Source organism: Astyanax mexicanus, chromosome 1, assembly GCF_023375975.1.
Source record: "Astyanax mexicanus isolate ESR-SI-001 chromosome 1, AstMex3_surface, whole genome shotgun sequence".
NCBI lineage: Eukaryota > Metazoa > Chordata > Actinopteri > Characiformes > Acestrorhamphidae > Astyanax > Astyanax mexicanus.
The window spans coordinates 17,825,398-17,894,509 of NC_064408.1; the positions used below are offsets into that span (position 1 = coordinate 17,825,398).

Consider the following 69,112-nt stretch of genomic DNA (forward strand, 5'->3'; position numbering starts at 1 on the left):
TGTGCTGCGGAAAAACTACACTGCCTTACACTGGAGCTTCTTCTCCCATCCTCAATACCCAGGACAATAGATTAATTTGTCATAGTGTGTATGTAGTTAATTTTTTCTTTTAATCTCAAATCATTGATTGAAAAAAATCTAGGTTTTCAAATACCATTTCAGTGATTGCGAACACATTAAGAACAGGCATGTATAAGGTTTTTTATCATTATTGATTTCTTGTTAATCATTTTTTTGTTGCTACTTTTATCTAACATATTTTTTTCTTATCCACCACAAACATAAGAGGTTTCCAGACATATAGGGCCCTATTGTATACCCTGCACAAGGGGCATCGCGATGCTCTTTGCTATCTTACACCCCGTCAACAGTGTATTTTCACGCCTTGTGCGTCAAAATGTCAGAGTTTAGGAATAAATCTACACTAATGGGTGTGGTGGTCTGGAAATGAGGTGTGTTCAGGTCAATTTTGTGCGTGTTGATATTTCGGCTGCGGAAAACACAGGTGTGCCACTGACTGAAATTAACCAATCATCAGAGGCTATTCCTATATGTGTGCCATGTGTGCTTCGGACTCTGATGATTGACTGTTGTCTAGGTTCATTTCAGTCAGTGGCGCACTAGGGTTTTTTCAATTACTGTTCCCTTAAAAGAGCTGCTGGCACACCTTTAGAAACTAGTCTAGCTAACTGAAGAGTTTTTGTTTTTTTGAGCTGTTCCAGGGGCTTTTATAACACAGTCTCCCAACACAGGCTGCCTAATGAACATTTGTTCTCTCTCCTCTGGTCAGATTAGCTTCATCTTTTAGCATTTTCAGCCACTTTACAGCACTTCCACAATGGTGCCTTCCAACTTCCTTCCAACTCTTCAGAATGCTACTGTTAGCTTTTAGCCTTTGCTCAGTTGTTTTCCCCTCTGCGTTGCACAGATTTATGTTGTGTCCAGTTTGAATTTGTGTGTCAGAGTAGAAAATATCTGGATAAGGCCAACTTGGATGTCTGAGTAGGAAACTTCAACTGGATTTCCTCCCTCAAGTCGGAATTCATACTCAGAAACTGAGGAGAGCCTCTGCTATCTCAGAATCCAAGATGGCTGCATTACACATTAACAGTAGTATAAGCACAGATACAGTTTATTATACAGTGTGTTATCACTTCTATATATATATTTTTTAATCATTGTATTCAGCAGAAACACTGGTAAAGGTCTGACAAACCACTAGCTAACTGTGTTTAGAAATGTTTTGAAATAGTGTACTGAGGTAAACACAGCATTTCCTTTTAGCCACTAGTTAGCCATTCTCATTTCTTCATTAGTCTGGCCCTAGCCTTTTAGACCAGATTCTTTTAGGCCAGTCTTTCTTTTTTCTCCAATCAGCTTAGCTTTAAGCTAATTTTAGCTTGTTTAGCCTCAGTTCATAATAGCCCAAAGTAGTAGTTTACCCTCGAAAGACTTTCTTCAGTGGGTTTGGTTTATGTAAATGTCATAAGCAGAAATACAATGATGTTACCTCTTCATAACAGTTTTGTGGTTTTCAAAGCAAACTAATTTACTATTCCAATTTGAGTTCAGTTAAATTTAGTTCAATTTTATTTAAACAGCACTTTTTACAACAAACATGGTCATGAAACAGCTTTACAGAGAAATGGATCCTAGTCTCCTTTAATGAGCAGCACCACAGTGATGCTAACAGTGGCAAGGTTGTGGCGGCAAGAGTGGCAAGCAAAAACTTAATACCTTTGGAGGAACCAAGAATTAATCAGAGGACCCTCGGGTCGACTCGCTCAGTACAAACAAATAACAGAAAGAAAACAAATGTACAGAGAGATAATGTGGAGGTATGGCTAATGTAAAAACAGTTTCTGAGTACATAAAAAAAGGACGCAACAAGGTTTAAAGTTCAGAAAATGTCACTTTCATGTAACAAACCCTCATTATTCATGTATGTCAAGTAAATGCAGTTTTAGGGCTACATTTTGGGGCACCTTTCATTTTGAGGTTCTCAAGGACGTCTGCTCATTTCATTAAACTGACAGTAATGCTATGAAAGATAACATATGAATGTTTAGATGATGTGCAGCATTATGAGGAAAAAAGATGGTGTTTCAAAGACTTTTCACTTTTCACTATTAGCGTGGGCAACAGTGGTGCATTAATATCACTAATTCTGGAAGCTTTCGAAAGGTAAGTTTTAATTGGCTTTTCCTGAGCAGCCATGATTGTGATATGGGCTATGATAATATGGTATTAACTGCACACTATTTTTCAACTTGTCTTCCATGACTGAAAACCGAAAAATGCTCCAATATTTACCCCATTAAAAGTAGATAACAGTAGTTGCCTGATGCAAGAGACACACACACACACATCCACCCCCACATGCCTCCTCGCCTGTGCATAATGGGGGGATATTATAACTTTTAGCACCATTTGAAAACAGATCTTATTGCCTCTTATAGTGGTTTATCCTTCCATTCTTCTAAATTCTTAAATCCCCTCTTTTATGTTATTTATTCAGCATCTCTCCTTTCTGGCTACAGGTGCTTCTTCTCGCAGCATGATGTAATTCAATTGTAATGCCAAACATCAAACAGCCATGCAGTCGTCATGTTTCAGAAACACGTTCTTCAAAGCCTTTGGCATCTCTTTGCATCAGAGAGTCTGAGTGTGAGGCTAAAAAGTTGGCCCTGAGCATCAGTCTTGGGAAAGATAGCATTCATTTTTAAAAGAATAAAGCGCAGATGCTGAGCCGCTCGTGTTCATCTTTAGCCTTTTGACTCTGGCGTGGGGCATCGTGGAAAGACGTGACCTTGCACACGTCAGAGTAAATTCACCCTGAGACACACGCACTCGCACACACACACTCTCTCTCACTCTCTCTAATTGGTGAGAATGATCTAAATTGTTTCAATTCCATGGTACTGGAACCATGTTATTCCTGCTATCAATTGTAGTTGACAATGAATAAGAACATCAAACCTTTGGCAAAGTAAATTTAATTCATTAAGAAGTTTTATTTCCATTAATCCCAAATCTCCTTTAAATTAAACCTCAATTGTGTATCTAACACACCTCATCCATAATTGGGTGTGCTTAACATTTCTGAAAGGCAACACTAACTGTCAGGTTTATTTGCCTTTTTTTCTGGAGGGTATTATCACCTGCTCCCTATCTCCAGTCATCCCAATTTATAACCAATCTACATCAAATCGATCACTGATTATAAAGTACATTCAGCATGCATCTTCTTCAAAAAAACTTCTAATACAGCATCACTGGACATGCTTGAACATGCGTAGAGGAGAGCACTAACTGCCAACCTTATTTATTAGATTTATGTATTTCAGTGGCGTGCAGTTAATATAGGGTTCCACTTCTGCAAAATCTCACCCTCGCCGACCTACACATGGATAAATGATACAATAATATTACTACATATTCTCTGTCTTGACTTAGTTACATAACCTTAATACACATTAACAGCCCACAAATACAGATACAAACAAGAAAAGTACCATGTACAACAGACCACAACCATCAATGCTTAATGTTCCTACAAGTACAGCCATTCAACCAAGATCACTCATCTGTATGGCTACAGTACGCCAGTGCAGCCAAAACATTAAATACACACAAAAACCTCACCTGTCAGGTGGTCCATTATTGTGAATTAGTTTCACATTGAAGGGTAGCCTTTAAAAAGGATTTTTAATTAGATACGACACAATATCTGTCTCATTTGCAGTTGCAGTTCTATGATAGTTAGCTAACTATTGAATTAATCCAGCATGAGCTCTGTTTTACGACTAACCAATGTGTGGCACCTTCATCAGAGCGCTGAGAAGGGGTTAGACAGCCATGGCCCATTACTACACCCTTCAAAAAAACAGTAGAAGGGGAACGCAGAACCGGTGGGGGGGGCAAAAGCCATTTTAAAAAGCAGTTTTGATTGGTTACTACCGCTGTCAGTCAGATCCTATAGTAACTGAAAAACACAGAATAATGCTATGAATTAGTTGCTGTTTTTTATTTTTGTTAATTTCTGAAATATATGCATACAATTTACAGCAACTATAATATTTATTTCCTGATTAATTATTATGTAATGATTTATGCACCTATTGTCACCCCTTCTCTGAAGGGTTAGAAGGGCCTCACTGCACACCACTGCTGTATTTATGTCCTTCAAATCAAGCCCAGATTATACATTTAGCATGTGTTTTCTTAGAAAATTCTCAAATGCAACATCACTGGATGTGCCTCGTTATGATTGGAGGAGAGCTCCAACAGTTAAGTTTATTTTTTGGGTAACACTTTACTTAGATGGTCCATTTTATGGCCTTGTTGATGCTCAACTGACAATCTACTAACACGGAATTGAATGTCCATTAAATGTAACTTAACCCTATGTTAAATGTAAATGATTTAAATTAGAACCTAACCCTACACCTAACCCTAACCTTAACCATGATTTAACACTAAAATCTAATTTTACACTTAACCCTAACCCTTACCTTAACCAAAGCTTAAAATCTAACTATAAACCCAATCCTAAAATATTAAGATTAGAGTTTGGGTTAGAGTTGGATGTAAAGTTACATTCAATAGAGAATCCTTTACTTTCAGCTTTCAGTTCAATTTCATTTAATAGACATTCATTTAAATGTTAGTTGAATGTCAGTTGAGCATCAACAAGGCCATCAAATGGACCATCCAAGTAAAGTGTTACAATTTTTTGCTGTTTTGTTTTAGCCGAAGGATAAAATCCCAGTAGCTGCTGTGATTATGTATGTTGTATATGTTACATTATGTTACATATCTCTGCCCCTTATCCTCACTAGCGCATTTCATTGTACCGTATCTGTACTGCACTGTTCTGTCTGTTAAATTGTCTTTTGTCTGCTGTATGTATTGTGTATTGTGTTGCTGTGTACCTGTACTCAGATGTAATGACAATAAAAGCCTCTTGACTTGACCCTTGTTCAATATATTCTCCTTTATGTAATCTCCTTCAAATAAAATCTCTAATTATATATCTAGCATAAACCTCCCCAAAAGTGTCCCCAATTAATTAATTAATTATTGGACATTTATAAACACGTTTAAAGGAGAAAGCTAACAGGATATTTTATTGGCTTTTATTTGTCTGAAGCAGAGACTGTGAAAAAAGATGGACGTTGTGTCGCCGTTCCCATTCATTCAATGAAAATGAAGCCAAAATCTTTCGCCATGTTTGTGATCCTGAAACCCGATTCTGCGCAGTACAGACCAGAGGAGGGAGAAAGACTGTGGAGAGCTCCTACTCATTTGAATAACCCCGCCCCTGAGGGCTGCCTCGAGGTCACAGACTGCAGAGCGGAGCGGAGCGGAGCGGAGCTGACGGTCTGTTATTGGTCCCGCCCATAAGCAGCCCTTTTACCATAACCACACCTTTTTTGAATAGAGCTGAAAAACGTTTTAAAAAACGAGTTCTGTGGGAATATAAACATTTGACAATATAAGCAGAGGTTATACTAGCTGCTGAATTTAAATAAAGGAGGGTAGAATTACAGTATATTGGAAGAAAACGTGATTGAAAGTTGTCTGTTTTGCCATTGAAACCTATGGGAATGGGTGGGGTTACACAGCTTTCTGAAACCGAACAGCAGGGGGCGCCCGACCTGTGGTGGCTTCACTTTTGAGAGACGATGCTCTGTCCAGCTGTACACAGTCTATGGTCTGAAGGATAGTATTCCCTTGCTTCCAATTTCCACATGGTAGCTTGCATGTGCTTCTTTTAAGGAGACCCTTATGCACATGCCTGAACACGCTTGGAGGAGAGCACTAACTGCCAGCTCTGTTTTGTCAGTTAACAGAGTTATTAGCATTGTGCAGAGTGATAGAGGACAGCTAGGCCAGTTATGCTCTCTGGGACTCCCAGCCACCAATAAATATGGCAAAACTGGTATTCATATTATTAGTTTTCTAATGATAGTGCCATATTTTATGACCAGTAACCAGATCTTAAACCAACTAGTGCTGTCAAAATTAACACACAATTAATTAACATTTTTTAAAAACCCAAAATAAACATTTTACCAGTTGTGTCCCCAATGTCAAATTATCAGGGGTGCCCAATTTCTTTCGTACCACTGTACATGAACAGTAAGCATAGTAATAAGAAGGCAGTTATAATAGTCTAACTTAACAGTGTAAGTTTGGATTCTTTAAATTGTGTCTTCTATTTTCTACTAATTTCCTAGGAGCATAGATAGTGTATGAATAGCACCTAACCATGGATTTATATACACCAAAATATAATCATACGTGAAACCAGTGTGTTCAGTCACAATGCATATGTTTTGTACATCTATAGATGTGGTTTGGAATCAATTCCAACCTCTGACCACTGAGTGGCATCACGTTAAAACAGGAGTTAGGAGGTAAAGCTCATCCGTGGAAAAGGCTTCTAGCCTGAGAAAGACAGAAAGACATGCAGTCTTGTATAACAGAGTACATAAAGCAGCACTGTGCAGAACAACAGTGCCATCCAGTGTCTGGATGTGAAAATACATGGCAGGGTCTCCTGGTTCATTATCTGTGTGTATGTTTCTTAGTCTTTCTACATTGAAGTTTTGTTAGCAGTGATTATTTGTTGCTGTTTTTGCTTGGGAGTGTGTGTTAGGATGGCCTTCTATAGTATTCACTGTCTCTCCACTCTCTCCACACACTCAAAGACTCCCTCCTCCCACACAGTAAAAGACACCAGTCTTTATGGAGTATTTATGTGTCCCTCTATAGAACTATAGCTATGTAACTATAGAATGCTATTTACCATGTAACTTAATCTTATGTTTTCTTTTTGTGTGTGTCTGTGGAGAAAGGTCAGTGTATTTTCTGCATTGAAATAAGTTAAAACTGAACTGAAAACTGAATGATTAACTGCAACCTGCAAACTGTATGGTTAGTGTGGTGCAGTGGATAACACCACTGGCTGCCAGTGAGCTGCCATGTGAGAGACTGGGGTTCAATTCCAGGTGTGAATAACTATGCTGTGCTACACTATTAAGAGTCTTGAGCAAGACTCCTAACTTTACATTGACCCAACTCTGTAAAACTTTGTAAGTCACTCTGGATAAGAGCCTGTAGTGGTGTTGTGATTTGATGGATTAATAGAAATATATCATAAAATCTTCTTATACTGACTTTCATTTTTTAAAAAAATCTGATTTTTATAAGTACATTTATGGCAGTTTTGTGTGTCAGTGATGATAGAGCGCTGGAAAAAATAAAGACCATTTAAAAAAAAGGATACGTTTCTTTGATTTTACCCAATTTAAAACCTCTGGAATATAATAAAGCGGAAAATGGATGATCACAAGCCATCAAACCAAGCTGAACTGCTTGAATTTTTGCACCAGGAGTGGCATAAAGTTATCCTAAAGCAGTGTGTAAGACTGGTGGAGGAGAACATGCCAAGATGCATGAAAACTGTGACTAAAAACCAGGGTTTTTCCACCAAATATTAATTCACCAAATACTGAACTCTTAAAACTTTATGAATATGAACTTGTTTTCTTTGCATTATTTGAGGTCTGAAAGCTCTGAATCTTTTTGTTATTTCAGTCATTTCTCATTTTCTGCAAATAAATGCTCTAAATGATTATATTTTTATTTGGAATTTGGGAGAAATGTTGTCTGTAGTTTATAGAATAAAACAACAATGTTCATTTTTCTCAAATATAAACCTATAAATAATAAAACCAGAGAAACTGATTTAGAACTGAAGTGGTCTCTTATTTTTATATACACATCAGTGCTTCAAAAACATACATACAGCACACATGTATGCAGCAGCCTATTGAAATGTAAATAAAACGTGTGTTCATTAGTGTGTCCATATGTGTATTTATGTAAATTGGCGCGGCTGACATGTGTCCTTCTGCCTGCCTGAAGGAGCTGGAGATCCAGATTAGATTATGATGATCATGAGTGAGGCTAGATGACCTCCACACACCTGGGCTCTCCGGTCACCATGACCCAGCATTCCCACTTATAGTAGACCAGCAGATTTCTATCCAGCAGCTTTCCATTTCCATGTGACCTTGGATACAACATGTGTGTTTCAAGGTCAAATTAAAGTGACAGTTCAGTGAGAAAACTACATTACAGAATTTTCCCCATACTGGCTGATCTACTGCAGGACATCACCTAATGTCAAATGGTAAGCAGTGTTTAAACTTATCACAGTTTTCACAGGATGATTTTATACAGTTTACACAGGCTACTTAATGGCATAATATATTATTTGTGTACCTACTTAAATAAATTCAATCAATTGGTCAGTTATATGTAAAATGTTGTTAGGAATCTTAACTGTAACATGTAATGTTCATTTATGTCTTTGCCTGAAGTATTGCTGAAGTTGCTAGATTATTTCCACCTTAAGCAGTTCCACCTTAAATAGCCCTGCAATTAAATTATAGAGCCGACACACCATTTGTTATTTGTATATTTACCACAATATCATATAATTAAAACCACATGTAAGCAAAGACTGGTTTGATATGAAGTGCCAAAGGTTCCAAAAGAATTTTTATAAAAATGTTATTTATTTTGGAACATAAAAACCTGCACTGGACCAAAAGCACCTTTTGGCTTATCCTACGAACAACTTGTATTATAAACGTGACAATACAGTACCAACAGAGTACTAAAACAATTTCACAATAAATTCACTCATTCACAATCATTATTATGTCCAGAATGCTGCTTTGTACACTATGTAACTCTGGTGAAGCTGCACGAGACCTCTAGTGAGAACAGTGTAACCCTGCATAACCCTAGTCATAATAATGTAAAATCCTGTAATATCACCCTAATACCACTGTACATATGCATTTTTTCACTTAAGATGCCAGTTTTGTATCTTTCAGCTTGTCAACAAATGCATGTGAACAGCTGAAGGTCAAATCTGTATTTGTAATTTGTATTAACTGCATTGAATAAAAAGTACACTAATACACATTGCACATTGCAGGGTTGGAACTAACTTAGGTTAGTTATCAGCTGGTAATGCACCGTAACCGAAGCTCTCCATGTATTACTCCACCACATACAGGTAACCTAGCAACAATGCAGCGCATACCAAACAACGCAGCTACAAACAGAGCAGTAATGGAACTATTTTAACCAAAACAGATTGTATTTTCTCAACCTCTTTAACTCGTGCTATAACGTGTAATATTGGCACTGATGTGCTGATCTACAATAACCGCAGCACAGCAGTGCCAATTTTACACCTTATAGCACGAGCCTTGAGTGTATAATTGCTTAAATACACAGCACAGGTGTGATATCACTAACAAAAATCACCAGTTCTGCATATTAAATAAAATAATGTATCTTCCTTTTTTTTTGGAGTAATTGTTTTGTAGAGTTAATTGCTGTGAGTATTTGATTGCATTCACTGACATGCAATCAGAGTCAAGTTAAAAAGGGTGTTAGGGTGTTGGATGACAGCTACACCACTTCATTCCAAACTCATTATATAAGGGTTTATCATCACCAGCTACCATTCCAGAGAACATAACTGCACAACTCTACACTTCACTTGTTGGGGGCTTTATCCTCTTCTAGCCCACACCTGGCATTAGGCTGTGTGCCAATAGTTTAATGTTTATCTCCTCTAGTGTGTCCTATTCTGTGTGTGCACTGGCACGTCTGTGTCAGCAATGGGTGTAAGTTTTTTTATTTTCAGCAATTACAGTACTGTCAAAGCAATTACAGTAGTGTAATTACAGTATGCATTGGCAATATAGCAGATTATTCATTCCTTGCTTTTGCTGAGAGATTGCTTTTCTGCATCAGTGTGGTGATATTTAATCTCCGCTGCATATATTCATTTAAATGAGGGGGATTCGTGCTTTGCGGACAATACACCCTGTCTAGTAAATGTAAAAGTGTAGAATAAGCAGGGGAGAAGAGCAAGGAGGATGAAAAGGTTGAGTGAGAGAGAGAAGGGGGAGAGCGAGTGGACGGCGGAAGACAAGAGAGGTGAAGAGAAGGTGGAGGCTCCTCTGACGCTGCTGACTCAGGCCTATTCCAGAAAAGTGTTGATTTCCACTCCATTTCTCTGGCTGCTTTGTAATTCTAATGAGAGGAGGGAAGACTGGCAGAGGGTTCAGGGGGATGGAGAGAGATTGTGTGTGTGTGTGTGGGTGTGTGTGTGTGTGTGGGTGTGTTAGTGGGTGGGTGGATGGGTGTGTGGGTGTGTGTGTGTGTGTGTGTGTGTGAGAGAGAGAGGGAGAGAGAAAGAGTGAGAGAGAGAAAGAAAGGGTGAAAGCAGATCAGATTGAATATCGACTGACTCTAGGCTGTCCAGCGCAGACAAGCAGAAGCGCACTGACTCATCATCAGTGAGCTGTGCCAGCATTGGTAAAAGGATAGACAGAGCCAGGCAGAGGAGGAGGAGGAAAGAGAGATGGAGAGAGAAGAAGACACAAGAGAGAAGACACAGAAAATAGGATATAAGACCATATAAGAGAACGGCTTAGGTTGGCTTTTACATGGTGAAACTTGTAAAATGTGAGCCAATACCCCAGATAACATGCCCATGTGGGGCTTGTATGGGTAGAAAGCTGGGAACCAGGGGGTTTTGCCTATGGGTTCCATGTTGGCTCTACATATGTGATGATCCCCATCAGGCTCAGTGAGTTTAACATGCTCCAGTTTGGGTGCTCATGGGTGCCTAAGCAAGATCCGTATAAAATTAATCAAGGTGGGCTGTAACATTGGCGCCATTTGGAAAGCCCAAAATAAATTCCTGTAAAAACATATGTACAGTATACAAGTCATTTTAGACCCCATGCCTACCTAGGACCCACCTAGTTAACATTACACCCATATGAGCCCTGCATGAACATTTTGGATGGGTAATAAGCAGTGAGACAACATGGAGTCATTTTTCCCTTTTCTCTGAGTTCTCTTTACTATAAACTACATGTTTGGGTTGTTTTAGCTACTTTAGTCAAAAGTACACCTCTATTGTGGTGAAGAAATAACCCAAACAGACCAGCTCTCACCAGGAACTAAGAGACCAGGTTGCCTGAATTCATAATGCATTTATTTATATTTATATTATAGAATAATTATATAATGCCAAAATTGCAGTGCTAACTAACAACATCAATTCTTTCAAAACACCACTGCAATATTCAGGAAAAAATCCACATTGAAGCCCTGCCATTCTCTTTACCTGTATGATAATAAATTACCCATAATGCTACAATAATTGCACTTTGTGTAAAAGAAAAGTTGGGTAGTACTGCATATATATCTGAGATAAAAACAAATACTGTATTTTGCAAGACATATTACTGTATTTTAAAAGTAATTTTAATATAGTTAATTTCAGGCTGTTAAAACGTGGATATCTCATTATTAATGAGTCTCGTGAGATTTCAATAAAAATTTAAGAAAGACTATATTAAACTGTATTAAACTGTATCTTAAACTGTATTCAGTAAATTTCTATTCGCATTTGAAACAGGTTAAATTTGGATGTGATTTCATTACGATCCACTAGGGGGCACAAATTACCATTTTAAACACTGCATGTGAGGCTCCATAGGATGATCTGTGAAAAAAAAAACTTTTGATAGATTTGATTTTTTTTAATGATTCTTGAGAATGTGGATTTAAAAATATATATTTTTTTTAATATAAAAAGTTTTGTATTTTGTATTGTATTTTCATTAAAAATGTATTACTTGTTGTGTCAACACATGTCAGACACAACAAAAAGCGAATTATTATTTGTATTATTTCTTGGGTTAGTAACACTGCTGTACTGAAAATGAAGATCCAACACCCAAATAACATTTCTGAAACACACAACCTTCCACACCAGAGGGAGACAGAGGGCTTATCAGTGCTGGTGTTTATCTGAGCTCTGTTAAGAGCAGGGAAAACACTAAAGTGTGCAGGGCTGAGGGTCTGCCAGTGCCAGAAACGGGGTTGAGAACCAGTTGCCATTAGAATAGGACTCTCTGGAGCAGATTAACATGACCATATTGACATGCCAGTCATTGCTAGACGTTGAACTGAGCTGTGGAGCAGTGGAACTGTGTTCTCTGGAAAGATGGTGCTTTATCAAAGGCCTTGTTGCTGAGTTTAAGCCTCACAGCAATGTTGCAAAACCTAGTAGAAAGCCTTTTCTCCAACAAAAGCATTTAACTGCTTTAACTTTTTATTACCCTTGATTTAGAAGAAGCAATAAATATTATATCTATAGACATTTATAGAAATAGATATATGAAAAATGGCAACCACCTGTTTCGGTTAATAAATTTACATGTGAAATAAAGAAATGTAATTTTTTTATATATACTTTTGGTCTATTCTCATAAAAAAACAAGAGGTTTATTTTGCCCTACTCCAAGAGAATGCGGTAAATAAGACACGCATTAGTTGATGGTTTTATCCCATTAGAACCGTGAATCATAGACTTACGTTTTTTTTCACATATTGCTAATGATTTTATTAGTTAGCTTATAACAACCTGCAAGTTTTGAAGTGTTAATCGGTTTACAGTACAAACTGCCTGCATCATTTTATTGAATTTATTTATACATTTAAATAAAATTAATTAATTGTTAATGACATGCCCGCAACTGGGAAACTCGGGGCTTATGTAAAAATCTGAGTTTTCCACTGGTAAAAACAAGTTTGTGGTGGCGTTCATGTGCTCTCATCTCCTAAATGCGATATTCCCGACAGGACTTGAAGGCAGCATTATATTTGCTGGTTGATAAATGAGATGTGTTGTCAGTATAAGTATCCCCAGTATGTTTTGTTTAGCTTGTAATACGTTTTTGGTTGTATTATTTAATTATTGTGGATTGTTTGTATAAAGATTTTTTTTAACTAATAAAAAAAATACAATGCTATGCCTCGCTAGCACTGTATACCGAATTTCTCCTTTAAGTTTTCAGCGTCCGCTTTTATTTTGCGCCCCGTCTAGGCAGTAAGTCAACAAGGCAGCAGCGTTCCGTGTGAGACGCGCCCCTCGATTACCGGCTCCTCAGGAAGTGTCGTAGAGGAAGCAGGGGTTGTGGAGGTCGTGGTGGTGGGCTGTGAGTTTGGGCTATGAGTTAGTTTAGGAGTTTAGGAGCTGAACATTAAGCTACACGTGCGCGGAGCTGCAGGTAGGTCTGATTTAAATCGGTAACTTTGTTAAGCTGTAGACTCGGTCCAGTCTGCTGTGAGTTAGATAACCTAGCTTATCTTATACTGTTTAATGGTGTTAACACGTGCAGTCATGCAGCACTGGAGCGTCAGCTGTGTCCTAAATATAGACACATTTTATTCATGATAATAAAACTGTTATTAAATATATAAATAACATTATTATGTTATTTATTGTTAAGTAGATGTAGGGAGAGATAAACCGGCTTTTTTGGCAAAACTTCTGTAAATTAAGAAGTTAGTCTAGTTAACTAGCTAACCACCCAACTAGCTAGGTATCTGGCTAACTAGCTAATAAAGATAGATTACCAAGGTCAGTTTAAATAGTTAACTTCCTACGCTTTCTTTTCTATAAACCACGTATTTGCCAGAGAAGGATAAAGTATCTTATCCATGTAGTGCTATTTAACTAAGCTTAGACATATATATATTAGCTGTTTTATGACTCCACTCGAGTAAAAATGCAAAAACAAGAATTTGCCTTAAAATTTACTTAAGTATGGAAAGTAATGGTACAATTAATTATGCTATTAATGTCCTTTCATCATTTTTGTAGGGTGTCAGTCTTGATTTATCAGTCTTGTAGTAGAATGTCATTAATCTAAATTAAAGAACCAAATGGCTTTAAGTTTCACTTTAAATAATCTTAAAATACTAATTTATCTTTAAGTTTTATAAAAAAAAAAATTGCTTTAAACACAGGTTCACAAGTGACTCTTCCTGTACTGTGCTCTGTCTATATGTTTTATACTTTATATAGACATAGGATCTTCTTAAATTTTACTCTCTTGCTGTAACACTGTATGCTTTCTCTGGATAGCCAAGTCAAGTGGGTTTTTTGTGCACACAAGATCCAAAAGTAATCATTTAATTGAATTTGTTGCTGATTTTGAATGATGAATTTGAATATAAAGTTAGATATTTGAATTTTGAAATCTATTGCACAATAATAAAGTTATAATTCACATTTACTTTATTGCTGCCCGTCACTGGCTTTTGTGCTCCATTTAGAGTATACTTTTTTATTACTTTATTATTTTTTTATTATTATTATTATTATTATTATTATTATTATAAAACATTATCGAGAATTTTTGGAGGATTCTTGTTAACATATGTAGCTAATGTTTTTTAATGTACTGTCTAGAACACCAAACTTCTAAAAAATCATTTAGCTTTAATTTAAAATAGCCCATAATCATCAAACTTATGAATGCTGATATAGGACCAGTTAAAGTTTACTGAATTCTGTCAGACAGCTAAGTACTTTTACCCTGAGATGCTTGATAAATGAGGCCCCTGGAGCCCTCAGTTGACCAAATGGACGAACCTCTAAAATCTAAAAATAAAGCATCAGAATTTACACTACACTTCGTTTTTCTTTTCCTTGGGGCTCCATTCTAAGTAAACAGCGTCCCTTTGTTACTTTATTTTTAGGCCGCTGTTTCATCCATTTGGCTGGACAGAGTGCTCGTGATCAGTGAGTGAGAAATGTTTGGTGCCTATAGCTCATTGTTTAAATACATTAAATCACATTTAGCTTGCTTCAGACGTATTTAAAACGTATACACTCCTCCATCTAGCAGTACATGATCAGATTATAAGTGAGAATTGAAGTTTGCAGCTCCTAAGCCGTTGTGTTTTAGTTTTAGCCATGTTAAGCCTCACACATTAAGTGTGGAATGAATTTATTATGGTTAGATATTTACTAGATATTTGGAAAGTAGTTTTCAAAGCTGGTAACACTGAAGACATAAGAAAAATGAGACTCTCTAGTATTTAAATTTGTTTTGCTTGAAACATGTTTTAGTGCTAGGTATATCCTGTTAAGTTACATCATTCAGTTCTGGTCATGAGACAGGCGATGACAGCTGAAGCCACGCCAAGTAAGGCCAGGACTGGCTACACTGTGTTGATGTAAGGTTACAGACTGTGTGCTTGGATTTCTCTCAGAGCCTTGTTTAACTGACTTGATGAAAAGAAGTGTAAACTGTAAGCAATTAATATACAATTAACTTCTATATCATTTAGTAAAATGTGACGTACTCTGGACGCAAAAAATACCATTGAGGTTCTAAAAGAATCTCTGATCATTGAGTATTTTAGTAGCAAAAAGCCTTAAATGATTTTAAATGCTTTTTGCTGTTATTAGTTGCCATTTTGTTTTGTGCATTTTGGTGCCACAGTTATTGAAATAGCACATTTATCATTTATATGAATATATTTGTTTTTTTGTCTTTCATTGTAAGTGGAAGTGAATGTATCTATTGAATGTCTCAGAATAGCTGTGTGGACTAACTTTTTTATGACTGTATCTACAGGATGGAAGATAATCTGATTGAAGATCAGGGGGCTTTTTACTCTAAGGCAGAGCATTACTGGAAAGAAGTCCCGCCCACCGTAGATGGCATGCTCGGAGGTTATGGCAGTATTTCTAGCATTGACATCAATGGTTCCAAGAAGTTCCTTCAGAAATTCCTTGGGGTGAGGAATCACTCAATGTTTGTATGCATGTTTAATGTGTAATTAATCTGGTGCGGGCTGGTTAAAGTAAAGCTAAAATTACAGTAGACATTAACTTGGTTTGGCATCATAAAAAAAAATCCTATTTTGCTTTACTTTGTGTTAATTTCTGTGTTGTGTTGACAGTTTAATGTGCAATTGAGAACACCATTTATTAAGACATACATAAAGACATAATTTACTTGATTGACCAATTATTTTTTTATTCCTAGTGTCATTAAGATCCTTACAAAGGAGTCACATGAGTAACATTTATTTCTGACTACATCTTGAAGCTTGAAACTTTTCTGTGTTGCCATGTTGCACTTTTACAATCCTGAACACTTCTCTCCTCTTTCCATTTCTCACTCTGTACCCCCTGTTCCCGTTTCCTCAGGAGGGAAAGGGTAAGACCAGACCGGGTTGTGCACTAGATTGTGGGGCAGGAATCGGCCGCATCACCAAGCGTCTCCTCCTGCCGCTCTTCCGGACGGTAGATTTGGTGGATGTAACGCAGGAGTTTCTGGATAAAGCGCGCTCCTACCTTGGTGAAGAGGGGAGGAGAGTGGAGAACTACTTCTGCAGTGGCCTACAGGACTTCCAGCCTCAGCCACAACGTTATGACGTCATCTGGATCCAGTGGGTCATCGGTATGGCTCTTGAGTTTTTACCAACAGAAACTTGGATAATGTTATATATGACAAGATTTTTTTTATTCTTTACATTGTCAATTTTTTATGATAGATCAGCAGAAATCCATTGTAAGTTAAGTGTTTTCTCCCTTTATTTATTGTGGTTCAACATATATCTAGCACAGGTCTGTGCAAAGTTTGAGGCACCTTTGAAAATGTGAATAAAAAAGCTGCTTATCTAGGCAGACAATGAACAATTTAAGTAGGATTCATTGATTGTGATTTTGCATCACTTAAAAATTTTCCTCAAAGGAGTCTAGTGTTATTTATAGTTATTATAGGGTAATTTACCACAGCATAACTGTACACGAGCCAAACTGACTTGGCAATGCTGCATCAAAAAGAGTTCAAAAAGAAGCAGTGGCTGACTTCACATGTATCGGAGGAAGCATGTGTTAGTCTTCACCCTCCTGGTGTGTTGGGGCATCACTAATGATAGGGGGAGTCCTAATGAGTGGGTTGAGTAATTGGCCGTGTAAATTGGGAAGAAAATAGTGGGAAAATTTTGAAAAGGAAAAAAAAAAGAATTCCTGCACTAATTATTAATAATGATTACGATTATTAAATTAATATAACTTTAAAATGTAGAAACATCCAGAATATCACCTATCGCTCCCGTTACTATCTTTCAACACCTGGATGGTAAATAAGTGCCTAATGATGTTCGGTCAGATGAGCTTGTGATGAAGTTAAACAAATTCAGTCACTGGAGACCTTAGTACTTTATGTTTTTAAATATGTGCTTCTGTTTCAATGTAATGTGTTTTTTTTTTTCAACAAGTAAAATACATAAGAAACGTCACTTGAAATATTGTGTTTGGGTGCCTAAAATATCCGATCAGTCATATGTTTATATGGCAAGTAAATACAGTTGTGGATGGAAGGATAATTACCCATATCATTGACAGTAAATGTCATGTGCTTTTAATACAGTTATTGCTTTTCTATTATGTAGATTTATTTGAGGTTAATGAAGAAACCACTATTTTGTGCTAATTTATAGAAAATGAAATGCCTTCCCTTTTCTATCCAGGTCACCTCACTGATGACCACCTGGTGGAGTTCCTGAGGCGCTGTCAAAGTGCCCTGCGTCCTGATGGACTGGTTGTGATAAAGGATAATGTGGCGTATGAGGGTGTGGTACCTGACGAGGTGGACAGCAGTGTGTGCAGAGACCTGCAGGTAGTGCACCGCATAGTGGCCAGAGCTGGACTCACTGTTGTTTATGAAGAACAGCAGCAGAACTTTCCTGAAGAGATCTATCAGGTTCACACTTTAGCTCTTAGATAGGAGCAGTGTGACTGAGTGACCGAGCCAGTTTTAGGAGAAACTCTCTGTAGGAGCCATGCTAACTCTGCACAAGATTGTTCCTTACTGCCAGTGTCATTGCTGCTCCTGATGATGCACAGGACTGGAAAAGCATCAATATGTGCCTGTGTCAAAGTGTGGGGGCTTTAAGCAGTGTGAGGGCTTTTAAGGTCCTCAGTGGACTGCTGAGTATAGTAGTACGTAGTAGATCTTCAGCCTGAAGCACCTTTTAAAGGTGCTGTGGATCTGACAATAAAATTCAGGTTATTGCAGTTGATTGGAGTAAGACTTTAAAAACATTTTAAATTTAAGCCAGCCCAGATTTAGCTCCTGTGTGTGTGCTTATATTGGATTGAGTTGTCTGGATGAATGTTTTATGCATAACTTATTCATATTTAGAGACTTGCGTATGCATGTACTGTGTTTACAGTGAATTGAGTGTGTGTATATGTAAAATAAACAGCTTTGTATAAATTATTAGTTAAGTCTTTTTTTCCCTCAAAGGGCCCAGATCATGGGAAAATGAGAAATCTGAAAAAAAGCATGTTTGGCTATAAATAATAATGAGATATTGGAAAATAAAATCATATAAATATTAACTTTGACTGTTTGAGGCATAAATCTAGGTATATTTGAAGTAATACATAAGTGTCAGGTATAGTTCTTTTAAGCTGTACTGAATTAGGCAGAATCCAGATATATAAACAATGTTTTAAGTTCTTTCAAATTAAGATGGTCAAAGTTTCTCATTAACGTTTTCTCATTAAAGACACTTGTGTGTTGAGCCCAAAGTCTAACGTCCAGTTCAGTTCAGTCATAAGTTTATTTAAGGCTCATTTCAGTGTATTTAGTTAAGTACAGTGTATGCATATTCATTCATTTTGGTTCTACACAACTTGGTCCTGTGGTAGTCCAGGTTTAGATTTGTAATACAAACAATTTAAGATAAAAAAGAAACAATATTCTAGTAGTAGGCTCATTATGAACAAGGTAATATAACAACATAAGGCAAATCCAAAAAAGGCTTATGGGTCTAGCAAACCACTAGAGTTTGAAAAGTGATCAGATTCTCATTAAGTGTATTTACATGCACTTTAAATTCTGATTTTTGCAGATTATCTTAACATAACCGTGGGTGCTTGGAAACTCGGATCATTGGAAAATTGGAGATGAAGTTTACATGAGTCAGGCAATACTCAGATTTTTGCTTTGCAACCACCCAATAAATTCCATCAGTTTGAGTGTCGCTCCACAAGTGGTTTGTCTCCATCTTGTGGGTGCTGTATTAAATTCTGCTTTCTTATTACCAGCAAGTTTCAGTGCAGACTCAGAAATCCAAGAATACTTTAGAGTGTGCTTTAACTAAGAAATGATTACTGCTCTCTTATCAGATTTAATCTGATTATTAACACATCTTTGACTGCATGTAAACACACCCAGACAGCTTATTGTAGCACAAATGTAAAAATACAATGGCAAGGCAAACATTTTAAAATACTTTTTTTTTCCATCATATTGGTGGCACAGACATAAAGCGTGATGTTATAAAATTATAACATCATTGGCTTGAGTAAATGTTGATGTTAAATGTTTACTGGTTGCCAGTCCTTTGCTGCATAATGTTCTAACACACAACTCACTTGTGTTCAGTCCCCCTTTCCTACTCAAGGCCGTAAGTGAAATAAATATACTAAAGTGTCAATCAAGACCAGGTCTCGCTCTGGAAACGACCAGCTTTCTCCATGGCTTCCAGCATTTCCTGTGCCTGTATCTCAGTCACACCTCCCTCCTGCTGGAAAACCTCCTTTAGTGCATCACATACACCTGTAGGCATCTGCTTAGAGTTCCTGGAGACCATGAAACAGACCATTAACATATTAAATATAATGTACATATATACACTAATCATAACAAAAATGTTGCAAATAGTTGAAACTAGATGAAACAAGCTAAAACTGTGTGTAGATGCTCTGCGGTCAGTGCCAACGTTAGGGATTTGTTGTCAAGGGTCACACCTAGAAGGCCTGTGGAGTGAAATTTTGTATGACACGATCACCTTTTGCCTTCATTACAGGTACTTTGTGAGCCCAGTGTTATGTTAATAAGGTCCTGCAACCAGGCACCCTACCTTTTCTCAACACACACTCTTCAGAATTCCAACAGGACAATGTTTGTCCACATACTGCACTAACGATATGCCATGGCCAGACACGTCACCAGTCCTTTCACTGATTTAAAATGTGTGGGATGCTATTGGACGCTCCACCTCAATGCAAAACTTCTAGGAATTTTCGACTCTTAAGGGATAGATTATCGGAGGACACCATTAGAAAGCTCTACAACTACATGTAGAGATGATTGGCATGTAACGTTGCACAGGCATTACACAGTACTTCTGCATGTGTAGCTCATTAAAAATGTTTGTCTATATTGGTCTAAATGTCTGAAGTACCGTACAAAAGCAACATTACCGTACAAAGACAACTACTGTCACTGTCCAAACACATATACACCTGACTGGAAATGAGAAATCACAAATAGTAAGTTTTCAATACCCTGCTATGTAGAAGACTGCATTCTTGTTAGCAATCAGGTCCCATAATAGCTTGGCCTGCTCCTTTACTCTGTGCTGGACATAGATTTTATCCTCCTAAAAAAAAAAAAAAGAACAAAATAAATCATAATACAATCATACAATTCACTTTTTCTGAGTTTGTCTAGTAATGTAATGGGTTTACATGAAAATAATAAATAAATAAAGGATTTAAAGCCGATCAGTAATCTCAAAAATAGGACATTCCTAGTTCCAAATTTATTTTAGCATTATAATACTTTTTTTTACTAAATTGCTCCTTATTTAGCTGTTGCCTCTTTATGTGCCCATCGATCTAATGATACTGATAGTGTAGTTTTACCAGTTAACAAAGATCTCACAGTACATATCATGGTGTAAACTACTGACCTGGTCTCTGGAGAATGCTGTGAACAGGGTCATGTGACCAGCTTGGACCTTTTCTTCCCATTCTGACTGACAGTAAAAGTCTTTGGTCTCAGAGCGACAGCCAAAGAACAGCACATTAGCTGGGACATAAAAGAAAATGGAAATATATTGTAAATGTAGTAGGCTTATATATACATACACACAGGATATATAAAAGTTTAACATTAATCAGGTCTGTTCACTTGTTAAGGGTACACTCTCACCTCTTTTACCCTGAGCAATCCTTTCTTGTATTGCAGCTCTGAAAGGGGCAACACCAGTCCCAGGGCCTACCATTATTGCAGGGGTATCAAGGTCCTGGGGAAACTTAAGGCTACCCTTTTTCACCCACAAGGACACAGAGACATCACCTGAAGAGAACACATGCTTTAGAATTTGATCAGAAACAAAGAAGCAGGTGAAAACAAAATTTACATGTGGAAAATCAGCCAAAACTGGTCTGGAGTCAACAATTGTGTACATAATAATGGCCAGTCATGATGATAATATTAATATTAATAATATTAACATTTACTACTTTGTAAATAATACAAGTAAGCTTTATTTTAGACGGTTGCTGTGGTATTCTTTGCTATGTTTTTGGTAAGTGCTGGTGATAATATCCAAGATGCATTGGTGTTGGTTATTTGGTGTGCAATATCGTAGATAATGTTAAGTGGTAGCTCTGAGGTTGCTAAGAAGTTGCTATGGTGTCCCAGGTGATTGTTAGGATGTTGGTATGTGGCTGATAAAGTACTCAATGTGGATGGTTGGATATTTATATCATTGTGACAAAGGAAGGGTACCGCATTCATTTCTTAAAAAAAAAAAAAAAAAAAACATTTGCTGTATGGAAAACATACATCCAGTCAGCATTGCATGGAGCATGAGCTAAAGAAGCAAACTTTATAAAATATTCTTTAAGAATTCTATAAATGGGTATGCCTACTTTGAGTAGGGTCCAGTGATGCTAGCCAGGAGGAGCAAAGGCCTCTACGTGGTTTTTGAAGTCTGGTTTTATACCTCACCACAGCCACTAAGATCTGGAGCCGGTTAGGGTGTGCCTGGAAAACATGGTAAGGTGGGGACTGATCATTTTAAACCATATAAAAGAAACATTCCAGGGTTTTTAATTAAATCTAATCTAATCTCATAACATGTTCAATCGGTAAATGTCTGCATGAATCACATGCAGAAAGGTTCAAATCTAGGGAGCTTAAGTAGGGATTTACCAGAAGAGAAGATGCTATTGAGAAGGAGCGAGGCTGGATTTCAGGGAATAAATCTAGCAGATAGTTCACGCTTAGCTCTGCTGTCGTATGAGGGAAGTCAGCCAGAACCTGATGGAAAGACACAGTGGTTAACACTGGTTAAGATTGGTGTAGGTTTCACATAATCATACTCGAAACATAAGAACACATCTTACTATTCCAAAAACTGCTTAGAAAAGGCTTACACAATTAAATTCCAAGTTCAAGACAACTGAAATATCAGCTTAAGATCAATTCATTACCAATGAATTTTGAGACTTAATAAATTACACTGAATGAATCATCACCTCCAGGGCTGTGCGGCGGGGTCTGTTGCAGTAACTGTGCAGGTCGTCCTGACCTTGCGCTGTGCTAAATTCGGCTAGTTTTTCTCGTTCCAGCTCGTTGGTAGCTAAAGTAGCGAGCACCTCAAAGAAGGAGCGGCGTGGGACTGCAGCAATGTCCAAATACTGCTCCACCAGGTACCTGACTGAACACGGCTGAGGCAGACGTGCAGGAACCACAGCTAAGACAAAACCAGGAATTCCTGTTAATGTTCACATTACAATATTGATATAGTGATATCTTATACCACAGATCTGATATGCACATGAATACACTTTAAGGGAAAGGTTATCGATCATTTTGACATTAAAATAACAGCTTCAGATTTATATTGCTGGTCTGCTGACTGCAATGGGGAGAATGGCAGTTCTCATTAGGCTCCTCCTACACTACTGCCCTTTCTCCACTGCAAAAGGCATGTATAATAATATCAGTTCTAACTAAAGGATTTGTTCAGCTTCATCAAAGTTACATAGTGCAGTAGCAGCATTCTGGACAAAGAGTGTCATTGACAGAGATGCCATTCTCCCTTATCAGTGTAACAGAAACATGATTTCACAATACAAAATGCTAGATAATAGTTGAAAAAAAAACTGAAAATAATAATCAGAAAATATGGTCCATTACTAATTTAAGATTATTTGTGTTTTTTTTTTAGGGAAACCTTTGTGACTCAGCATTATTCATCCCATCCTGTTTGTACACACTGCACTGCCACAGTTATGTCATTGTGGTCATCATTATCAGGGGTGTTGGTTAGTTGGCTTTGTGTGCAGGCCGGTGGTTTTAGAGCAGAGGTGTGTTCACTAATAATACATTAGGGTCAGTTACAAACAAAAACGTCATCCCTCAACATAGAAAGAAACAGAAAATCTGAGCATTAAATCTGAATTTAGCGCACCTGTGCCTCCATCAGCAGGGTTAAGTATGAAATAGCTGTCAGGGTCCAGTCTGAGAAGCTGGCAAAACTGCTCCACATCTTCTGGAGAATTGCACGGCCTCATCATCACAACATCGCCTGCGTTATACCTGCCAGACACAAGGTGTATACAGGAACATATATTTATATTAGGGGTGGGAGTCACAGGGCATCCCACCATATGATATTGATTATCACAATACAATATTACCACGATACAATATTATCACAATACAGTGACCACAATAATGAAGATATTACAATACAGTGATTCTGTACAGTAACTAAATAGGATACAATACTCAAAGTACTAAAGCAGAATAACAGGAATTATGTATTTATTGGTGTCAGTTTCACAGAAGTTAACATGTTATATAAGACAATGACCACAACAAAGTGAAATAGCCTAGTAGGTGGCATTTTTCCATTGTTGTAAACAGCGATACTAAAGCTATATAAACAAAAATAGCTATTTCTTTAAAATATAATATTATTATAATATTATTTATAATATATATATATATATATATATATATATAAACTGCCATAAATTAGAACAGTTCTGCTGCTGTTGCATCTAGTTAGTGTGACATAAGCTTACAGAAAAAATAAATATACATAAATGCAAAAAATATCAAATATGTCCCACACCTATTATATATGCATTTACCATAGAAACACACATACACAGTTATGTAATTAGATATAAATTAGGTACAATTGTACTGTTTTTAAATCTTTAGTACTCACTGGATGTTGGAGCCTGTAATGTCAAAGTCAATAAGCCTCACATCCTGGAAATGAGAAAGGTCTGTTACTCTCTGATTGGACACCATTTGTGCTGGGAAAGGTCGTGCTGCAGAGGGTGGGCCCTGGTCATCAGGTGGGTGTGACTTCTGTACTGGCTTGTCTGTGGTGGCATCCAGGAAGTGGAACATATACCGAGGTGGAAGACTAAACAAAATATACACAATCAGATCTTCTGTATTTGTATCATTGTATAAAGTATGTGTTTATATACATTATATCCTCAGGTGTTAGTGGACACTCCTAATGAATGCATGCAGCTAGGTTAGGTTGCTCTCATAGCTGACATAAATGTGAAATTTGCACACACACAGCTTGTCTAGTCCCTGTTGGGAAGTACTGCCAGTATAATAGGTACTCTATGGAGCAGAACATAAACATACGGCTATTGACACAATGCCCGGTAATGGCTAGAGGGGTATAAACCCCCCTTGCTTTGAGCTGTAGAGCAGCGGGACTGTGTTCCCTGGAGTGATTGTGCCATAACCAGTACTTTTGGGAGGAGTTAGAAAATTGAAAATGATGAGGTGGGGAGATGATCATCTAACATCCTGACCACTATAAACACTTGAATGCAATCAAAACCTCACATCAATGCACAATAAAGTACAGAGCTGTCCATAAACATTAGAGACTCTTTTTAATGCCCTTAATTTCACTAGGTGTCTTAGGTGGTTCTATGGTCTATGGAAGTTGCTATGCTGTTTCAAAAGTAAATGTTAGCATTTTGCTAGTTGAGTGCTAGTTTTAATAGGCAGATAGCTGAAAAAAATCAAGCTAATAAATCACAAAGCAACACCCTAACAACCATATTGAGTACCACAGCAACCACTAAAGATACCAACAGGCAACAACCCTAGCACCCTAGCAATAGTATTAAGCACAATTAAACACAATAGCAACATTCTAGCAACACTAATAAGCAACAGCATAGCAATCAATTGAAACAACACACCAACTGCCTTCAAACAGCCTCAAAGATTCCCACAGCAACTGCCTAGCACCACTATGAAACAACCTCCAAAAAATATCTCAGTAACCACCCAGCAACATCTTAGCAACCACCTGAAAATTGTTTAGGTTGTACATTTTCTCAAGAAATTCTTTGTTGAGGCACAGCTAATTAAATAATATAGTGTATATGTATAATCATATATAACAGAAGTATTATATACTATTATAATATAAAAGCATGAGCTGAACTTACGGATCTTCTTCACGAAGTGGACTTAATCCAGGAGGCATGGGATACAGAGACACAGTTTTCTGCCAAAACGAAATCAACCAGGGGTCGGTCACTCCATCTGGTCTAAAAGAAATGAAAATAAAATTATTGTTGTTGTTATTATAATAAAATTAGTATATGTCATGTGTTTATTATAATACAATTCTAATTGTGTGTTTAATGTATACTGTACAATTGACCAAATTGCTCTTTTATTTAATACAATTCTTCTGTGACACTTTTGTGTCCTGTGGGCAGGTGGGCAGCATTCAAGAGTAAAACTTTACAATACTAAAGATTCTTACCCTAGATCATGCTGATCATCAGCCAGGCCAACCGGAAGCAGGGCATTAGCACCAAGCTGCATCAAACGCTTATGCAATTTCTTAGCCACAAAGTTAAACCTGATGTGGAAAAATGTGGATATCAGATCAGAACTACAAATTATACAATATATACTACAGCTTAATCAAAGACAAGGCAGTTAAAATGATGAAGAGTAGCAAATGATGAAAAACGTTTTAGAAAATGCCTTAAATAGACTAATACAATATCAATTTAATAGAACATCTCACTTAGGATACGAGGAGTCCCCCAGGCCAAGCACTGCATAATCCAGACGACAAAGAGAACCATTAGGCAAAGATTTCCTGAACACAAACCTCCAGAAATTCTGCAAAACACAGACAGAGACCAAAATGTACACTTTCTATATACTGTACACTGACATGCCACGTTAAACTGATGAGTCCTATGTGCACACATCTATGTAAATAATTTCATTGTTGTTTTTTACTTTTTAAATAACATTAAACTTTCTTAGTAAAACAAGAAAACCATGTGTTTTCTGTGACATAGGCTGACAGCAACATCAACAAAAACAATTTGGCACTGCAAAGGAAAGTGTGCCAGTTTAGCCAAGTCTCTCCCCTAAGATCTAATAGTATGCACTCTCAAACCTTCATGTTGTCTGGTGGGTCACCTTGCCCTGTTGTAGCGCAAACAAACACCACAAGAGTCTCAGATATCAGGTTTGCCTGAAACACAGACAGAAACATGGGTATTTACTACAGTTTACTTCCAAATCAGTCATGTCTAACAACAATACAATACCTGAGTTCTATTCAGATTTAAAAGGCGGATGCATGCCTTTACATTTCTACAGCCTTTTAGTTAAGCTTAAGCCCAAACTAAAACATGAATTTCCAATAGTAAATCTCTATATACAGGCTTGGATAATTATCCATGTCTGTACAAGCTGCACATAATAAAGTTTACTTAAAATTACTTAACTAGGCACAATTTGAGGTGATAAACTTTTATTACCTGTTATTACGTAACCCTCCATCAGCCTCATAGATCCATATACATCTGATATACTGTATTTGTACTAAAGAGGCTGACAGCTGACACCAAATGTGTTGGCTGAACTACTTAACTTTTGGGCTTAGCAGGTAGCAGGTAAAGTTGTGTTTGATTTTGAACAAACTTAATAACTTAAGATCCAAGATGTATACTAACCACATTGTAACTGTCCAGAGATTGAACTCGTACTTCCATCCGCCTCCTCTGGGCCTGCCGCCCAATTCTCTCGGCCATGTCCTGAGCCGTGCCTGTCTGACTCCCATATAAAACCAGAAGTGTATAGGTCGACATTCTGTCACAAAATCTCACCCTGGAACTGAAGCAAGTAAATATACATTATTATATCATATTATAATGAAATATTTTTAAAAGACACTTTTGCTATTTATAGATATGTTTGAGTAAAATGAACATTGTTGTTTTATTCTATAAATACATACTTACTAAAACATCAACCCATGGTTAGTATTAATGAATAGTACGCAATTAGGATGCAACTGAAAGCAAAGAGTAAGTATACTCTTCGTCTAAAAGTAGCCTACATCCTCCACATCGCAGGGTTAAGTGTAATGCAGTGTAAACCTGCCCAGAAAACAAGGAGAAAAGTCATTGTTTCCCTCAATTATGTTTTCTCTCTCTCTCTCTTCCCATGTAGTGTTGTTTGTGTGTTGTATGTTTTTTTAAGAGGCTGTGCCTCTTGCCAGGCTGCAACTGTATATAAGAAGTTGTTCTTAATGATTTGCCTGGTAAAATAAAGGATAAATAAAACAAATAAACTAAAATAAAATATATAGCAATATTTTAAAAGTACACCCCCCCCCCCCCCCCCACACAGTTGTTTTCTTCAGATATGTAACACACATGCTCTAGTTGTATTGTGTTAGCTACTATTTTAAGTTCTACAGTATGTTAAATAAAATAATTAGTTAGCTACAATATATACCACACACATGCTCCAGTTGTACTGTGCTAGCTACTATTTTAAGTTCTACAGTATGTTAAATAAAATAATTGTGCTAGGTTTAACACAGCCTCTAACGTTACATAATAATTACTAGAGCTATATAAAAGCTAATTTGGCTCAAACAACAGACTTCTTTAGGACATTCATAACCAGCCCCTTTGTTCCCTGTCATTAGCAGTGCACCCAGTGTATTTAATAACTGATTTCACGTTTTCAGTTTCCTTAGGCAAACATATAATCTGTCCTTAATGCTAGAGGTAGGGCTCTCCCTTCTGGTCACGTAGCCAGTTTCACCTCCCCACATAATGTTACATTTAGTTAACGCTTTATCTACATTACATTACATTACATATACTTCTGGGAAACAACCAAACAGTTTAGAACACAAGGTCATTTTAGGCAATTAGATAGTAGCTACTAGCCTACCTTTTCCGTAGAAAAGCTTTAACCAGCGAAAAAAGTGAAATAAGTAGTTAACCTACTCTGCAACACACCAGCATGAAATTACCGCATGACTGTACCGCCTCTAACACACAGGGTCCCTTCCATTAGTATAAGCCGGAAGTCCAGATGCTGCCTTGCTCACTATACCCTATGTAGGAAAAAATGGCAGACACTTCAATACAAATACAAATGAATATATCTTTTCAGCAAGAGACTTCAGCTTGGAAAAAACCCAGCAGACAGTTTACTGTTAATTAACCATTAGTTACTTCATTGTCTCAAAATAATTAATTATAATAAATAAATAAATAAATAAATAAAAAAATCATATATTGACATGATTTGTTTAAAGGCCATGAGCGCATTGCTCTGCTACTTTATTTTGCATATAGATATGATGACAAATAGTTGCAATTGTGAAACAACCGAAAAAAGAAAAAAGTCATGATATTTTCAGGCATAAGGAAAAATTTCAATGCAAGCATTAAAAAAAATAACCATGACATTTGGCACATTTCTACTCCATACAAAATACATAAAGAGGTGCATGCAATATACAATACTTATTGCCCACTATACAATATATAATATATAATACTTGTATAATACTTAATATATAATGCAATATACAATATATAATACTTATTGCCCACTCAAGGCTGGAAGGCATACTTAAAATACTAGAAAAACAATAATTAGTACAAAACTAAGACACACTAATTCAAAGCAAAATTTTAAAGCTTTTTCCACTACAGTTTATAGTAGCTACAATAGATACCACATAAATAATACATTTCACAAAACAGATAAAGAGGTGATCGAATGTAATATAATAAAATCACCTGTGCCACTGGACAGAAATTTACTTGTACACTTTCTAGCACAATCGTTGCTGGAAGGCACCCAGAAGGGGGATTGGGACGCGGCCACGTCGTGCGGTTTGCAGCGCTTTTACCTCGAGACCTGGAAGTGCTTCCCACTGTCGGCAGCTTTTCCATCTTTTAAAAATGGCGATCGACAAAGGATATGTGTTTACAAGTGTTAAGTTACTGTTTGTTTTGCTGTTTGTAGAAAGCCAGTGTCGGCTCCATCATCTCGTACTGAAGGTAGGTAATCTGTCTGTCTGTCATTGAGCTTATTCTTTTAGCACGAACGGAGCTTTAAAACACAGCCCTGAGACACTGAGGCTCGGAATAATCCTACAGAAATACGTTACTGTCAGAGAAAAATAAATTCAGTCTGGATTTTACTGGATAATTTAGCTTAATTACATTTGCTCGGTTTCTTATCCAGTTGCGGTTTGTTTGGGTTAGCTTGGTTAGCTAGTTAAGCTAGCTAAGCGAGCTAGCGTAGTAACAGTGCTTGTTACCAGGCTAATGATGCTTCAACTTCTGCCTTTTACACAGAAGAGTGGTTAGTGTAAACAACCTCTGCCGTAATGCTGTACATAACTAACTCCTAATGTCTTTATTTGAGTGTTATAATGCTTTATTAATGCTGGAATATTTATACATAACCCTTAGTTTTATAATTCAGCATGACAAGGTTACAATATCGATCATTCATATTGGTTTAAATGCTTCAGTAGTTAGGTAGATACTCCAATATTGATATATTAATACTCTAGCTAATAGTATTAGCTCATTTTCTTATTCAGACAATTTATAGTAACTGCAATTAGGGCTGTGCCATATCGTATCATACGTGATAATATCGCCAAAAATGTAGAATATCGTGAACGATATTATACCCTGAAATATCATGCCACATTACCCACCCCTAATTATCACATCAGGGTAACTTAATACTTTTTTGCCGTTTTTAGCAAAATAAAAATTTTAACTGTTCTCATTTCCCATTATATATCTACTAGATTATATCTGTCCAGTGTCATTTATTTTACTTTAATCCTGGATATATGGCAATATTTGGAGTGCATTATTAGTATCATGACATTTTGGATCATTGACTTCTGTTACAAATCTGATTTTTATATATATATATATATATATATATATATATATATATATATATATATCTCATTTAGCCATATCATATTGCATGCAATAATAAAATTCAAAACAAATTTTCTAATTCAGTGTTTTATCATATCGCCAAAAGTACCGTTATCGTGAAAATACCATGAAATATCGTGATATTATTTTAGAGCCATATCGCCCACCCCTAACTGCAATAGAAACCACATAATTGATACATGATTCAGTTGTATTGTGCTTCAGTTGTATTTCATGTTCTTTAGTAACGTTACTCATGCACAAGATGTGAAATATACCCACAGAAATGCTCCAGATGTCATGGTCATATATTTAAAAAATGCTTGCACCGATATGTGTCATTATATTTATATGCAAAATAATGTTACCTTTATACAAAACTTCAAACAAAACATATAAAGAGGTGAATACTTCTGGCACATTTAAGGCTGGAAGGCATACCTAAAAACTGGTAAAATATATATATATATATAATAAATAATAATACATAAATAAACAAAAAATAGTACACAGCTGATGCACACTTATTCAGAGCAATTTTTTGAAGCTTTTTTTTTCTCCACAAAACCATATAAAAAGGTGATGGAATGTAATATAATAAAACCACCAGTGCATAATCTTACATAATCTCGGACCAGTAAATAATCTTACACATGTAACATCAGGGAAAAATACATTCAGTCTGTATTTTACAAGTTAAATTGGCTTACGTTAAGTAATTATACAATATTGATCATCTAGTCTGACTTTAATGCTTCAATAATGCTGACAAGTACTTTTACAAGTACTATTTTTATTATTAATGTGTCCAGAATATGGATAATTCACCCTGGTTTTATTGATTAATTAATACTATGATAATTTAGTCTGACTTTAATGCTTTAATAAAGCTAATGCTTATGTATTGAATCCTGTTCACATGCTGCAGTAATACTACAATATTAATACTATGCCAGTATTACTACTAAAGTTTGAATGCTAGAATATTGATAATTCATCATAGTTAAGGGCTTCAGTAATGCTAGAGTGTTGATCATTTTCACTGGTGTTAGTGCTTCAGTAATGCTGCAGTATTGCTAGTTCACTCTAATATTATTAATATTTTAGTATTTGGTATGGCCAGAATATGCAGAATTTACTTATGTAGTCAATGCCAGATAATTGAAAAACACTCTGGTTTTAATGCTTTTACTAATGTTAAAGTACTGATAACTCACCTTTGTTTTATGATTCAATAATGGTAGGTTATTGATGATTCACTCTGATTTTAATGCTTTAGTAGTCACTCTGGTTTTAAAGACAGATAAATGCTAGCATATTGATAATTCACACTGGTTTTAGTACTACATTAATGCTGAAATATTGATTATTCACCTTGGAATTAATGATTCAGTAATGCAAGAATATGAATAATTCACCCTCGTTTTAGTGCTTCATTAAAGCTAGAATATTGTTAATTCACTTTGAATTTAATGCTTCAGTTATGCTAGACTAGTTCACCCTGGTTTTAATGTAGTGTTTTTTCTCCCTCAGGATGACGTCCGTCAAAGGGTCCATCTCAACACATTTGGTTTTTATAAAAATGGGTACATGAGTGTGCAAATGGATCGACTCAGTTTGAACGGGGTGCCAATTGAGGACATTGACAGCTCCACGGTGAGAATCTCTTGATGGATATAGATCTCGTTGATCAAATAAAGCTGGTGTTATGCTGTGGAAAATGTAATGTTTTTTGTAACACTTAATACTTATTAGGTTGCAGGCTAGCTGTGTGGTTTGTTTCACAACCATCTTATATGCATCAGCTATTTCCTGCATAATAGTGCACCATGTTATTAAGCACACATTGTCTTATTCTGGTTTCAGAAACATGACAATAATTTAGTGCTTTTTAGTAGTGTTCCCAGTCATGAAATTTGAATTCAGTAGAACACTTTTGGTAGAATGGGAGATTTGTGACATGGAAATGCTCCTGTAAAATCTGTAGGGTCTTAAACACAATGTCAACGTTTTCAACATCTGCAAGAATGGGCTTTTTTAAGTTGTTGTGGAATCTATTTAATTATTAGTATTGAATCATTGCACAGTTTGCCTGATATTAGTATACCTAATACAGTGATTGGGTAATGGATAGAACCTGACTTAAGGAGCTAAGGGTGGTCAGAATTTTCACTACACAAAGTCAAAAATGTACTGATCTGAAGTGGTCTATTTTTTGCTTATAATTATATGCTAATGTATTTAGTGAGCTTTAAAGAAATTATGTAATATAATGAGGGTATTATAAAAGGGTTATTCCCCTTTTTTTATTAATATTTACTGTAATTTATTGACAATCTTCCTCTTTTGTTCTGACATGGCAACAGATTGGTTTCAGTCTGGACCGAACAAGTAGTAATGGCTTCTCTACTTATCTGGTAAGACTATTAGCCCTGATTAGGTATGATAACTAAATATTTGATCTGTTTTTTTTTTTGTTATTCTGTTCATTTTAGATGGTCAGTTAATAGATGTAATGAGGCAGTAGTCATTGTTATCAAAACAAATGTATAAGATTATCTGTTTTTGTGCAGGATGATGGCCTTGACTACTGTGTTCTGAAAAAGGTGCCTAGCAGTGATTTTGCAGTGGTGCTTCTCTTGCTGGACTTCAAATATAACCAGTGAGTGCACCTTAATAACTTTAATAACGGTATTGTCTATCCCTGTTTAGTGTTTTCCAATTTGTAGTTCTTTGCTACTGGTGCAGTTACTGTAAATCTGCTCATTTAACCTCCAAAACAGATCTGGAATTAATTTCCTTTCTTTTTGTCTATTATAGAGTGAGGATGAAGACTTCTGCAGATGAGGGAATGTTCCCTCACATCATTCCTGTGTTGCCAAAGAGTGAGAAAGATGGAGAGGAGAAACAACAAGAGAAACCTCAGTCTGGGGGTACAAATTCTTCACCTCTGACTTCTAATCATGTTAGAGTTTGTTTTGCACCTGTTTGCTTACGTCCACATAACCTTGAAGACATTTGTGTGCAGTTAATTTTATCTAGTGTCAGTTATACAGGTCTGCATGTTTTGTTTTTTTTCTATACCAAATTAGTTTGAGTACTTTACATAAACGTCTTATTGTTACAGTTTTTTTTCCTTACCCTAAAATACGTTTTGTTTGTCAAGAAAGGTTTGGTGTTTGAAGTATTGTTTTGGAATTTTTGGAATTTTGATATAATAACTACATAGCCTTAAAACAAAATCACAAACATCTTGATGAATTAGGTGCATTACAGGCTATGGGCAAAAACGTGTATATTTTAATTTTAGGATGTTCAATTAGCCACTGCTTTGCACAAGAAAATATCTTTATTATACTCTGCACCATGAACATGATAATACACATGCTTTATATGGATGTGCTCTAGAGTATTTTAGGCTACATTAACATTTTATGATGATAAAAAAAAAAAATCATCTATTGTGACAACATGTTTGGCATTGTTTGATCCTGCACATATTTTATGTTGTATCTGTACCTTTTGTGACCCTTTTAGATGTGGCTAAATCCAGACGAGATGTGACTGAGGTAGGAACACTTACACACTTGTGTGCTTAGTTGTAAAGTTGTTGGTTTCAGCTGCTTTTGTACTGAACTCTGCTGATTACGTCTCCTACAGAATAAGGCAGATGTCACCTTCCCCTTGCAGAACAAAGACAAAGTATTCTCCTTTCAGGTATGTCATTGCTTAGAGCATTATAATGTAGTGTTTATAGTATATATTTATGCTAACCATAAATGAAGCCTCACTTATAGTGAAGCTAATAATACAGTTTTAGCGTTTAATGATTGTAGTATAATCACCTTATTTCATCACACCTGCTATAAGAACTAGTTTTGTCTGCCTTTCTTTTGCTTCTTCTAATTTTCTGTTGATTTAATATCTAATAGTTTATAGTCCTTTGCTATTCAAAGTGAATGAAAATAGCTACTCTCGTGGACACTGGTTAGAACGTAGCTATTCACGCTAAACCAACATTCCAACAGGATGTTTTAGAGCTTATCTAACTAGCTAGCTTCTCACAAGATTGTGATTAAATATCTTTCACTGTCTAGAACATAGTTATTTATGTCACAATGACACGTAAAGTTTTGGAAATTGAGTACTCCAGAATATCTTTGATGCCATTTTTTCTCTTTAAACTGTATTTGATTACATTCCCAACCAAAAAAAAATGAGAATGGTTGGTCATTGTACTTGCACACATCCTCTAACACAGTTGGTGTTGCCCAATTTATTAACTCTTTACTTTAGGTGTTATTAAATGACATCAGATTTTCACACCCAGATTCTTTCCATGTTCTTGAATTAGGTATTGTATGGTGTGTTAAAAGTGGGATTGATCCAAAACTTTTTAAAAACTGTATTATATATATTATTGGCAAATGCCTGATTAAATGATTATTATTACAAGAAGTGTTGTGTCATGGAAGGTGGCGAGGGCACTTTAATGGAATCTAGCCTCTTCCCCACGTTTTAGCTTTCTCAAATTTAAACACTATGCCGTAGTAAATGATATTTGGAATAAAATGTAATATTTTTTTAATTGTTGCAGGATATACACACACTTGTGACTCATACTGAAAAGAAAGAAACCTGATCTTTTTTCCCCAGTTTTACTTCAATGTGACAACAGACACGCAGCAAGGCCTCTACAACTTCTACTTTCACAACTGCTACTCCTCCATGGCTATAAATCAGGATGCCTCTTCATTGAGCACGCTCACTTTCAGCCTTGAAGTAAGTACTGTTTTTTCCCTCTCTTTAGAACCGTAGAATGAGCAGAATCATTACTGTAATGTCAGACAATTTTCCCCTTGTGAGTAAAATTATAGTTATTTATAATAAAATTTTATGTACATTTTAGGAAAATCAGTGTGTTTTCATTCTGAGCTAAAATGACATGGTTGTAAATTGACACAAACTCTGTATAAGGCAAATCATTTTTCAATTATTGTTATTTTAAATGAGTAATCATTAAAATGTTTGCTAACCTGCCTGGTTTCAGATACACATAGAGGAGAAGAACCCTGAGAGCTTTCTGTCTGCTGGAGAAATTCCTCTACCTAAACTCTACATCTGCATGTCTGGCTTTTTCTTTTCAATCGGCACAATCTGGGTCCATGTTCTCCGAACACGCAGGTTTGTACTGGAATGCTATTATTTAAAGCCTCTGTTACATAGGAGAAGAGATGTTGCACAAGACAACCAGTAGAGAGCAGCAAACACACACTTTATTACTCCTGTAATAATGAACAAATGATGAACTGCACAGTAAATCACCATGTAAAAAATAAAATGAGTAAAATGAGTGCTGTGGCCATCCTGGCTAATTCTTACAAAGATGTTCTTTGAGACTTATTCATCAAATGTAAATAATTTAGACAAAATAAAGCACATAAATCTTTGATCCTGTTGCAGGGTCCCGAATACTGCAACTGCAGTATGGTAGTTTGTCACTAAAATACTTTAGGTCTGCATAGTAAAAACAAAGTTTATGTAATTTTTGCCCCCACAGTTAAATTGAAGCAACTGAAGTGTGCATTAACTTTTTTACAACAGTGAAATAATAAGTACTTTCTCAGACACGTGCTATGTATTTTCTCACTAAGGAGATAAACAGTCTGAAGTTGATTTCAAGTGTTGAAATGTAATTTTAATGATGTCTTTGGGTTTAAGATATCATGTAATCATGACTTGGATTTTTGCTTCTAAGTATTGGAAATTATGCTGGGATTTACAATTTGTTAGTTTATCCAATCATTTTTGAGTCTGCGCAAATGGAGGAACTATAAATAATGGCTGATAGTAAATTTGGTGTATAGTGGCATATTTACAACAAAAAAAAAGTCACTGTGCTAATGCAAGTAGATCTCGTATTTTGTATTACCCTTTTTTTTTTCTTTCTATTATAGTTCTGATGTGTACAAAATCCACTGGCTTATGGCAGCTCTCCCATTCACCAAGTCTCTTTCCCTCATTTTCCATGCGGTAAGACTTTAAGGGGCCTGTATGTATTTTAAATGTATGATTATTTATTAGGCTTTCATCACTCAGTTTATATCCTTTATTTTACAGATCGACTACTACTACATCTCCAACCAGGGCTATCCTATTGAAGGCTGGGCTGTGGTCTATTACATCACACACTTGTGAGTTCTCCCTCTGCATAAGTTGCATATCAAAAGTGCATTTATTTGTTTACAGGTTTGTTTGTTTATTTACTAATTATTTTGGTTTCTGTGTTTTCTCTGTAGGCTGAAGGGGGCACTGTTGTTCATTACTATAGCTTTGATAGGAACTGGTTGGGCCTTTGTTAAACACATCCTGTCAGACAAAGACAAGAAGATCTTTATGATTGTCATTCCTCTGCAGGTAATTATCCACATTGCTGGAATGTTTTTACAATTCAGGCTATCAAAAATCATCAAGGCAAGATTGAGACCAGCACTTCTGAAACAGCATGCTTTGGAAAGTCGTCCTTGATGTTTCTGATTAATTGTGTTTTATAACATTTTGCAAATCATTTTTAAAAGACATTTCATGGGGTGTTCTAATTTCTATATGACTATAGCTACAAGTAAGGCATACACAGATCAATAGCATAACTCAGACTCCTCCCACTAGGGCTGCACGATATTGGAAAAAAAAAAATTGCATCGCAAATGTTCTTTTTTGACAGTATATCGCGATATTAAACAATGCAGGGCCCATGACATCACCAGCCCCTGCTCCACTCGCGTGCTGTCTCGCATCCAGACCCATCAAGAGCTGAGTCAGCGTTAAGCGCTCAAAACCCGGAAAAAAAACGGCAAAACAACAATAATCAGCCCTTTAATCAGGCATTTTAATGGCTTTGTAAAACGTAAATAAGAGCGTTTTTTTCTGGGATTAAAAGCGTGAATTCAGCTGTAACTGGAAATATCTGAGCAGAACTGTGCTGGACTGAGGTGCACAGCTTTCGACACATGCGTTTCCAAGCAGGTGTTCAGCCATGTGGATGGAGACCATTTAGTTACCTCTTGTTTACTCCTGCACACATCGCGATGACTATGCTAAAACGATTTATCGTGCATCCCTACCTCCCACACTTCCATCTATGTAAGATAACTTAACCATTTAAAGTGGTTTGGGGCAAATGTAGGTTGATTGAAGCATGCAGTGGGTAATGTTAATTAGCAGATTGTATGCTTCAGTGCCTTGTTAGCTTTTTTGTGCTTGTAACACAAGCAGACCTCAGATGTGTTGTAAATCATGTATTGGCCAATTGACTGAGCACACTTGGTGTAAGTGGTAAATTGTGTGATTAAATTTGCTGCCACTTTTCACAGAATTTATTCTTTTTAAATGCTGTGTTTCTGTGCTGATCTGAGGAAGCGTGTCTGTGGTTCCAGGTGCTGGCAAATGTGGCGTATATAATCATCGAGTCCACAGAGGAAGGCTCCAGCGAGTACGGCTTATGGATGGAAATTCTGTTCCTGGTGGATCTGCTTTGCTGTGGAGCAATTCTCTTCCCTGTTGTCTGGTAGGCATTTTTTGGAAGATTTACTATATTTCACGGGCCATCAATTAATGAATTAGCTTTTGTGATATTGTGATAATAGGAGTGTGACGAGACATTAATATCACCAGACGAGACGAGACACGATACTGGGTTCACGAGAACGAGACGAGACGAGATTTTAAAATAAAAATTTAAAGAAAAACGAAAAATGAAATAAAAATTAAAATAAAACTTTTCTAGGTCTTATGTAGTGCAGACAATAAGGGCAAACCACAACCAGTCATATTAAGCCTACGAATTTAGTTTTTTCTCCTAAATCTCTTGTAATTTAACTATGCATAACCATAACCAGTCATATTAGGCCTATGGTTTGTGTTTTTTTTCTCCTAAATCTCTTGTAATTTAACAATGCATAACCATAGTCAGACAGACAGACAGATACTTTATTCATCCCGAAGGAAATTTAGGCAAAAAACAGCCAAATATACAACTTAAAAGTAGCAGAAGCATCTTATATGGCAGTGGTATTTAATTAGAATTCAGTATGGTCCAGTTAGAGAAGGTCCGGACCGATTGTTAACTTGTGTTATGATTAAGTGCTATATCGCGCTTTAGTCACGCCCAGTTCGCTCGGGCTCCCGATCTCCTTATAAAGGCGTTTTTTCACGGCCGCGTCCCAATTCTCGTGCCACGAAATCTCGTCACACCTCTATGTGATAATGTTCTCTGTGCAACTGGAGACCTGTCTGTGTTAACTACTGTTTCTGCTGATAGGTCCATCAGGCATTTGCAAGAGGCATCAGCAACGGATGGAAAAGGTAGGCTGGTTTATTGAGTAATGAAAGTGTTGAGGTTAAGATTTGCTTTGAAATAGTCTCAAAATGAGTATCCTTTTACACATTGATGGTGAAAAAAACAACAGTTACGTCTTAGTTGCAATTGAGTAAATTAAGTAAATAAATAAGTCATTTATTATTTTTACTTTTACATTCTGTCATCCCATTATTTTTGGCATATATGTTTTGGAACAGAACCAGTTTTTAATTTTTCATTTAAAGGCTACTGACCTAGATCGCACAAGGGTGAAACCTAGCTGTCATAGCGGTCCAATCTTATTATTGTAACATCCTGCTGTAGTTAAAATACCTTCATGTCGCATTAAGAAGTTATATACACATATTGACAATAAATATACAAATTTTAAGTATCTGCATGAGAATTGTTTGGTAACAGACAGTAGGAAATCTATCTGGGTCAAATTCGTTTTATTTTTGACCTCGTAAATGCTTTTATTGGTAGCTGTGATTCAGGATTCTGTCACGGTTGACTGTCCTCTATAACTTATTCATAAGCTGAGGTTTTTACAGCACAGAATGAGCTTTTGCTGTCTCTCTGGTCTGAACCTGGACATGCTGAATTAGACTGCAGGTGAATGAAGCAGTAAAGCGATACAGAAATCAAATCCCATTTCTGTCTGGAGGTCGAGGGCTTTAGACTAGCCAGAGACCTACTTTAGTTATGATGGGAAGGGGGATGTTGCCGATGCTTTGGGGTATCGTATGAAGTGATATTGCAGTGTATAGAGGAGTTTTATGAGCCTAAGAAGCCTAATAAGGATTACCCAGTGGAAGGTTGAAATACATACACATATTTTGACATCAATCCATAATTTGGTATGGTATCATTCTGACTTTTTCTATTATAAAACCTGACAAAATCCTGACAAAATGTCTGTCAGCTCATTTTATTCCCCACAACCACATAAAGACTCCTGGGATAAACTGATAATAGGAATGTGGCCTTGTTGCCCTGTTCTTTCAAAAACGTCATACATTTTCTCCATGTACAAAAAAAAAGGCTTAGACCCAGAGGTTTTTAGATGCTAATAAAAAAAAATAAATAAATAAATAATATATATATATATATCCTAAGAAGTCTATTGTTGTGCCTCTGACTGTACTGTGTAACTTTTTTGAGCAGACAGGACACAGCATGTAAGAACCTCATAACCAAGTAATATTTATGCAAAATCTTGTTCTATTATTCCATGTTAGTCCACAGACTTCTTTCACTTTTATTTATTACTGCCTGTAGGTGGAGTGCATGGGAAAGAAATACCAATCCTTGCATTATGTTACTCTTAATTACTAAAAATTATGATTATAACAAGACTCCAGTAGTGCGTTAAATAGTGCTTTACTGATACTGGTATAAAGCTGAACGTTTAATTATTTTTTATTTAAAATCGAGATTTAAATGGGCACATCGCAGGAGATGTGATTTGAATTAGCCAATAGCCTGCAAGTGTAAGGGAAGATGCAGCCTGCTTTTCTACAGACGCGTCACGAAGGTGCGGCACATGTGCAGGGTATTGTAGTCTTTGAGATCATAGTCACTTTCATGCTCAGCAGGAATGACATAAAGTTTATTGTTAAATTAATTAAAAATGATCACAATATCGATTGCAATGGCAATATTCTGTGGATATTTTGCCCAAATTGTGCAACCCTTGGTATGATTGTTAGTTGTCTTAGTGTCCCTATTAGGGGTGGGCGATATGGCCCTAAAATAATATCATGATATTTCATGTTATTTTTACGATAACGATACTTTTGGCGATATGTTACAACACTGAATAAAAAAAAATAAAAAAAGAGTCAAAAATACACTACTGCAACAAAATTAAAATTACAATTTTATTATTGCATGATATTGCACACCTCTAACTGAGATATTAAAAAAATACAAGAATTTTATCAGATTTGTAACAGTATGATCCAGAATGTCATGATACTAATAATTATGCACTCTAAATATAATAATAACTCCATATATCCAGGATTAAAGTAACATAAAGGATGCTGGACAGATATAATCTGTCTCTGGTAGATATATGGGAATTGAGAGCAGTGTGATTTTTTTTTTTTTTTTTTTTTTTCTTTTCTTTTGCTAAAAAAAAGTAGTACCCTGATGTGATAATTAGGGGTGGGTGATATGGCACGATATTTCAGGGTATAAAATCGTTCACGATATTTAAAAATGTTGGCGATATTATTGCGTACAATACGATATGGCACACCCCTAGTCCCTATTTTTTATCAGTTTTGTTTTGCATTAAAACCTCATAAAATCATAGCAAGGCTTTATCGGTGGAATTTTTTCTAATTGTGATAAATAATGAAAAACTTCAGGAATCGTTAACCAATGTATAAATCCTCAACCTATTCACATCTGGATCTGTTGTGTTGTCATCTAAAGTACCTTTTGTCACAGCATATCATCACAAAACCCTGACTGCTGAATTAAATAATGACCTTGATGGAGAGGAAAAAGCAAACCTGTGCCAACAGTGGTGTAACTGGAAAAAGCCAGACCACCTTGCTCTGATGCCTGTGGAGACAGCAGATGCTGGGAAGGCCGTAAATGTCACAGCGCAGAGAGAGTGTCCTGAGCTTCATCAGGGATGAAGATTTTGGACAAGCTGAGAGATACAGAACCTTGATATCTGTTGCTATTGATTAATAGTGTTGTTAATTTTACACATTTTGCGGTAACTACTGCGGTTCTATTGTGCAGTTGCAGCATTCAGGCATGGCAATTGGCGATGATTTATTTTTTTTTCCTTCTCTATTACTGTTGAAATATTAAAGTATCACAGTATCATGATTTGCCATTGTTCCATTTTTTTCCACTGATTATATAACGTCACACTCACAGGGGTGAGATTTTGAACATTTTCACCTGGATAGCTTGATGTCCTCCAGTCTTCTTGCAGAACAGTAGAAGAAACTTTTTTTTGCCACTCATGATCAGTCCTGCAATGCACTTGTCAACAAAAACACTTCGACCTTCATGAGTCCCGTTATATCATCACAACTCAGCAAAAACAAGCTAGCCCTGTAGGAATCACAGGTGATAATAGACTCTGGGAATAGCTGTAATTTTGGTGTCCCAAGCAAACCAGTGGCGACAGAAGCTAGAAACAACTCTTTTGATGTCGTTTCTGAAAAAAAACCTTGAGAGAACCAAAGACTCAGGAGGGAACCCCCTTCTCCTCAGGGCGACACCATAAAAGACTAGACTAAAAACTTAATTAGGTGTGCCTCAACTGAATAATAAATGATTAATGAAGAAAATTGTTTTTGCAAAAGGCAGGGGTATCTCCAGTCACTCCCACCACAGTACTGTATTAATTCTCAAAAACACAGTACAGATATTTTTATTTATTTTCAAGGTAAAGATTGGAGGTAAACAGTGGTTAATTTCTTGGTTGTGTTAAGCACTGATCAAGACAAAAAATATACAAAATATCTAAATAATATAATAAGCCTTGCTTATAGAATCACAGGATATCATAATGCATTAAATCTTATGTTGTGTATTGTAAGTTCTATACTGTAATTACTTACTAATGTACATCCCATTTTATTACAAGTCATTTTTAGCCTCACAATGATTTTTAAGATGATATTGAACTACATAATGTCGCTTTAATTAAGTGTTTTTGGGCAGATGCACAAGATTAGCTTTTGGTTTGGTGATTAGTGTATGGGTGAATGAAGGGTTAGGTGTGGAATCTAGTCATCTTCTTTTTCCAGATCATCCTTAATTGTTAGGTGTAGGATCTTCTTGTGTCTTGTATTAGTGTTAAATGTTGCAGATTGGATCATAATTGGCCACAGCAAGCTGAATTGTTACATGTAGGATGTTCATTATGTCTGTGTTAAATTTTGTTGACCAGATCTCTCTTTGTGTAGTCAAATGTCAGAGTACATAGGCTAGGTGAAACACCAGTTGATAGATGCTGTTTTTTTTTTTTTTATCTTTTTATGTTTCTTTACTAAAGCTTTATTATAGGGTTGTGTAATTTCGTTTTCAATTGACCTAAATGTGATTTGTGTTTTTTTTTTTTTTTTTTTTTTTTTTTTTACTTTACTATTTTATTAAAACAACTAGAAAAGTGTCTACCTGCACTAGTCTATCCCTTTAGTACAAGAGGCTGCAGATTCAGCACTGCATTTCTAAGACCCTACGTTCTTGCAACACTGCCGTATAATAATGTATTCTGTAGCCAGCTAACAGTGGAAGCTTGCTTGGTACAGGAGGCATGTAGAAGCTTGTACCTCACAAATTGGCACTAGAGCTATGATGCTCAGGGACCTAACAAGTAGTGGAAGCTCATATTCCACCAAATAGCACTAAATCTATTAGGCTAATGTTGAAGTTGAAGCATTTACCTCAGAAATTATCAATAGACCTTTAAGGCTGATGTTAACCAGTAGTGAAAGCTTTAACCACAGAATTTAGCATTAGACCTATGGGACTAATTGTAACCAGTAGTGAAAGCTTTTACCACAGCAATTATCACTGTAGCTATAGGGCTAATGTATCTAATTTGTAGTGGATGCATTAGCAATGAAGCTATGAGGCTAACCAGTAGTGGAAGTTTTTATCTCAGCAATTAACAGTGGAACTATAAGGCTAAAGTACCTAACCATTAGTGGAGTCCTCAGAATTTAGCACTAGACATATGAGGCTAATTAGTGGAAGCTTGTATCTCGAAAAAATTAATACTGGAGCTACGAGGCTAATGTAGTGTAGACTTATAAATACACTGATGTTATGAGGTTAATGTAGCTAACATGTATTCAAAACTTATATCCCACCAAGTAGCACTGCGAATGAGGCTAATCTAGCTAAAAATTACAAGAGGTTTATCTAATCCTATTCTTTACTAAACCTGTCTTGACTTGACTGCTTTTGGGACAAAAATAGAATTGCATAAGCATCCAATACATGTTAACTTATTTAGTTTCATAGCTGTCTTGATTGATGGGATTAATTTTTATTTAAAGGTAAACTTGGAAGTTTTATATATATCACTGTGTATATATATATGTGTATATATATATATATATATATATATATATATATATATATATATATATATATATATATATATATGTGTATATATATGTGTATATATATGTGTATATATATGTGTATATATATGTGTATATATATGTATATGTGTATATATATATATATATATATATATATGTGTGTATATATATATATGTGTGTGTGTGTATATATATATATATATATATATATATATATATATATATATATATATATATATATATATGTATATATATGTAATGTGTGTTCTCTACATGTAATTGTTTTTTTTGTTGTTGTTTTTTTTATCTTGTGGGTGTTGTGTAAGTGCTTCCCTGTTGCTAAGGCTTCATCAACATGCTAATGTTATTAGAGAGAAAGGTGTGTGTAGGTGGGTGAGGGAGAGAAAGAGAAAGAGACATTACTTCTATGATGAAACAGGTTATTCCCTAAACCCCTCAGTGTGTGTCCCACTTTGTTCTACTGAAGAAGGACCTTACTTTAAAAACTCAGAAGTAGTTTACAAAAAAAAGAAAGAAAGGATACTCTTAAGACGGCCCAGTTCACTTACATCTTGGACACTGTGAGTTTGAAAAAGCTACGAAAAAAACATGTTTTTTCATTCAGTATAGTCCACATGGCAATGTAGATTAGGATTGAGAAGAAAACTATACATTTGACAATTAATTGTACGTAAGAGATACAGGGTTTTAGACCACTGCACAAAAAAAAACAGACAGCACAAGGTGTCTCTCAACTGAAGCAACCAAAAACAGATCTATGGCCACTTTTGGCTTGTTTGCAGTACGATGAGAAGCTCCATTAATTCCCATGTGTTTTAATGACGGAACAGACTTTTTTTTTTCTCTATACTTTACTTTTTCCATCTCAATGTCCAATGTCAAATCTAAAGTTTTACCTGTGTTAATATTTGGCACATTTTTAATTTCTCCCAGGACTCTAAATGTTGTTTTACTATATTATAGACAGGGTTACATTTAGGAGTGCAGTGATGATCGCTAAGACTGTTACAGTATCTTGAGAGTTAGGGCCAGTTTATACCTTTGCGTCTAACCTGCAGCGTAGCCTACGTCTACCATACCTTGTGCATAGACTACACCGTAGCCAGACGTATACCTTTCCAGAAGTTAAATTATGCATTTCACAATGCGACAGCCACAGCTGTGATTGGCCCGTGGGGCCTTGCCTTCCCACCCACACATTCCCAACTTCGCTGTTTAAACTGCAGAGCAATGCAAAGCCGCTGATATGTGTGCAGAAGTATGAATGTGCTGGTTATGCCAGGCTGCTCCTAGGTTTGACGCACAAGTATAAATTAGCCTTTAAACTGGATCGTAGTAGCTCTGGTTTGTCTCCGCATTGAACAGAGCATACAGAACTGAGCTCTGTCCAGATTTGATGGAAATTTTAATCATTTTGTGGTAAAGTACATCACAAGGCATTTTTGTTTAATTGTTTTCTGGCATAAACTCACACAAATGTTGTTATAAGTTGATCTTGTTTGGAGTTACAAAGGAGGGGTGAGGTATTAAATATGGTCCTGAAAAAATAGTACTACTTGTCACTGTTGAAGTTGATAAAACAAATGTATCTTCTCTGTTTTTCTCTGGAACTGTGTTGATGGTTAATTGTTTTCTTCTGTTATGTCTCATTTGTTTTTAATAGCTGCCATCAATTTAGCTCAGCTGAAGCTCTTCCGGCACTACTATGTGATGGTAAGTGCTGATATTATTCACACACTCAACTAACACACTCTCCCTCCCTCTCCTTTACTCCCTTTTGCCATCTCACTTCTGTCTGTCTTGCTCTTGCTCTTCTCTTCCTCCACACACTCACTCTGTCTTTTAAATGGAAATTCACCATTCAACTGGGCGCTCTTTGTAGATCTCGCTCTCATTGCGTGGTTTTTATTGGGTTATATTGCTTTATATTGGATGTCGGTTCTGCTTGACCCAAACATTGACAGATGTGATTTATATTCATTGGTTCATGGTATTACAGTTTCTTCTGCACTCAGAGATCTACCAGCACTGATGTTCCTGAGAGGCCTTTATTAGTTTCATTGGTCTGGGTTTGTTTCTTGTTTGACGTCACTCTTGCTAAAATAAGATATTAAGTCAGATGATATCGAGTGTATTAGATTTTGTCTGATGTCTAGATCCCTCTGGTCAGACTTGTAGAGCATTTTATAAACATATGAGATTTTTTTTAAATCTCTTTTCCTTTGTTTTCTTTTCTTTTTCTCCTTTATATTCTGAGCTATTGCTTTACATTTATCTCCAACTACAGTCCTCTGAATATTCTTTGAAACCCATCAAAACATGTGACATGCTTTTAGGAGAAGTCGGTTATTTTCTCTGCTATTGTTATTATAAGCTATTTTATTTTATGTGCCTTCCCAAATTAATCAATATAATTCTATGTAAGGCACTTTTTTAATGTAAAAAAATAAATTTAGAAATTCGTAGCTTATTTCTACCAAAAGCTAGAAATGGTTCATATATGGTTATTCATTGGAAGAGCTCATATAAGACCTGAATGTGCTTTTGTGAATGTGCCTCTACCTTTTAAACATTTCAGTTTGGTCGGAACCAAAATAGCAAGTTTGAAAGGTGCCGTGAACCAATTTGGTCTAACCAAAAGCAGTGGTCTCGGTCCAGAAAAACTGAACCATTGTTTGAGTCATTTTTAGTATGAAACTTTTTTTTTTAATGGTTCAGACCAATTAAAGGAAGTTGAGGCTCTGTTAAACAATAGAAGAAGAAAAAGAAACATTGTTTTACTGAATCCTGCTCCACCTTATGTTCACACACATCAAACAGCAGTATGAGAGCAAGTGCTTACTCTCATGACTACTGTATTTACTATAAATGTAAATGTAGATTAACCCTTATTTATAATCAGAAATGAAAGGAACCCGAGATTAATCTCCTGAAAAACAAGTTAGCACATGTATGAGTCTTGATCTTGAACAGTTTTCTACAAACCAGTCAGTGAAAAGTATGGGGAGACTTTTTTTAGTGCACTTGCTAAACCTTGCTTTGAACTTGTGTTGTCTTGTGTTAAACCTCGGTAATAAGAGAACACCTTACAACTTGACCCAGACTTGACCCATGTAAGTAATGATGACAGGACAATAAATATTTAGCAAATCTCCCAAGTTTTCATACTAAACTGCAGTGTGAAACCAAGTATAACAAACACACGAACCTTGGGAAAGACTGGTCCAGAATTTTAGATATAAAAATTACCTCAAGACTGCAATTGAGATGTTGGGAGAAACATACTGTTTTAGATTAAACCCATTCTTTACTTGCCTTTAATGTCTGTAATGATAATACCAATACTGCACTTAATAATTAATAAATATATTTCTTCTTTGCAGATTGTCTGCTACATCTATTTCACTCGTATCATTGCCATCCTCATCAAGGTCATTGTCCCCTTCCAGTGGAAATGGCTCTATCAGGTGAGTGAAGAACATTTCACTCCTTACTCCTCCATGCACACTGTTCAGTGCAATACATGCTGACCTTTTCCATGCAGTTCATTGGCTATGCATGTCAGTATGTCATGTCAGGCCAAAATATCTCTGAGTTCTAAATCATTTGTGCAGCACTGATAAGAAGAAAAATGTAACATGAATTAAATTAAAACTGGTCCAGTTCATGTAATTGGGAAATATCTTGTAGATATTTATCATTAAATGTTTAAAAAGACACTACATAATACATTAAGACATACTTTTTCAAATATGAATTTTAAACCTTTTAAATAAAATTAAATTTTTTTTACATGATTTTTGCTCATTCTCAAGGACTTCTCTCACCTGTAGGTTGAAATAGATTTGTGCTGTAATGTGTCCCTACTTTCCTTTTCCTCAGCTGTTAGATGAGCTGGCCACTCTGACCTTCTTCGTTCTGACGGGGCACAAGTTCCGGCCAGCCTCCTACAACCCCTACCTGCTGCTGTCTGTGGAGGATGAAGAGGACATGGAGATGGATGATGTGTAAGATGAAACATGCATTATATGTGCTGTTAATAACATTACTAATGTTACCTAGAACAAATGTGGGCACATGCAAACGCAGTCATCAATATATTTAAAAATATAGCATTAACTGCTGCAGCATTGTGCTTAGGATTGCAGCACAGCAGTGCCAATATTACACGTTATAGCACTCCCTCTCGTGTATTATTGCAATTATGACACAGTTTCATTATCGCTGTTTATTGAAAGATTTTGAGTCAAAGAGGATGAGAAAAAAACAATGTTTGGTTATAAAAACTTTGCGAGTTAAGAGTTCCGTTGCTGCGCTGTTTGTAACTGTGCTGTTTGGCTTGTAAGCGCTGCATCGTTGCTAGGTTACCTGTATGTGGCGGAGTAATACATTGAGAGCTTCGTTACAGTGCGTTAACAGCTCATAACAGCACTCATAGAACACCTCTCAGCCAATCACATTGCAGGGTCTGAACTAACTGTGGTATAATTTAACATATGTCTATTATTTTCTATATATATCTATTTGTGACAAGTCGCAGTACATTACAGGAACTTGTGCTTTATTACACTGTTGAACAGGGAAAAAAACGGATTGTTGCAGGAAACAGGAACTAGATGTCAGCCTTAAAGATAAATGACTTATAAATAATGTGAAATGATTCATTATATTGATCAATAACCTATCAGTTAGTTAAATGGTAGATATATTATAAATGTAGATGTACAAAAAAGTAATAAATGTAAATAATTTTGTTAATAATTAGTTCTTAGCCATGCTATGCAAAATCTCTTCTTCTAATCCATGCCCTCGTTTTGATAGTTACTCCACTGTGAACTCCTGAGTGCCCTCTCCTGAGTACTGGAGTGCACCTTTGGTGGGGTTCTGAAATCTGTAATACATGCCATTCCAATATTTTGGAGTAGTGCTCTCTAGCGTGGTTGGAGTGAGCCTGTTATCGAGGACAGTGGAGAAAGAGGAGTTGAGAGGATGCTCCTGCTACTTCTGCTACTTTACTGTCCCCTATGAGTTTCTAATGGAGAGCTTTCTCAGTAGAGAGAGGAAGTGAGGGCACTACAGATGCTACACAGGACATTTCTGAGCATGTTTAACATGTTAGATGTTGCAATACATATCAATAAAGGACTCCTGCCCTTGATGAACGAGTGTTGGTAAATGTGAACAATGAAAGCCTTGCTCTGCTGTGCTTCTGAAGCAACACAAGGGCTGTTAGGGACAGCAGCAGTAATCATAAATAAATTAGAGGGTCATGTGTTGGAAGTTCAGTTTCCAAAGATGCTGCTGGCTTTTACATTGAACCCTTTTAAACATTTGTTTGTATTTACACTCATAAACAGATAAGGTAAAGTTAACCTGGAAAAATACAGTTGAAGATATTTAGACTGATAAAGGCAGTATTTATTGATATACATGTACGGAAGCAGAAGTCTTTCATTATGGAGTTATGGAATACTTATTTTTTTTTTTTTTTGTGGTCCACTTGTGAAAGAATATTTGCTATTTTAACAAAGAAAATGCTGCCATGTAGCCCTAAAACTTAATTATACCTCTCTATCCCGAAGAAAATCAGGACCTCCTTCCCGTAGGTGCCCTGATAACACTCAAAATAAAAGGGGAAGGGCTAAGTAGAATAGAATAGAACAGAATAGAACAGTTTATTGTCGCTGAAAAAACAATGTTAAGAACAATGTTAAAACAGGGAAATGCAGTTTTTGCGTCCTCTCTCTAAGGCAGCGTTTACAATAACAAACTTTAATAAAAATCATTTCATGGACTGTACCTCAGTTGGACCTTAATTATATATGCAACTGTTTAGTATCATCCTCCCCTTATTCCTCAGCAATAGTCAGTGAAATGAAGCTAGTCAGCTTAAATGCAACAGCCTCAGTAACTTCTGCTGCACCATTTAAGGTGTAAAAGGAAATTTACCAAGCTACCAAAACATACTACTTAGTGTTTTTTATGCTTGTTGTTCAGAAAAAAGGGCAATAATACATTGAAAACTGCATTAAAATAAGATAATGCAATCTAAATCATAAATTTAATGAAGGAAATGTTACGTTTGTTCTTTCTTTTGGTTGTTTGTGCTGCTATCTTGGCAACTTTTTCCATTTGGAGTGTGCCTGAAAATTCTTTGATTTGCAGCAATGTAGCCCTTAAACTTCAGCCTATTACTTTATCCCTACAAGAATCAGGACACCCAACCCATATCCATAAACACGCAAAACAGAGAGGGGGAGGGCTAAGTGGAGAAATTTAAAGGGTGAAGTGGAATTGGGCCTTGTTAGAAATTCGGCTTTCAGGGATCAGGAGTCAGAAGTTGTTAGAAATATGCCATCTGGGTCACGGCACCAAGTTGTTAGAAATGTGGGCTTTAGGAGTCAGGAGACAGCTTGAGAGATGACTTGAGTTTATTCTCGTGCAGACAGAAAATCTACACGGGCAAGGCTTATTTGGTCGTTGCTCCCTCTGTGTATCCGCCTAGTCCATCTAACTTGCTTGTCTGTGTAAGACTATCTGACTGACTGTCTTACTGACCGAGACTGAACTACTAAGACATTTCAGTAGGACTTTACATACAGTACAAACTGCTTTGAACACAGCAGGGGGAAGAAAGGTAGGGGTTTAGGTAGGAGTATGTGGGGGGTGCCTTCATTGCTTCATTGGGTTGATGGTCATCAGATGGTCGTCACCTTGGTTGGGATTTCAAATTACCATATAAATGACTTATAAACAAAGAAGGCAATGTTGAGACAGATGAGCATCAACTACCTTCAGCAATGATATCAGTGTAAAGTGGAATGGGTAGGGAGTGAGCAAGTTTAGAACCTAAGGAAAGCACAATCTGTAAATGACAAACTCTCAATGTTGAAAACTTAATAAAAGTACAATTTGTTGTTGACAGAATCTCTCAGCCTAAATTATATACACAGGGCATTTAATCTGTGACAATTATTTATTATTGTCCACCCCTAGATCCTCTATGATGGGGACCTAAATTAACTACGCAACATAAATGTAATGCCTCGGTCAAGGCTTCAACGCACATAACTATGGGTTAGGATAAGCGGTAGCAGCAACAGGTGAAATGGGATTGGACCTAAATACTCTATATGCACACAAACACTAATATATGAGGTAACATGTCATGTTCTGGGTATTTGAAAGAAGATTAAAAGAATCATCACCCAGTTGAGCCCCATTACTGGCCAGGCTACACGCACACACACAAAGCAGAGCCTTGTTCTGCCACCTGTCTTGGCTGTAGGTGAAACCCAGAGGGTTCCATCAGGGCCTGCTGGAGGAAGCTGTCTTCATTATGGTAGCTGGCTGTTTCAGCACCTGCGCTGCTCACACAAACATGAAGACAGCCTTGCTCCTGTCCACAGCAGACAAGCCTCTCTCTGTCTTCTGCAGGCCTCCCCATCGCTGTCTTGCCTCATTAGTTTCTCGCTGTGCCCTCATTCCCATTCACTTTCCTCCTGCAGGACTTGAACTGGGAGTTGATTCATGTTGCTGTAAAAGGGAAAAAAAAGCGCACACATGCATGTATATGCAGTATGCACTGTTGTTTTAATGCTTTGCTTATGTAATAGGAATTCACAGTAAAAAAAAAAAAAGCCACATAAGACGCACAAACACCTTTTCTTTCTTTTTCCTTTTTCCCTCTCTCACTCTCGCCTGCTCATATATTGTGTCCCTCCCTGCCAGACCCAACCAGAAATAGCTTGGTGGCACCATGGTGTCATTGTTCTTCATCTGCACAATTCCCCCACACACCCCTCCTCCTTCCATGCTGTTTTTTTGTCCCACCTGCCTCAAGACAAATTCAATAAATCCCTTCCTCCCTCCCTTCCTCCCTTGCTCTCTGAGCCCTTCACCTTAAATAGAATAGGGCAATGGACTACCTTTACCTATTTTCTGTCCCCCTTTTTCTTTTTTTCTTTTTTGTGGGGTGGCAGGAAATGGGGAGTGTGGCAGACACATTCTGAATCGGGTGTGCCCATTAAGTCATAAAATGAACAGAAAAAAAATACATGAATGATTAGAAAGGCTGCTTTCCAACCTTATAATCAGTCAACATGGATAAACTGTGTTGGTTGTAATGGTTAGTGTTAATGAGGTTGGTGATGGTGCTAAATAAAAACATGTCATAATGGAGTCTCCAGTATTGGAGAGAAATTGTAACCAATGTGGGTTTTTTGATATAAGCAACATATGTTCCATAAAGGTGTGGAATACTGTAGATCAGAAAGCAACTGGTATATATAAACAAGACGGCCCCCCTTGAAACTATAGGCTTGACATTAGTATAATTTATGTAATATTTGAGTAACACTGATTGATTTTTACAGGATCATTTATTATATCCTGCGAAAAAAAAAAAAATATTTTACTAATCACATTATTATACAGATAGATTTTTCGATTTTTATCCATTTGCCAACCATATTTTTCATATCTTTTAGTAATTACGGATGTACAGAGGTAAAAATATTTTGCTGAAACTGAAAAAAACATTTATTTTTTTCTTGCAGATTTACTTCTTAAAATGCCTTTAAATTAATTATTGGAAAGGTTAATATGAGAATGTTATAATAATTATAAGGAATTAATCTTAACTATAAATGTTTGAATTGTAGTTTCAAATTAAACTGATTTGTGCTATTAAATATTGCATTGCTGATAAGAACAATTTTCCCCCTAAATATTTATTATCTTTATTGTGATTATACTAATCCATTTTTTTTGCAGTAGCCTTTATTAGAAAATTATTTTTTATTCATTTTACTTTCAAATAAGTATCAACATGAATTATTTGCTATTTGAATTGTATAGTCCAGGTTAAAATCAAATGCAATTTTGAATCCAGTTAATACATGCTGTATATAATAAATATATTGCCCACCATATTGATTGATTACATTATGCTGATTTATGTTCACACAGTAGCATAATTTAATAATAAATTTAAATTTGATAATTATCATCACAATTATTAGGGGGAATTATATGCTGCTCATATTATTGGAAAGGAAATTAGGCAATAATATTCAATAGATTTTTAAAATTCTATTTTGAATTAAATTAATAGAGGCCTGGGGTCAGCGCTCTACGAACAGTACCTCAGAATGCCATCTTACCTTTGCCAGGTAGTTGGAATAAACCATTGCCAAACAGTGCTTGAAGTGGGCGCCATGTGGCCTGGCATTTTTGGGGCAGGTTGTGAGTGGCAGCCTGGTCCCAGGAGAAGAAGGAGCAGGTGCTGCTGGTGGAGCAGGTTCAGCTGGCCTCCTGCTCAATGTATCACTTTCTGTAGCTCATCTTAGCCCAAGGCTATCGGCCATCCCACTCTGGACCAGTAAAGAGGGACGTGCTGAGGGAGTTATGTTGATTTTGTAGTGTATATGTGGAAGGTCGGCTCAGTTTTCCCTCAGGTAGCCCAAACGTAGTCTATTGAACTGCATGTTTAGTCTTAGTCTAAAATGTGTTTGTTTAGTTTTAAGGTCAGCATTTTGGTGGAACATGCTGATATGTTTTTTTTCTGGCTTGGTGGCCTCTTTGACTAGCTTGGAAGAAAACACACAAAGTTAAGTTCAGTTTGCCTTGGACTTTTTTCCAGAGCATATACAGCTCTGGAAAAAATAAGATACTACTTTCAAAGATACGTTTCTTTGTTTTTTACCTAAATGAAAACCTCTGGAATATAATCAAGAGGAAGATGGATGATCACAAGCCATCAAACCAAGCTGAACTGCTTGAATTTGTGCACCAGGAGTGGCATAAAGTTATCCAAAAGCAGTGTGTAAGACTGGTGGAGGAGAACATGCCAAGATGCATGAATACTGTGATTAAAAAACAGGGTTTTTCCACCAAATATTAATTTCTGAACTCTTAAAACTTAAAACTTATTAAACTTTAATATGAACTTGTTTCCTTTGCATTTTTTTGAGATCTAAAAGTGTTTTATTGTCAGAAGCTTGAGGATTAAACCTCCTATATGCTCTTCCTCTTATTATAAGCTGATATCACCCTGTACAGGACTGGCATGCTCATGCAAGCACTATTGTAATTGTTTGGTCGGAAATAATTTTAAAATCCAAGGGAGAGTGTCACTTTGCTTCATTGCAAACCTAAAGAGGATGCTTTTGGACAAAAAGCATGTCTTGGCTGAAGAAACTCATTTGAAGTAAATTGTAAATTCTTGTTTTTTTCTTCACAAATCAGAGCTTTGAACTGTGAGTGGGACGGTGTTAAGAGCGATGGTGTAAAGTTCTGTGCCAGCTAATTTGGCACTTTTACTGTCCACATAAACTGCACTTACCCTTGTAGAAACGGACATGATTAATTGACTGACCGGTCAGTGTATGGGTGCCAAGCAAGTCTGAAAGGCACCTTTTTACTCTGGTTGTATTTACTGCAGACACCACTACTGGTGCGACTCAGATCATGTAATCCACTTCTACCATCTAAATTTACTGGGTTCCTGCCTTTTTAAGTCAACGAGCAAATAAACCATACCCTGTGCAGTGTCAGAATTCAGCAGGAAACAGATTTGGTTTAAATTGCATTAAAACTTCAATCTGTGTCAACACCAAAGTAATTATCAGTAACAGATGGGCCTGTCATCGTTTCATTTTGACACTTGCATATCTTGTCAAGCTTTTAGAAGCTGCTGTATTCAGAATAGTATGTTTTGAAGTTGCTTCAGAAGAGATAAATTTCATGCCCCTTATTGATCAATTAAGCATTAGATTGTGGCATAGCTCAAGGCATTTCCTTGAGAAATGGAAAGTGGATGTGAGTGTGTGTTAAACATTGCAGGCTGTGTAATGGAAGTAGTTCGGGGTAATGTTCTTCTAGCCTGATACTGAAAAGCAAAGTTTTCCCAAAAGGCTTGAATATACAGCTCTGGAAAAATGATGTTAAAATTTGATTTTACCAAATTGAAAACCTCTGGAATATATTCAAGAGGAAAATGGATGATCACAAGCCATCAAACCACGCTGAACTGCTTAAATTTTTGCACCAAGAGTGGCATAAAGTTATCCAAAAGCAGTGTGTAAGACTGGTGGAGGAGAACATGCCAAGATACATAAAAACTGTGATTAAAACCCAGGGATATTCCACCAAATATTGAATTCTTAAAACTTTATGAATATGAACTTGTTTTCTTTGCATTATTTGAGGTCTGAAAGCTCTGCATCTTTTTATTATTATTTTTATTTGGAATCTGGGAGAAATGTTGTCTGTAGTTTATAGAATAAAACAACAATGTTCATTTTACTTAAACATAAACCTATAAATAGCAAAATCAGAGAAACTAATTCAGAAACTGAAGTGGCCTCTTAATTTTTTCCAGAGCTGTATATGTACTCACTTTAAAGACTGATATATAAGATTTGAGTCTAATTTGCAGGGAAAAAATATATAGACAGCAAAAATCATGGGCATATATTAGTATTGTATCCTATGACTTTTTGCTGTGTACCATGGAAGCTAAAACATTGCACAGACCTGCGGTCATTTGGGGCTGAACTGAATGTGGATGTGATTTCTGCCGGACGCTGCTGGTCATGATTAATAAAGGCGAGTAATGCCTTCTATGACTTATTCCTGGCACACACGCGTACCACTGTGAATCAAGTGTGGACTGTGGAATGCCCGCACAACTTCAGAAATAGTGTACAATACATTTTGTATTTAAAAGTTAACAGTCTCTTTAGCTGTGTTAACTTTTTTTGGCGGTATACTGTAATTTTGTATTTACAGCCTTTGGCTGACATTTCAATCCAGTGTCTCCTTGTTTGAATGGTGTAAGTTTCTGCAAGACTCAACCACATATTCTCCTAATTGCTTAATTGTGATTTCGTTATTTGCTTGTGTTTTGTGGAATCTCACTTTTGGCTTCTGTAGATATTTGGTAGCTCACTTCATACCTTGAGGTTGTAGGTAAAGTTTTCTTCTTATGACTCCTGCATGATGATTCTGTATGTGGTAGGATGGTCCCTCCTTATATGTACGTCCTGGTTCTCCCAAGGATTCTTTCTCTTCCAGCTCTAAAGGAATGTTTTTCCCTTGACTCTGTGCTCACTGGGGGTTCTGTATCATATGTTTATATGTGTTTTGTCTGATACTTTGTTCTGTCTGATTCTATGTTCTGTAAAGCTGCTTTGTGACATCAGTTGTAAAAAGCACTATATAAATAAGATTAATTTGATTTGTGTAAGCAATGCTGTTCAGTGGAACAAGGCACAACTTTTTTTGATGCCTTGTGGGCATCATTTTACTTACGTTTTCTGGTTTTATGCAGTTGTTTAAGATGTTAGATGTATTTGTTTGTCTTGTAACCCCAGTTTTCTTTCTCTTTGCAGGGTAACTACTTCCACAGTCATGGGCGATGGCATTAAGAAGGTGAAGAAGATCTCTAACGGACCATCAGAGGAGCGGGAGAGCACGGCCTGATGGGAAATGCAGTCCTCTGAGCTCAGGGTGCTTCTGGACTTTGTGACTAGCTACTGATGTGGTGGACATTCTTTTAAACAGAGCTTCACTGCCGCCTCCACTCGACTCGACTTGTGGATGACGGCCCGATTTCCCAAATTCCAACTGGACCTTCCAATATGACCTTGTGCTGAAACGTTACGGGTCCAAAGCCCATATTTATATCTCTATATAAATGTTACACAGACAGTTTGAGGACTGATATGCCGCTCTGCGATTTCCCTTCCCCTTCACTGTAGTTCTAAAGGAAATGCTTGGTGCTGTGCTTCGTCATCAGCTAACGAAAGTTGTTTTGCCTTTCTTGTTTGTTTTTTATTTATTTATTTTTATTTTCGATCTCCTTAAGGTATCTCTTCATCTGAGACGTCCTTGGGCACTTTAACACACTCCGCGTAAACACACACACACACACACACACTGCTGCAGAGCCAGCAATTTCTGTCATACAAATCTAATTTAAATCACTACTCATTTTAAACACTGCCTTAGAGAGGCTGCGTTTTTTGTATAAATGTACAGATTGAGACAAATGTACAGAAAGATTAATACTTTAAAGTACGAAACAGCATATGCAATTAGGGCTGCACGATTTGGGCAAAATATCTAATTGCGATTTTTCCACAGAATATTGCGATTGCGATTTAAATTGCGATTATTTTTAATCCATCAAAAACCTAAACCTGTATTAGTGGTTACCATACCTATCAAATAAATTTATAAACTTCTTCCACATAAAATATTCACAGGTATCTCAGATTAAATGCAGTTTTCAGTTTTATTTTTAAATTGCAAGTAACAACAAAATAAATAACAAGGTTTAACTGCAACATCAGTAACTGTAAAGTCTGAGTTTTGAGATGCATTTTTACAATATAAATTAACTTAAAAGTAAATCAGTTTTTTTGCACATTAAATGCAAAAGTAGCATCATTAATGCTTGCATGCACAAAAGGTATAACTGCAACATCAGTAACTGACTGGTCCGCTGTGGACAGTAATGCCTTAGCAGAAAAGCTAAAAAAAAAGCAAAATATCGGTTTTATCCTAAACTCTTTGAGTTTTGAGATGCATTTTTACAAATAAATGAACTTAAAAGTAAATCAGTTTTTAGCTGTTAGCTTCATACTGGTAGCTACCAGTGTTGGGCACGTTACTTTGAAAAAGTAATTAGTTATAGTTATTCATTACTTCTCCAAAAAAGTAACTGAGTTACTAACAGAGTTACTCCACTATAAAAGTAATTAGTTACCAGTAAAAGTAACTAATCGCGTTACTTTTTAATATTCGCCCATCAAAAAAGGAAATCAATTATACATTTACTATTAGAAAAATAACAAACGAAAATAAACCCAAAATGTTGACAAAAATATAATCTAACGAATTTAAAAAAAATAAAACGAAATTCTCCACACAACCAAAGAAAATTACTAAAACTTGTAATACTGAAAAAAACGGAAAAAACGGAAAAACGCGTCTGGGGATGAAATTAAACATACCAAGCCACCCTCAAAGGAAATATGTATATATAAACAAAAAAAATAATGGACAAAAACAACAATCTAATGACCGTTAAAATGGTATTAATATAACAACAGCCTTGCCAAAAGAGAATAGAGCTTAGATCAGGCCCAAAACGTGCACGTTTTGCAAGAGAGAAAGAAAGAGAGAGAGAGATTTCTGGTGTGAGTTACTACTCACAGGTAAATATTCTCACGCTGTATCTGCTGTTTCTCTTTCATCTGCCTGGCGCTCATATTGTAATCCCATAGATAGTTCTGCAGTTTCTCAGTGTTTTCTGTCGTATTTTGCGGCTAGCGCGAGCGCTTTACACAAGAACTAACGCCACGGACCAGGTGCCACGCGCTCGGCACAACACCGCCCGCTGTACAACTCCGCTGTACAACAGCGCTTTTAAATTAATTTAACACGAAAATGAGGGTATTCTATCAGTAATTTCAGTTAGTTGTAGTTAGTTTTATAAACACAAAATACAGTTCGAGATAGTTATGTTATTTTCTTTTAATTGCCGTTTTTATCAGATTCAGTTAACACAAATGTTTTTCACTTTCAGTTTTCGCTATTTCGTTCGCTTTAGTGAACAATAATAATTGGTTACTTAGCAACATTATGATTAGCACACCAAAGCTTTATATAAAATAAAAATAGGAGCCCGATTTCGGGTCGGTCCTCGGGTCAGGTCAGGTTCGGGCAGAAAATCTAAGCTCTAAAAGAGAAAGCAGCAGCACCACAAACATCGGAGCAGCTAAAAAGAGCTTAACGTCCTTAATTCGGAACTTGGCTTGTCCACGGCAATCACTGAATTGATTAGAGCAGCAAATCGTCACAATTGTGCCTCACTTCACCACGCCAAACCACAGGCACAGCGGCCAGAAGCTGTTTTAACGCCGTTACTCCCAACACTGGTACAAACTGATATTTATTTATACTGTTTATATATTACTTTTATATTTTATTTAATAATCCCCAAATACTAATAAAATTACAATATAACGAATTCCAAAAGATATAAACGAAAAACGGCACGCAATAGCAGAAATAAAATAAAGAAATATTATTTCTGCCCCAAAAAGACGCGTCGTCACCCCGGCGATGTGTGCGGCGCAAACCGATTAACCCACGCGCGGAGCTTTAAACAGGCAGAGCTGCAGCTGCTGACACGCGTGCAGCACTGTGTGATTATAACAGTGTAACTTGTGGTACATCATAAAGATCATAGTGTGATTTGTTGTATTAAAACAGATCTACCTCACAGACCATTTTCTGGAGCACCATCTGACAGAGCGCAAAGGAAAGCGGAGGGAATTCTCTGCTGACCCGGCGCGAGTTCGGGCATCAAGTCAGGTTCGGGTTCGCAGACAATCTGAACTCTACAACGCATTTAAACAATTGCACAGTGTCCGCCTGGCTTTAAATTATTTTATCCAAGTCTTCCACTCATGTCCAAGCGCCACTTTAAATTTAATTCACCCTGATGTAGCTGCAATGGAGAGAGCGGCAGTGCATGCTGGCTTCGTTGCGTTGAACGCAGCCCCGCCCTCCAGTGAAAAAAATATTCAAATGAATCCAGCCCCTGCTGCATCAGGCCAATCGGAGAAGAGCAGGCGGTGTGCTCACACACACACACAAGCCTCTCAGACACAGAACAGGCGCTTTTAACCACATAAGTTGGAAACACTTGCAGGCTATTGGCTAATTCAAATCGCAGCTCCTGCGATTGAAAAATCGCGTCCATTCAAATCGCGATTTCGATTAAAAAACGATTAATCGTTCAGCCCTATATGCAATTCGAAATCTCAGTCATGTTTTCAGTGGCAGTTTTTTTTTTCTTTTTTCTTTTTCCCCCCTCATTATTTGGGGTTTAATAGTGATATACAGGGGTTGGACAATGAAACTGAAACACCTGGTTTTAGACCACAATAATTTATTGTCCTGACGGACAGTTCTGGTTCTGGTGGAAACAGGAGAGTTGAGGTGCACATTGAATTCTGCTTTGATTTGTTCAGCCGTAGTTTTATGTTTTTTGGGTACAATCCGGGATAGCACACGAACATCCCTTTCAGACAGCTTCCTCTTGCGTCCACAGTTAATCCTGTTGGATGTGTTTGGTCCTTTTTTGTGGTATGCTGACATTACCCTGATACCGTGGCTCTTGATACATCACAAAGACTTGCTGTCTTGGTCACAGATGCGCCAGCAAGACATGCACCAACAATTTGTCCTACTTTGAACTCTGGTATGTCACCCATAATGTTGTGTGCATTGCAATATTTTGAGCAGAACTGTGCTCTTACCCTGCTAATTGAACCTTCACGCTCTGCTCTTACTGGTGCAATGTGCAATTAATGAAGATTGGCCACCAGGCTGCTCCAATTTAGCCATGAAACCTCCCACACTAAAATGACAGGTGTCTCAGTTTTATTGTCCAACCCCTGTATATGGGTGAATCTAGACAGATCCAAAGTTGCAGTTGCATACAAACAAACAGACTGGGTATTTTAAGTTGTTGTTTTAATATTAACAAGACTGAATGTCATTATGGGCTTCTCTTGTTGTTGTTTTTCCCCCAACACCATGTGCTAGAGATTTGTTTTGATGCTTAAATATTTTTGCTTATTTTTGGAAATATGTGGACAAGCTAGATGAAGTGATGGAACTGTTTTCTCAGTATTAAATTGTGCAATGGTTTGATTTCACTTTTTTGGTCTTTTTTTCCTCTCTGAAGGCTGGGAATTATAAACCACACACAAAATAATGTACAAGCCCATATTAGAGGAAGTTGGGACCATATGGTAATTTCAGACCTGCTACACATTCCAAAAACGTTTGGTACTGAGACAATTTAGGGTTTGGAGTGAGGTTACAGTGATGTTAACTGGTGATTATAATTAAGTTTTTGTATAAAAGCAGAATCCACAAAAGACTTTGAGGAGCTATGAGCAGAGGATCTCCGGTTTGTAACAAATGTATGAGAAAATGATGTGAAATTATATTATTTAAAAATTATAATTTGATTTAAAAACAAATCAAATGATTAGTTGTTCTTCTACAGTGCCTAATAACACGTTCTGTATATCCTTTTCATTAACTGAGGCTATTCTAAAAAGAATCATTCATGAGAGCTGTCAGTGGTTTTATTGTCATGGCTTTTAGTCCAACTGTGGTATGCATGCATTTTAGGCAGAACTATTTACTATTTATTATGCTTAAATTATATAGCTATACATATATTATACATACAGCTCACCTTATATTTGGATAGAAGTGTCCACCCTCAAGTGTTCACCAAGTTTCACCTTGATCCATCAGTAAGCTTCTGGCAAAATTCTGATTGGATATTGGACTCCTCCTCTTGGCAGATCTCATACAGTTCAATTAAATGTGTTGGTTTCCTGGCACAGATCCTATTACTAAGCACAGTCCATATATTTTCCCACAGAGTTCAGGTCAGGACTTTTTCGAGGAAGGCTGTTCTAGAAGCTTAATATTGTCTTGAGTTATCAATTTTACAATCATCTGTGTGTGTATTTTGGGCCACCTAACTTTGTTAAAGTTTTAACCATCTAGTTGAAGACTACTACCACCACAATTCTTAACAGTGTTATTGGGGTTAAATTAATTAAATTAAGTTATGCTGCATTCAAGAGCTCATCAGAAGGATGTTTATACCAGTTTGTTGATGGAAGATCTGTCCACTTAGCACCAGGATGTGTAGTATATTCTAAAACAACACTGAGTTGTTCGCAGACACTATTAAACTAAGTTAATTCGTAGTAGTTAGGTAAGAATTGTGTTGTTGTGAGTGTTGTAACGTAGCAATATTTATGAAAAAAAAAACAAGTTTAAACACATACAGTAAATGTGAAAGTTGGCAGTAGTAGGTTAGAATTCAGAGTTCATATGATTTTACTAATTTTTCAAATGCAATTTACAATTGGTATAAATGGTATTTCTCAGTTTTTAACACCAATTGAACATTGCATTATTTTTCCAATTTCCTTTTAGCCAAGATTGACAGTTTGAGTCATGGTCTAGACTTTGGGAAATTGGCCACATCCCCCATAAATTATATGACTGTTTAAAACTGATGATCTTGTAATCTGCCATTGTATTGAAATGGCTTCAAGAGACTCTTTTGACTTTTCAAAGAGTCTGTCATCCAAGCCCTTTTTAAATTGGCAGAAAGAACCTACCAGCTCTGGTCAATCATAATCACTAACAGGAAGTTAAGAATCCTTGGCTTTGGAAAGTAAGAAAGACATTTTTTTAAATTTAGAGCATAATTGAATTAACAGACATCCTACTTCGCAAAAACTCATTTTAGGTAAGTTGTACCAAGCCACACTGAACCGCCATCAGTGTATGAGAATTACAGACCTTGCTGGAGGAGTGAGATCTCTGAATTAATAATCTAATTAGATGTAATTAGATATATATATAGTCCTTTATGCTTTATTTTGACCCTGTGCTGATTGCACTAAATGCTTTTATATATATATATATATATATATATATATATATATATATATATATATATATATATATATATATATAGATGTATATAGATATAGATGTATGTTGTATAGGGTTTCACTTGGAATGTCCTTTATTACAGTCAGTCCTGGAAATAATAAATATCTCATTGTCCTGCTTTTCTGTAGATATGTTCAGTCTTTACTATGTCTGTTAAATTGGCTGTTTAGATTTTCGCTGTATCTTTTTCTTGCTGATGTGCATCACTGTTTCTCATTGGTACCGCAGAATCATTTGACTTGAGGGTACCACTTCAAACTAAGACTCCTTTATAAAGAGTTTATAAATAGTACAAATAAACAAATGTACAAATAAGTTTATTAAGGGTTAATAATTAGGATGTAAATACTTAATATACCATTATTAAGTAGATATAATGCAAAAAATGTATCATACTGTGTTTTTCCATCAACACATCGAATAATATAGAAAGTCGGTTTAGTTATTTAATGTTATTTTATGTTAATATGCACCATGTTATGATTATTGGATAACTGATTAATCTAGGTAATTAAAGTTAATAACAGATATGTTAGGGACTGCTGACTGATGGAACAGACAAAGTAAGATAAGCAGAAAGATCGGAGGTTTAACTGTATAAATGAATGTAGAATCACTATTTGGCAAATGACAGGCCAGTGAGGCCACTGTTGTCCTTTGTGTGTTGTCCTTGTATGTGTTGTAACTGCTTATTAGTTGTTTATAAAGTATTTACAACCTAATGATTGCATTAATAAACTCCTTTTTAAACTTTAGACTTGACTACCCCATCAGCCCTGTAGGCTCCTACAGGTAAACTTAGACAGACAGTGAATCAGTAACTGTGGCTCTGCTAGAGTTATTCAAGAAACAATACAACCATTGGTATGGATGGCAAAACCCCATAACGTATTCAGTGCTATGCACAACCCTACTTCACCAAGTCCTCTCTGATTCTGTTAAGTGATTCTGTATGTTGTGGGGAGAAGCGGTCTGTCAGTTGTTAGTGTGACAGTGTCCAGGTTTTTGTCAGACATACGCAGTAACCCTAGTGTTGTATTGTACACTATTGTACATTTTGTTCAAAGAAATCACTGAAAGCCCAATACTGCCGCGGCATTCAGGTCCATGGTGAGTGCATTTTACCTTCCAGTCACAACTGCATTTGACACCAACACAGATATGCTAATCAAGAGCTCATGCACCCTTCAAGAGCTTCTGAAGTTGACAAAATGTCAACAAGCAAATAATGAAGAGCCCGTGTTGCCAAGCAGTGTGTTACCAGTGCTATTCTAGCTCCCTCTCTGTCAGCGCTGAAAATTTCCCCTCTTCTCGTATCGTAGCCCATGTGGGAGACAGATGGAGGCTTCAGAAGTACAGTGTGGAAGGCATACACACACAGTACAGACAAGTGGGATATTGCCTAGTTGCCTGTTGCCTCATCACTCAAATATAGCAATTTTACAGAGTAATGAAAAAAGGCTTCTCATCATTGATGAAAATTAAATGTCATATTGAAGCATTTCTATTGATCCATTCATCATGGAATTCTGATACAACCGAAAACAAACAAATTCTCAGACTCCCAGACATTATGTAAACTAGGGTGACCAGGTTTGGGTTTCTTCTGAAAAGGAGGACACCTTTTTTTTTTTTTGGTTTTATTGAATTTATGTCTAATATGTATTTTCTGAATTTTGTCTGATATAACAGCTCAGTTCTAATTCTTCAGGTTAAAGGTGCTTCCTCTTTTAAACAGCTGTAACATGTATTTGTATGGCTACAAACAGGGCTGCTTTATGAATTTATGCAATGCAACTCTGTCTTAAAAGCATTTGACACTGTTTTACTCTTATTCAGTGTGGGCATACCTTTTGCTAATATTACTTTTATATTTTTTACACTTACTTTTTAAGTTAACTGATAAATGATTTAAAATCTGTTATTTTACTTGTTTTAGTGCTTTTTAAAACATGTTGATCCACAGCAAATAGACTACAAAACTCACACTATGCAGCCTTTCAACACACCTTTAACCTAAATATCAAAAATAAAATGATGTAGCCTAAAATATACACTTACTGCTCATCCAACACTTCTCAGTCTTGACCGTTTGCTATTTTATCAGCCATTGCTCATCAGTCTCATGTAATAGAGCTAACGTTACCTCCATCACCTCAAAGTCCCTGTGTTATCCTTACTTTACTAACGTTACTACCTGCTTATGTGCTACACATTCCCGCTCAGTCTATCCCTCGGTTTCTCCGTCAAAAGCCTGCTCTCCCGGTCTGCTGGAGAAAAGGTGTAGACATTTTTTAAGTGTAACTGTGAACTGGTGACTCTAATAGGGAAGGAAAAATTTGCAACTATTATATTTTTATCTGATTTATGGATACATGTCCTACTACCAGAGAAGTAGAGAGAAGAATATCCACTTGAGAATCTCTTCCAGATTTGTCAGACACTACAGTGCATTCCTGAGTGAGTCCAAAATTAATTGGGTTCATATGGATCAGTTGAGCTGAATCATAGTTTATAAATGTTTGATCATTTTAATACTGAAAAAATGTGCTCATTTTACCAACACAGAACTGTATCAAATGTTTTAGTACTGCAAACATACATATTTTAAAGCTTTTAAAGCTTTTATAAATCTTTCTAAAAGTGTCACTAATCACTCAGCACAGTAGCAGTAATGCTAGCATCTCTGTTGTCAAAACTAATTTCCTGTAAAAAAAAAATAGAAACATACAGGTTAGATTTGTTTCCTATTTTTAGAGAAATTCTTCAATGTGTTTTTCAAAATAAAATAAAAATATCCTGGATAAGAGTTTAACAGTTGAAACATTTAACCGTTTAGCTCCATTCACTGCATTTATTATTCAATAACAAGTAGAATGCATTTTCTGAGGAAAACCCATGATAGTTTCAGAGTTAAAGTGGATCCACTTCCAAGCAGTTGCTAGGCTGTCGCTATGTGATTGCAGTGGTGTTCTGCATGGTTTCCAAGTGTCTCTAAGTGGGCGCTGGTGGTCTAATAGCCAGACACAGTAAAATCACCTTGAAGGACTTTCTAGAATATAAGGAAACTTGTGTTGCAATTTGTTGAAGACATTCCAGGGAAATCCTTGTGGGCGAGCATTATCCTGATGAAAAATACCAGCTGGAAGAACTGCCATTGAGGGAACACATGTGGCCACAGGTGTTCTGCACATATCGCTGAGCTGTTAGGGTACCTCGTATCACTACTAAGGTTGGTGCTGTATTTATACCCAACCATCACTGGAGCCAAATCAAAACCTATATTTTTGGTAAGACGATTCGAATCCAAAATATGGCAGTCTAGGTTTCTTGTTATGAAATGTTTGACCACTGTAAAATGAAGGTGATGGTAATTGACTGATAGACACCCTAGATTGAACACAGTTTGCTGAAATGACCATCCTGCTTCTCAGTCTGCCAACTGGACAAAATGTCATTGAGCGCATCATAAAGTCACATCTATCCGTCATTGATCTCTCACCAAGAGGTACACTACCAAAAAAAGTTTTTTTTTTTTTAAATGGAGCAATCACTTGTGGCAAGACCAAGTGCGTAATCAGACCACACCACTAATAATTCAAATATCTGTCTGAGACATAGACTGTGTATAGCTGGACAGAGCATCGTCTCTTAAAATGAAGCCACCACAGGTCGGGCGCCCCCTGCTGTTCGGCTGCAGAAAGCCGTGTAACTCCACCCATCCCCATAGGTTTCAATGGCAAAACAGACAACATTCAATCACGTTTTTTTCTAATATTCTGTAATTCTACCTCCATTATTTAAATGCAACAGCTAGTGTAACCTCTGCTTATATTGTCAAATTTTTATATCCCCACAGAATTCGGTTTTTAAAACGTTATTCAGCTCTATTCAAAAAAGGTGTGGTTATGGTAAAAGGGCTGCTTATGGGCGGGACCAATAACAGACCGCCAGCTCTGCTCCGCCCCGCTCTGCAGCCTGTGACCACGAGGCAGCCCTCAGGGGCGGGGTTATTTAAATGAGTAGGCTGCTCTCCACAGTCTTTCTCCCTCCTCTGGTCTCTACTGCGCAGAATCAGGTGGCAGGATTGCCAACATGGCGGAAGATTTTGGCTTCATTTTCATTGAATGAATGGGAACGGAGACACGGCGTCCATCTTTTTTTACAGTCTCTGGTCTGAGACATACAGTAACTGCATGCCATGTTTGCCACAATCTTGACAGTGTAATTTATTGTTAAAGACAGTATAGTGGCATGTGAACTTGTTTTAAAATGTAAATACATTTAAACAATGGCAATTATTATGAACTTTTAACAAACAATCTTTGGTGTCCAAGTTATTCTTCACATGATATCAAGTAACAGCTTGTCTCAATGACATACTGCACAAATTAAATTGTGTATTGATTGTCTATATTAGCCAGACAAAGACAAGAAGATAAAAAATGATAAAAATCAAAGAAGCACAAAATTTTGACTAATAATTAGCAATTATCAACAGCAATAAACAATAGCTGTTTTCATTTTGATCTGATGCTTTGTCATTTTTATGGTGTAAAAGCGGACAAACAAATCCGTACTCATACTTGCAATTATGCCTCAATATTATATCTCTGGCTCTTTGTGATAGGCCTGTTCATTAGAATTTCCAGCATGTGTAGCATTATAGGCTTTGCTAGTAAGCCTAAATCTACAGCTTAAATCTGGCATGTGTTATTGTCTGCAGCACATTGACATTATAGGGGCAAGCTATCTGTTTTGCTATTTAGGGACACTGGGATTAGCCTAATCTGTCCCTTATTCAGCCTCCATTGCCTGGACACAAAACCATTTAACTCCCTGACCATTTGGGGTTGGGGGTTAATGGGGGCTTGTGGTGTTTCTGCTGCTCAATACAACTGTCTGAAGATTAGATACTGGCCACATTAGCCTTCTCCCATGGTGCATAGGGGCCCTTTTAAAAAATGACCTGACACAAAGCCTTGAGATGCTGGCTGCCTATTTTGGGCATGTAATGTTTTATGTCTTGTCAGGTTAAGTTAAGGCCATTTGTGACTAGTCAATGGAAACGGGCCACTAGAGGACCCAAACAGACCATCATGAACCACATATCATTTGGTGGGTGGCCTATTCTAACTGCAACAGTGGAACATAACACAGGGCATATTATTGTGTGTGGTGCTGGGAGGTTCACAGGAATTTAATACATGTTTTTCAGAATGGTTAGGAATGATTTACCATTAAATAACTTTCTGGTGGTCTTCATTGGTGGTCCTTTTCCATTGATAGATGTCTCCAGCAAGATTGGTCTTCCACAATGCTTTCAGCTTCATTAGAAATTGTATCAAATATACTCAAGTTATTGATAATCCTTCTACACCTTGTAAGCCAAACATGATGGCCTTACTTCTGTCTTCCTCTAGGTGGCCTGCTGTCGCAGGATTTAACCAGCAAATCAGTACAATATTGCTGAGAGGTTGGGTGTCTGTTCAATGGTGGCTCTCCCAGTTTGTAATTGAGATTGTGGTATGAGATTTGAAGGATTCATCTTAGCCGCCGTTGCTGGGCAACATTTCATATCCTTGCAATCTTTACTGAAGATTGTTATTGGTATGATGCTGTTTAGCAGGCATATTTTCAGTTGCTGCATTGATCTTCTGATTGATCAGGTGGGTCAGAGCCACACTGCCCCTCATTTTCCCAAACATCTAATCCCAGTACTCAAAAGTACACTTATAAAAAAAATAAGAGAATGATTTTTGAATCAGTTTCTCTGATTTAGCTATTTATAGGTATATGTTTGTGTAAAATGAACATTGTTGTTTTATTCTAAAAACTACAGACAACTTTTCTCCCAAATTCTAAAGAAAAATATAATGTAATTTAGAGCATTTATTTGCAGAAAATGAGAAATGGCTGACAAAAACAAAAAAGATACAGAGCTTTTAGACCTCAAATAATGCAAAGAAAACAAGTTCATATAATAAAGTTTTTAGAGTTCAAAAATCAATGTTTTGTGGAATAACCCTGGATTTTAATCACAGTTTTCATGCATCTTGGCATGTTTTCCTTCACCAGTCTTACACACTGATTTTGATTAACTTTATGGCTTTTGATCATCCATCCATCTTATTTCCCAGAGGTTTTCAATTTGGTAAAATCGAAGAAACTCATACTTTTTAAGTGGTCTCTTATTTTTTTTCCAGAGCTGTATAGCATCTGTACATGTATGTAGTGGAGGTTCTAGTTTGGCAAACCCCATCCTTATACACTATATGTCCAAATGTTTGTACTTTAAGTTACAACAATTGCTGGTACAGATGTGCAAGTGCACCATCCCTTTGAAAGTGAAGCCAAAATGTTGTTATGCCCTCTGTTCGATGGGACCAGATGCAACCCAGTCTCATTCTGTAATTAAATAGAGCAAAAATATATATTTTTTAAATTATACATCCAGTATTTTGTCTTTTTGCGTTTTTTTTTTCTGTTGTGCTCTGTCAACTTCGCAAGCTCCCCACACTTTAATGCCATTAAGAAAATAGGGACAGGGTTTGGGTGGAAACAGGGTTTTGCATGCTCTAGCTCCTATTTTCTTCTTTATAAAAGATGGCCGCTTCCACTTTGGCCATTTTTGGCTCCAGAATGTCACAGTGAAAGTGAATGGGGATGTATTGTCCACTCTCTCATATACAGTCTATGGACAAGGGGGTATAAAGCCCCCCAGTGTTTTTGTGGTGCAGCGGAGCTGTGTTTTCTGGAATGATGGGACTTGGGATGAGTTAGTGAGTTGGACATGAGAAAAGGTGGTGATAATGATCCAACATCCTGATCTCTAAAAAGATTCTTGTTGCTAAATGCAGTCAATTAATCACATAAATGCTTCAAACTCTTGTAGAAAGTTTGGTGGACCTAACACACATGCCCCTTAGTGTACGCCCTTGTGCAATATTTTGTCACTTTGTATTCTCATTGCCAAACCTATGCTCTGGAGCAAATTGAACAGGCCACCGCTGGGCAGGCATG

General features: G+C 36.6%; 3 protein-coding genes across 6 annotated transcripts; 2 read left to right on the forward strand and 1 right to left on the reverse strand.

Moving 5' to 3' along the window:
• The first annotated feature begins 13,058 nt into the window (after positions 1-13,058).
• On the forward strand, positions 13,059-18,203 carry ntmt1 (N-terminal Xaa-Pro-Lys N-methyltransferase 1). 2 transcript variants are annotated; one of them, XM_022666237.2, is made up of 5 exons: positions 13,059-13,187; positions 14,665-14,707; positions 15,549-15,711; positions 16,127-16,379; positions 17,455-18,203. In XM_022666237.2, exons 3-5 carry the CDS (start codon positions 15,550-15,552, stop codon positions 17,709-17,711), a joined length of 672 nt encoding a protein of 223 aa, XP_022521958.1. In that variant the 5' UTR covers positions 13,059-13,187; positions 14,665-14,707; position 15,549; the 3' UTR covers positions 17,712-18,203. The 2 variants fall into 2 exon arrangements, with proteins under 2 accessions (XP_022521958.1, XP_007257048.1); XM_007256986.4 differs by lacking the exon at positions 14,665-14,707 and having other exon boundaries at positions 13,061-13,187.
• Positions 18,204-18,533: 330 nt separating this feature from the next.
• Positions 18,534-28,127, reverse strand: ndor1 (NADPH dependent diflavin oxidoreductase 1). Of its 2 annotated transcripts, none has more exons than XM_007256988.4 (15): positions 28,067-28,127; positions 26,777-26,936; positions 26,215-26,292; positions 25,831-25,928; positions 25,561-25,659; positions 25,238-25,339; positions 23,974-24,177; positions 23,206-23,333; positions 22,268-22,485; positions 21,942-22,049; positions 21,659-21,773; positions 20,934-21,080; positions 20,692-20,810; positions 20,285-20,379; positions 18,534-19,576 (listed from the first exon to the last, which is right to left on the reverse strand). In XM_007256988.4, exons 2-15 carry the CDS (start codon positions 26,909-26,911, stop codon positions 19,432-19,434), a joined length of 1,791 nt encoding a protein of 596 aa, XP_007257050.3. In that variant the 5' UTR covers positions 26,912-26,936; positions 28,067-28,127; the 3' UTR covers positions 18,534-19,431. The 2 variants fall into 2 exon arrangements, with proteins under 2 accessions (XP_007257050.3, XP_007257049.3); XM_007256987.4 differs by having other exon boundaries at positions 28,011-28,122.
• Positions 28,128-28,975: 848 nt separating this feature from the next.
• gpr107 (G protein-coupled receptor 107) lies at positions 28,976-56,609 on the forward strand. Of its 2 annotated transcripts, XM_049473339.1 has the most exons (18): positions 28,976-29,134; positions 31,577-31,699; positions 32,410-32,460; positions 32,617-32,705; positions 32,864-32,976; positions 33,581-33,612; positions 33,704-33,760; positions 34,700-34,825; positions 35,094-35,227; positions 36,001-36,076; positions 36,164-36,237; positions 36,343-36,460; positions 37,480-37,610; positions 38,364-38,407; positions 45,177-45,226; positions 46,897-46,980; positions 47,396-47,520; positions 55,909-56,609. In XM_049473339.1, exons 1-18 carry the CDS (start codon positions 29,036-29,038, stop codon positions 55,997-55,999), a joined length of 1,617 nt encoding a protein of 538 aa, XP_049329296.1. In that variant the 5' UTR covers positions 28,976-29,035; the 3' UTR covers positions 56,000-56,609. The 2 variants fall into 2 exon arrangements, with proteins under 2 accessions (XP_049329296.1, XP_015463276.2); XM_015607790.3 differs by lacking the exons at positions 45,177-45,226; positions 46,897-46,980; positions 47,396-47,520; positions 55,909-56,609 and adding an exon at positions 40,863-41,644.
• The last annotated feature ends 12,503 nt before the right edge of the window (positions 56,610-69,112 follow it).

What these genes read in the sequence shown, in the direction of transcription:
- ntmt1 (XM_022666237.2), top strand. Translation starts at nt 15,550, where the DNA reads ATGGAAGATAATCTGATTGAAGATCAGGGGGCTTTTTACTCTAAGGCA. An exon ending in TCCTTCAGAAATTCCTTGGG is followed by an intron (nt 15,712 to 16,126) that starts GTGAGGAATCAC and finishes CCGTTTCCTCAG; the next exon opens with GAGGGAAAGGGTAAGACCAG. An exon ending in CTGGATCCAGTGGGTCATCG is followed by an intron (nt 16,380 to 17,454) that starts GTATGGCTCTTG and finishes TTTTCTATCCAG; the next exon opens with GTCACCTCACTGATGACCAC.
- ndor1 (XM_007256988.4), bottom strand. Translation starts at nt 26,911, where the DNA reads ATGTCGACCTATACACTTCTGGTTTTATATGGGAGTCAGACAGGCACG. An exon ending in CTCTGGACAGTTACAATGTG is followed by an intron (nt 26,293 to 26,776) that starts GTTAGTATACAT and finishes TCTGTGTTTCAG; the next exon opens with GCAAACCTGATATCTGAGAC. An exon ending in CCACTTCGTGAAGAAGATCC is followed by an intron (nt 24,178 to 25,237) that starts GTAAGTTCAGCT and finishes TATTTTGTTTAG; the next exon opens with TCTTCCACCTCGGTATATGT.
- gpr107 (XM_049473339.1), top strand. Translation starts at nt 29,036, where the DNA reads ATGGCGATCGACAAAGGATATGTGTTTACAAGTGTTAAGTTACTGTTT. An exon ending in TCCGGCACTACTATGTGATG is followed by an intron (nt 45,227 to 46,896) that starts GTAAGTGCTGAT and finishes TCTTCTTTGCAG; the next exon opens with ATTGTCTGCTACATCTATTT. An exon ending in AGTGGAAATGGCTCTATCAG is followed by an intron (nt 46,981 to 47,395) that starts GTGAGTGAAGAA and finishes CCTTTTCCTCAG; the next exon opens with CTGTTAGATGAGCTGGCCAC.